We start from the raw sequence: 69,630 nt of genomic DNA on the forward strand, positions 1-69,630 counted from the left end.
TTTTCAGTTTTTTGTTCACAAATTCTTAAGTGAACAGAGAGACTCCTGGTGCTCCTTCTTTGCAGCCATTCATGTGCCTCTGGGAAAGGTTTGGCTTCTATGCTTGCCAGGCTAATCAAGGAAACAGAAAATACAGAACATTAGTGCATTGAAATCCCAGGCACTCTAAAGTCTCAAGAAAATAGAAAAATGTTAGGCAGATACACCTGATGCCCACAGCCCTGAGGGCCTCGGCTGGGAAAGAGTAACAGGAGGGGCTTCTTTGAGGTGAAGTTTCCTGACTGAGATACCAGCTAGGGCAGGAAAAAACCAGAAGAAAAAAGGATAGGACCTGAGTCCCAGATTGGATAAGCCCCAAATACAGAAATTAATCCATCACCCAGGGTGATTAAGCATTGTGGATAGGAGAAATGGGTTTCCAGGGAGGATCCGGGCAGGCTTGCCAGAGGTCCCAGCATCAAGGGGGATGGCATTGAGCCGACCAAAGGCTCTGTGTTTTCTTCTGGGAAAAGCCTCAGCAGCCCCAACAGCAGCAGCATTTCCCTTGGTCTCTGCATTTTCCCCAGCAGGAGCCCCCTGCCACATATGGGTCTCTCTGGGCTACCAAAGGTTCTGCAGCCTCATGGTCAGGGTTTCAGGGTTTTGGGAATGTGCTGGGGACTGTGCAGGTGCTGGGGAGGGCAGGCAGGAAGCATGGGCAGCCCCTGCTGGCATTCCCCATCCCTGCTCCTTCCAGCCCTGGCCCAGTGGTCCCTGCCTCAGCAGTTTTGTGCCTCCCATCTTGTCTGAACATCTCAAAAACAAGAAGAGGATTCATAATTTTTCCTCTTACATCTGGAAAGGGAGGAACCCCACAAGACTGTGATTTAGATCAGTCCCTGGAGCAAGAAAGCTGAGCAGAAGCAACAAATCAGCATTCCTGAAACCTCTCCTGGTACCTGAGGTACCTTAGCTCTGGAGCAGAGGAACGTTCTGACAAGTACTGAACCCTGAGCAGAGCTCCCTGCATCCAGGAGAAACCCAGGAATTTCAAAATATAGCCAAGCTTCATTTTGGTAAGGAGAATATTTTGCACCATGGCTGGGGAGGGGCCCAGCCCCTGCAGAACCTCACAACCCAAATGGCAGTAACTGGGCTGCAGCAAGAGGCTCCTGCCAAGCACCAGCTGGGGGGCTGAGGTGTGACCTTGCTGTCGGTGTGACAGCCTGGGAGGCTTTATTAGCTGAGCTCTCTAGTAGTAGGTTGGTTGTTTTTGTGTTTGTTTGTTTGGGGATGGTTTTTGTGAAAACTTAATCTCCTGGTTTAATAAAATGGCATGTTTTTCCCTTGAGCTGGGCTGGCTCCCTGCAGATGCCCACCCATCACTGCTTGCCTGGTCTCTGCTGGAGGAGAGGTTCCAGTAGCCAAGGGCCAAGTGATGCTGGTGGCTGGAGACCATGGAAACTGACAAGAGGAAGACACACACCTTCAGGTATGTCCTTTCTGGTTTTGCTGATTCCTGAACTTGTTCCACAATCACAGTTCCAGAGGATTTAAGTACAAAAGTTTTTGATAGAAATATTGTATCACTATTGTGAAGAGGAAAAAACTTGCCTCGCCTTTATCCAGCAGGGAAATGCACATTGATGGGCCTTGACTTCACCCTGTGGGCCTGTTTCCATTTAAGTAGTTCAAAATTCTGCAGATAAAGCAGCCAAAGCTGGCACAGGTAATGTGTTTTGTTGGATAATTGCAGCTGGGAGTGGAGGATGCTGGCTGGCTGTGTTCTGCAGCCATATGCTGGCTGGGTGGTTTGTGTGTTGATTTCTTGCCTGGGTTGTTTAGAATTCTGCACCAGTAAGTAAAGAAATGGAAAATTTCTGCCTTGTCCGCAGTTGTTACAGAAATTTAAGGCCTCAAGTGGCCCTGGAAATCTTTGTGCTGCTTGATCCTAGGGCCAAAGCTCACTCCTCAGTGCTCTTGTTTAGCTCCTCACACTGAGCTTTTGAAGCTCCAATTTTCTCCAGCGCTAGATTTTGGTGAGTTACTCCAGGGCTGCCTGGCTGCTCCAGGGGCAGAGGGGCAGCGTGGGGCTGCACAGGGACGTGCCTGAGCAGTCCCAGCGCTCTCCAGTTTTGCGCAGCAGTGACAAATGCCCCTTTCATTCTAAACCTGCCCAGCCATTCCTCTTTGTTGCAGTTCCCTGAAGTCATCCTGTGGCCATCTGTTTGTCCCGCTCAGGCAGAGTGGCAGCCAGTCACCCTCTGCCAGGTCTGCCTGTCCCCAAGGCTGCCCCATGCCCACCATCCCACCCAGATCAGTCTCTTCAAGAGCCTTTGCTGGGAAAACCAGTGGAAATCCTCCTAGGGATTGAAAGGGGTTGTGTGGAGAGGTCCTCTTTATCCATGGTGCCTCCTTCCAGCAAGGAGGTAATTTCTCTAAGATGCATGTGTCTGCATGCTCCAGCAAATCACATTTCTCCAGTGTGTATTAATCCTTTTTTTCAGGCTGCTTGGAAGGGAATCTGGATGTAAAATAACTAAGATTGCCCCTGAAGCCCCTTTCAGAAAGGACACCCTACTGACTGTTTTCTGTTCCCTTGGTGGTAAGGTAGTTTAGCTTATAATTTAAAAGCACAATAATCAGTACTTTTGTGTTTGAGCTCTTTAGACCTCCTGGGAAAGTGCCATTTGGATTATGCTCTCCAGATTTTATTGCTGTAATTTCATAACCTCTATTGACTGAATGAGTTGAAAATTAAGTAATAAATGCTTCAGCACAAGCGACTGTCAGAACTGCCCCTCCTTTCTTTTCCTGGTTGATTGTGCTTCTGCTTCTATGCATTTGCAAACCCAGAGATGGATTTTTGGGACCCTGCTGGGACCCTGCAGCACCTGCTGCAGCTCAGCTTTGCTGAGGCCCCCGCCCCCAATGCCCCTCGCGAGCAGCCGCTGGCGCCTGTGGCTGTCCTGCTAATCAGGAATCTGGCAGAGCCTCAGCACCCTCTGTCCTCTGGCCGAGCTGCTCCACAGTCCTGGCTGCCCTGGGCTGTGTGGCAGAGCTGCACCCCTGGCTGGGGCACCCATGGCCAGGGGTCGCTGCCAGGGGTAACGCAGGAACCTACCTGTCACCAATGCTGGTGGTGGCTGAACCATTCCTCCCAAATGCAGAAACTGGGTAAACATGTAGATCCTGGGGGATCCTTCCCAAGATCCTTGAGGGACCCTTCCAGCTGAGTGAGTGAGCTTTCACCAGAGCTCCACAGCTCAGAGGCTTTCTGAGCTGACACATCCCTACAGCTACACACAGACATTTGCCACACAGTGAGGTCCCTGAATCAGGGCTGTGGTGGGTGACTTGTCCCCAGATAGAACTCAGCAGGATGCTGCAGCTGCCATCAGCCTCTGCACAACTGTTCCTTGCTGCCTTTGTCACATCTCTTCCTTTGGTCAGAGTGGCACAACGGACAGAGTTTTGAAGTAAATGTATATTGTACCACTACTTTTCAAGTCATATCTTCATTCTTCCCTTCCTTTGGCGTGTGAGTCATCCCAGCAAACCTGTCATGCCTTAAATTAATTGGGCCTTGGAAGGGGACAGAGATAATGAGCCATTCCTGGATGGCATTTCTTAAAAGCCAGGGAATGTACAGCACAAGGTAAGGTGCTGCCTGAGTCTTCCTCACCTTGTCAAATGAATCCACATCTCTCCTGAGCTTGTGATGGGGTCTGTGTGGTGTCCATTGGCTGCTGGCCTCCAGTCCAGATACCTCTGAAGAGAAGCTGCTCTTACAAAGTCCTACTTCCAGAGCTCCAGTTTTCTGGCCTCAAACCAGCGATGTGCTCACAGAAGGGCTGAGTTTGGACACTGTGAGAGGTGGACAAGCTTTGAACTGTTCATCAAAGGCGAGAGGGCTCCTTGTGAGCTCAGTGCAGTGGGGGTGTGAGTGTGGGTTGTGCGTGGTCCCACCTGGACATGGGGGTGTCCCTGCTCACTAGCCTGTACCTGTGCAGGAGGACTCAAAGAAGCTCTGGCTGGTGCCCCCGAAGAGTGAGCTGCAAGCAGGGATGAGGGAATGAATGTCCCCCGTCCCTGAGGGACATGAGTGTCCATGCAAACCACACACAGAAAGTGACTTGCCCCTTCCACTCTTTGCCAAGTCCCTTTCATTAGCACAGAGTTTTCTGGTAAGAAAAACAGGATTGTTTTGTTTTGTTTTGTTTGTTTGTTTTTCTGTCTTGATTACCATGCAGAGGGGGAGAAGAACCAAAGAAGAACCTCCAAAAAGAAAATACACCATAAGGAATGTTCAAGGCTCAGAGGCTTCTGAAGCTGATAGTTCACTCCATCAAAGGACAATGCACATTGATGGGTTGAATTCCCACACGGATGGGCTGCACCAACCCAAAGGCCAGGCTTTGATGGCCTAAGCCATGGCCAGGCTGGAGCACTCAGAGCTGGTAGGACAGCACAGGTAGGAGCTGCCTATTACTGTTACCTGTTAGGGTTTTGCATCCCATTGAAAATCAGGGAACCAGCAATCAGACAGGAATTGGGTGTGCTGTCAGTCATTCTGTATGACTTTTTTCCAAGGAGAAACAAAAAAAAAGCCTGAAGATCCAGCCCCAGTGGGCCACTAGACAAAGCCCATCAGAGTGGGGAGGGGCCACAGTTACAATGGTAGATTGTAATAGATAGTTACAATGGTTGTTCTGTCACCCAAACCTTACAGCTGAACCTTGAGGACTATCAAATCCATTATAAAGCTTTTCTTTTCCAACTACCTTGAAACTGCACTATTAGTAGCTATTATGTACTTGTAATTTGTATTTTGAATAATAAAGTCTAAATTGTAACTGTTCACAGGATATCAAATACAATTGTTATGGCATTGTTGCTCTTTTCTTATTTCTCCTTTTGAAGCCCATTTTGTACAACTTGCCCCTCCACCCACTCGCCTGTGCTGAATCTCAGAGCCAGTCAGAGCACATGATAACAGCAGGCTCTGGCCTGACATAATGCACACAAAAACACTGTTCCCATGTCAGTGGCAACTAATGCCAGATCATACTCTGACCCCGGGGAAATTGAGATTTGTTATCAGGATGACTATTTGCACTCCCCAGTTTCTGCCCCCTGAATTTTCATTTAAGTTGGACGATGAATTTAAAATTTAGTTGTAGTTTCTGCTTTAGATATGCAATGTCCATTGTTTAGAAATGTGGTGTGTCCATGCCAGGCGAGAGGATCCTGAAAGCCTCCATGGCTTGGGCTGGAGGAAGGTTCCAGAAGCACTCAGAGAGCCGGGCTTGGGTGGAAGCGCCTGGTGCCGAAGCTCTCACCCTGCCGCCACATCAGGCAAACCTGAGCTGGGTTATAACACATGTCTGGGCTGTGCACATTAGTAGCACATGCAATGGAAGGCTTGGTAGTTAATATTTCAGGGGCTCAGATATACTTTCTGTGCCCTAGAATCTAACAGACAGACACAAATGTCTGAGAGCAAAAGGAGGAGTTCTGCAGCTCCTCAGTTCCAAAGCCTCTGGTGCCTATGTATCTGCACTCTTATTGATTCTTCTGTCCAGAGGGAAACCAGCCCTCCAGAAAACAAAAAGACCTTCTGACATTTAAGACACAGAAGGAAAGACACAGAGTACCTTTAATACCTCCAGCCTGCAAAGTCTCCTCAGAGAGATAACAGGAATTTTACTCAAGAAGGACAGGCAGAAAACTCTAACAATTTTATCCCACAACACAACCATTCCTGCTCCTGAAGTGTTTTCTGACAGATGAAAACCAGACAAGCATCAATCAGAGACTTGTCTAATGACATGGAACACATGGGACTGGCAGCTCCATCAGGGGTCCGAGGGCAGGAGAGGCTGGTCAGGATTATTGCTGTGTAAGGGATCAAGTCTTAACTCCTTAGCCAGTGAGGGCCCGAGTGTTTCAGGAGGTTCTAGCACATACCTGTAGTTGATAATTTGCACCTGGAGAAAGCTAGCATGCCTGGGATTTTGCTGGAAATACAATTAGACTAAACTCATAGCTCATAGCTCTCCTCTTCTGAGCTTGCAGCTCTAAAGCCAGCGATGATGTATGCCAGCAAGAACAGCATGGGAGGATAATGAAATGGCTCTTTGGATGCACAATAATCTCACAGCCATAGTGAGAACCGCTTCAGGGGGACTGAAAAATAGCAGAAGCCTCCCAGATCATCTTGCTATAGTGGTAATAAACATCCAGTGTGTCTTTTCTGTAGCCCTCAGGCAAGAAACTCCAGAGAGTAAATGCAAAGCTCATTCTGCTTCTGCTGAAAGCAACTGGAGTTCTGGCACAGGCTTGAGCCGGAGCATCTCTTAGACCTGGGAATCCATAAATACAAAATTCTGAGCAAAGAGCCAGTTCCTTGGAAACACACACCAAATATACAGATATTTCCTCCTGCAGAAGGAATTCCTGTCTCCATCTGGACTCTTTTTCTACTATTTGCCGGGAAGATCTTCATTAGTTTCTCCAAGAGCCTATGGCTGACACGATGCAAACTGGGATGCCCAGTTTGCTCCATGGCAAACAGACCCCAAACTAGGAAAAACCTAACCTTTAACCTGTCATGATGGTTTATTTGCCCTGATAGAGGTTACAAATACCAGGGACCAGGATGGACATCAGGGCGCTTGTGAATGACATTTAAAAATGCATTATTAATTGGAATTAGGAAAAATTAGATAATTTGGAAAATAGAACTGTTGTTATCATTGGAACACACAGGATGACCGGACCTGTTTATTGAACTGGCCTGGACTGACAATAAAAGTGAATTCTTGGCTCCACATGTCAGCATGGGACCTTTTCACTTAGAAGTAGAATTTGGAGTCTGACAAGAGGCACGTCCTCTATGTCCCATGTCCTTCTCATGTGTTCCCCATCCTGTAGCTACTCCCCTGTTTTAGTCCTTGCATGGCCTGGCCACAGCATGGACATGGACAAGAGGAGCAGAGCCATGGACAGGGGAAGGCGATCATGCAGGGGACTGGATATGGACAGGAAAAATCCTTTTTTTTTTTTTTTTAAATAAGGAATAAGCGACACATACAGGATGCAAAACGTGAAGGATTGTAATACGTAGTTTAAAAATATGTTGTCTAAAGTCTTTGAAACTTAAACTCTCTTCTGTGTCAGCATCTGTCAAGAGGGACCCAGCCGTGGGAAAAACACCAAAAAAAAAGCGCTGAAACTCCACCAGAAGCCTTTCCGCAAAGATTCGTCCCGGGAGAGGCTTGTGAGGATGGTTTTCCCCTTTTCCCGTTAAGGCACTGCCAGGGGGTCTGCAAACACAGATGCTCCGTGCCCGCTCGCCACTGTGGTGGGCGCTGCCCTCCGCCCTGGCCCCACAGCGCCGCTTAGCCCGAGTCCGCAGTAGCCCCTCCGGGTACCGTGGGAGCAGACTCGGCACCTGCAGGGGCGTGTGCGCGTAGGAAACGGCGGCACTAATTAACCCTCGGTAACGACTCCCGGGCCGGTGGGGCCCCGCCCGCACCGTATTATGAATGGAGCAGCCCCGCTCCCCGAGCCCCGCCCCGAGCGGCGACTCCGCTACCAGCGGCCGCACGTGCGGGGCGTGAAGGGGGTGCGCGGTGCGCTGCGCAAGGTGCGCGGTGCAGTGTGAAGAGTGCGCGGGGCTGTGAGGAGAGTGCACGGGGTGAGAGGGGGTGCGCGGGGCTGTGAGGAGAGTGCGCGGGGTGAGAGGGAGTGCGCAAGGTGCGCGGTGCAGTGTGAAGAGTGCGCGGGGCTGTGAGGAGAGTGCACGGGGTGAGAGGGGGTGCGCGGGGCTGTGAGGAGAGTGCGCGGGGTGAGAGGGAGTGCGCAAGGTGCGCGGTGCAGTGCGGAAAGTGCGCGGGGCGCGGCGCGGTGCGGCGCGGAGAGTGCGCGGCGGTGAGCGCAGAGGGCGCGGCGCGGCGCGGGCAGTGGGCGCTGCGGGGTGTGTTGTGACTGGGGTGTGTGCAGTGCGAGGTGTGTGGGGTGTGCGGTGTGGGGTGTCCTGCGCGCGGAGCCGGAAGAGCCGCTGCTGCCCCTTGGGACCGGAGGCCGAAGGGGACAAAAACGGCCGGGCAGTGCGAGGTAAGTGACGGGGGGTAAGGGTAGGAGTTAGGGAGGGGGATAAGGGTGGGGAGTTTGGTTTCTCCTTGTGGTTGGAGTGTGCAGGGAACTGGCATGTAATCATGCTGTAGTGTATGCACTGTCACATATAGACCTGTCTGGTCCAGGAAGTGAAGTGTTGGTTTCTATTCAGAATTCAGATTTCAGTTGCTGGAAAGACATCTTTGGATTTGTTTAGAGTGGAAGGTGAATGTTTCTGCATTGGGAAGAAATTCCTGCGACAGCAGCACGGGATGGTCAGGGAGCCTGCTTGAGCCCAGAGCTCACCTGTGAAGTTCTTGCTCTTCTTGATATGTGAGAGAAAGTGTGGTCTCAAACCAGCCCCTTTTGGACACACCATTGGAACTGTTCCTCAGCAGGAAAGACTGGGGTTGACCTACCATGTCTCGCTCACTGCTTCAGCCATACAGGTCACAGGTGATGGGGTTTCTTGGGGAGTTTGACCATTACTCTTCACTGGCCAAACTCATGTCCATCTACCACACAACTAACAGGACCATCTTCAACTGGACAGAGAGCCGCATTGTTGAGTGGGAGAAATTTGCTGAGCTGGCTAAATATGAGCCAGAATCCCAGAAACCAACAGTGAAAGCGCTCCTAATCGTGGCGTACTCGGTCATTATTGTCATGTCTCTCTTTGGGAACATGCTGGTGTGTCACGTGGTGCTGAAGAACAAGAGGATGCACTCTGCCACCAGCCTGTTTATCGCTAACCTGGCAGTGTCAGACATCATGATCACACTGCTCAACACACCTTTCACCTTGGTAAGTAGCTGGTCTTGCTGTCCCTTCAGCCAGGACGGGAGTCTCCCTCCCACCAGAACTCTGCCTGGTGGTCACAGGCTTTTCTCCTAGGGCTGAGGTGGGAACCCAACACCACCAAGTCTAACTGATAACTCTCCCAGGCAAGTAAAACACTGTTCAGCAACCTGTGGGCTCTCTGTTTCTCTGTTAAGACTCTGTAACTCCTAGAAACTCTAAAGCCTCTCCATGTGTGCTATAAAACCCCAGCAAGAGCTTTTTGGGTGATGAGAACAAGTGCCTGGGTGAACATGTGTTTTTAATGCTCATGCAGGAGTGCACTAGAGAGTCCCTTAGTGGGTCAGAACAGTCTGAATGCCAGTCATACTGGGTGAGTGGAAGAAAGTAGTCACACTTTTCAGAGATGCCAGCTGGATAAAGGCTTCAATGAAATCTCTCGAGATCTGACAGTGGGGTTGATATCAAACCTTGGTCCACTTTTTCCAAATAAAGTTGTTAGTGTAATAAAAAGTTATTACCACTGTTTACAAGCAATGTCTGTAGAACAGGCCAGGAGGGCTGTGGTAGCTCCACTTCATAATCAGCAGGGTTTGACCCCATAAACTCTTCTGTAAAGGTGTTTCAGAGACCAGGATAGCTGATCTTTCTTTAAGTTTCAGGTGAAGCTGCCCAACCAGCCAGAACCCCTGAGCCAGCTCAGGTTCCAGCCAAGGGACTTTCCCATGTATTTGTTTTCAGCACGTTTTTCTGGCTGATGAGCTGTTGTTTCTCCTCAGGTCCGGTTTGTGAACAGCACGTGGATTTTTGGAAAGGCCATGTGCCACATCAGCCGCTTTGTGCAGTACTGCTCCCTCCATGTCTCCACACTGACCCTGACAGCCATAGCTCTCGACAGGCACCAGGTGACACTGCCCTACCCTCTTCCTTCCAAGGCTCTGGGAGGAGACTTGAGCTGTGAGAAGTTTTCACCCATGTCTCTCCGTGGCCATGACAAATGCTGGCTGTGTGTCCAGTGCAGGGCAGCAAGGACAGCCCAGGCCATGTGCTTATCCCTAGCAATCACTCCCCTTCCCTGTGCTATTGTCAAATAGTAAGTTCCAGACTATCAGATTTTACCAGCTTAAAGATCTAACAAAGAAAATTTCATGGAAGGTGAGTTTCTGTCTCAGCAGAGGGGAGAAAAGCTCAGCTTCACAGGCCCAGCTAGAACAAGAGACATTTCTATATAGTTCATACAGAATAAACAAACATACCCCTGAGTGAAGACCATTGTGTGGGAATCTTTTCTTTTTTTGACCTAATGTAACCCCCAGCTTAAGGAAAATGGTTCTCACAGAACAAGGTAGAGGATGAAGTTTGAAAGTTCTTCTGAGCAGACTGAGAAGTTCAATGTTTCCCATTTTCCAGGTCACTCTAACGAGCAGGACATTTTCCTAATCATGGCTGTCATTTTCCTCTCATTAGCTGTGTTAGGTTATGTCACAAACCGCCCACCCCCCATTGTGGGCTGTGAGGGCCTTTGCTTCCCGTGGGAGAAGAGTCATGACGGAGTCTCTGTTGCAGGTCATCCTGAACCCACTGAAGCAGAGGATGTCCCTGACGAAGGGAGCTCTGAGCATCTCTGTTATCTGGCTGATGGCAACCTGTTTCTCCCTGCCCCATGCCATCTACCAAAAGCTTTTCCAGTATAACTACAGGTGAGTGATCTCCCCTTCCCAGTGAGTGTGTGGAGGTCTGGCAGCCCTTGTGCAGTGCCACTCACTCAGCAGGGAGGGCATTGGAGTGTCCCAGGCATGGGGACAGTGGTGTGGGATGAGAGGGTGTTGGTGTATGGGTGAGATCCCACTTCCCACAGCAGAGGCTGGGGCTGTGGAAGAGCCTGCTGCCCGGGGTTTGCTCTTGCCACTTCCCACATGCCCAGACGAGGGTCTGGGTCCCACTCCCAGCCACGTGCTGGGGCAGTCCCAGGCATAGCCTGGCTGGGGCACAGACATTAGTGACACATACCTCCTCCAGTGCCATGGCCTTGCCAGGAGAGGCTCTGTCCCGAGAAGATAATTTTCTCCTGAGGGACTTTCCTCTTCCCTCCTTTTGCCTGCTCAGTTCCTCAGACCCAACAAGACCAAGCCCATCCAACTTGCTCAGGCAGGGAGGAGAGAGAGAGTCAAACTGCAGTTTCAAAAAGGAAGAAAATAAACCTCCTGTTGGGAATACCTGTGCTGACATCTCCAAAGCTCTGCAGGGAGCAGGAGCAGGGGACCACCCTGGTTTGTCAGCAGAGCCACCAATCCCTCTTCCCCAGGACTTCATACATTGAGTCTCAGGTTGTGACTTCCCTGTATTTCATCCATGTGGATTTATGAAGCAGGACCAACCTTCCCTGAAGCTTGAGGTTCTTCTGCCCAATGTTACACTAATGAGAAAAACAAAGAGAAGCCCCCACCCCCTTCTTCTGAAGCAGGGCTGTGGGGAACCAGTGTGGAGTTGGGGGGACCCAGTGAGGGGCAGGTGAGGGTCCAGTGCTTTGGCAGGAACCAGAGCTGTCCTGGTATGCCATGGTGCCTCCCTGCAGGAAAGGGAGCTCTTTGCTTGGCTGAGCACAGTGACAGCAGATGAAGTGGAATTTAACATCCACATGAGGACTGCTGAAATATAAGAAAATACAGAAGGTTCTGATATAGAGGGAAAGAAAGAAAAAGAAAAATAAGCTTCTGCTTTTAATATCTCCCCACAAAAGGCCCAGCAATGGCACTTGTCTCTGCTGTAACCCTCTGCCAGGGAGAAATACAGAATCCAAACTTTGGGGTTGCTTTGCCCTTGCAGTCCTTTCCTCTGTGGTACCCAGCCTGTTCTGTCCCTCCTGTCCCCACCAGCCTGTGGCATTGCTGTGACCTCTCCTGTCTAGAAAACAGGAGTAACAGTACCCAAGTGGGATTTTTGTGGCGGGTGTCACGCTGCTGGTGCTGCCCTTCGCAGGAATGCCAGCCTCGAGGCCAAGGGGATAATCTTACCATGACCTGTATTTTCAGGCTGAGATCAGCATCCCAGGGAGTGGGGCAAGGAGACACTGACAGGCAGTAGGAATGAGATTTCTATTGTAGATATTGACCTTCTCTATAAAGGACAAATCTAATTTCCTGCAGCCCAGCCAAGTCCCTCCTGTTGGTGAGGGAGGGGAGCGTGAGTGTCTGCACAGGCTGTCACTGCTTTTTGTGTACGAGGGGCTGCACCAGCTAGAAGTGTGACTGGGGCTTCACAGTCCTCCCCTGCCTGTGCTTGTGCCTGATGTGACTGAGATACTCAGGGGATATCATACCTCCAACTGTCCAGACTGTAAACACAGGGCAGGGTTACTCCATGCTTGCATTGCTCCGCAGCTGTGCTTGGGGATTAGGAAACAAATTGCTCATGAATGAACGAACACTATGATCTGTTTCGGGGCACCTGTCTCTGCTCATCCTTTGGCATGGCCAGAGGAAACTGAGCCCCGTGTTGGCACGAGGCAGCTCAGCGATATAAGGACTTCCAGGACATGCTATTCCTGTCCCTGCTTTCCATTGAAAAAAAAAAATCCCAGTTGTAATATTGCTTGTAATAGCTCTGCAGGGCCAGGGCTCCTGAGATTCCTACCAGGGAGTGGTTAGGGTTCTGGGATGGGAAACAGGAGCTCCACCAACATCCATCTCTGGCTGTACTACACAGCAGCACATCTGAGTCCCTGATCGTACCAGAATTCACCAAAATATTGCCTTGTCACATCCCCTTTGGCAGGTCCCCTGTGCCAGGGGTGAGTCAGATCCAGGGGAGGAAAAGCCAAGACTGCAGTTCAGAAAGGATGATTTTCCCTTCTGCGTCAGTTCCCATCTTGAGTGGCGTCTCCAGGTCCTCTGCGCTCGGTGGACCCATTGTCACTCCTCTGACCTCATCCCCTGCTCCAGCTGCCTGTTCTCAACAGTCTCCTATTTGTGGCACAAAAGGCAGCTCCAGTGGTTGAAAACAGGATATTAAAGATACTAATCAATACTGCAATGAACAGTACAGCTTGATGAGGGCTAAAATCTGTGCTGAATAGAGGAGAACAGAGGACAAGGGATGAAGAGAGAAGAGTAAAATGGAATAAGAGAAAGAAAGAAAAAGAGAGGGGGGAAGGGAAACAAAAGGAGAAAACATCCACTGGAAATAAATTCCATCACTTCCAGTCACCAGCTGTAGGGTGTGGAGGGGACACGTGGTGCAGCAAAGGGTGCTGGGCCTGAGCGACTGCTGGCCAGGCAGTGGGAACACACCTGGTTCCTGGATGGGATGGGACAGGTGTATGGGAGTTGTTAAAATGAGCTGTTGTGTATGATTACACTCAGTTCTTCTGTCAGTTAATTGTCAGTGGTTCAACTGGAGCCAAGTGACCAATCATCACACCAGTTTTAAGAGGTAGCAGGAAGGTTGTAGGAGCTGATGGCAAGGGAATGGTGGGTAGGGAAGGGAAGGGAGGTGGGTTGGTCATGCCTGTGAGGCTTTCTCACAGCCTCCAGCCCCTCCCTCCCCTCCAGAACAGCTTTGGCTTAGAGCTGCTACAGCTGCTCTCGCTGAGGGATCCTGTGCTGGGGGGTATGGCAGGGTGAGGGGTCCTGGCTGCTGAGGGGCACAGAAGGGTGGGTGCTCCCGTGGAGGGCAGAGGCTGCAGGTCCAGCCTGAGAGAGACATGTCAGAGCTGTGGCTCTGTATCCTCCCTCTGTCCACACTACACCTCTGACCAGCTGGCTGTGGGCAGTGTGAGACCCCCACTGTGGTTTGCTGAGCCAGCAGCACCCATGTGACAGCAATGGCCATGTGCTCTATCTATATTTCTTCATTTTCAAGGGAAGCCACTGTCCGGAGTCTGTGCCTTCCTGATTTCCCTGAGCCTGCAGAGTTGGTCTGGAAGTATCTGGACCTGTCTACCTTTCTCCTTCTTTACCTCCTGCCTCTGCTGATTATCACTGTCACCTACATGCGTCTGGCCAAGAAGCTGTGGCTCCGCAATGCCATCGGGGACATCACCACGCAGCAGTACGTCACCCACCACAGGAACAAGAAGAAGAGCATCAAGATGCTGATGCTGGTGGTGGTGGTCTTTGCGATCTGCTGGTTCCCCCTGAACTGCTACGTGGTGCTCATCTCCAGTCTGGGCATCAAGACAAAGAACTCGCTCTATTTTGCCCTGCACTGGTTCGCGATGAGCAGCACCTGCTACAACCCCTTCATCTACTGCTGGCTGAACGAGAACTTCCGCGCAGAGCTCCGGTCCCTGCTCTGCATCTGCCAGAAGGCGCCACAGGCTCAGGACCAGGTGCTGCCACCCAGGGCCATGTCCTGCCGTGAGGCATGGGTGGAGCAGACCAGGTGCAGGAAGGGACCTGCCTCCCAGGCCAGATGCTCCACTGGGAACCTCCCAATGGCCAACACGGACCTGTGAGCCACGGGGCTGAGGGGAGTTACCTGGCTGTGGGAGGCATCAAAGGGCATCTCCCAGTCTCTCCTCAGGAGCCAGCGTTGCTGCTCTGCCTTTTCACTGCTGACTTTTGGCTGGTCTCACTGTAGCCCCTCCTCTGCTTGGTGTGGTGGGCACACAGCCTCTCCAGCACTCTACCAGTAGAACCCATGCTGCAGCTGGCCCAGGGGGCAGGAATATGTACAGGGGGCATGGAGCTTCTCAGACAGAGTGATCTACTTTCCGGTTTTCTCATTTTTTGCTATCAGAGGGAGTGGATCTGGGTTTCCATCACTGGGCTGACTCACTGGCCTGTAACATGTGCCATAATGTGGGGCTATGCACAGCAGTAGAAAAGGATCCATGATGACAGGTGTTTGAAGGAAGATCTTGGACATGCAGATGAACTCCATCCGTAGGGAGTCTCACCAGTTAGTGTATAGCAAAGTATCCAACAGAGGTAAGGATTGTTAACAGCCATTTTCCTCTCAGATTCTGCTGCCCCTCCTGCCCTCTGTCCCACCCACAGCAGCTGGAAGCCACCCTCAGACAAGGGGAGCAGGGATGCACCCTAGGAGCCATGGCCGTAGGCTCAGAGGGCATGATGACAGACTAATGTAGTTCATTGAGAAGTTCTTTTTATTATAAACATATTAACTCAGTAAAGAGAGCTACACTGGCACTTTACAAAAGGCCACAAAATATTTCATCAGGGCTGTAGCATTGACTCACTGAAGAATGGAATCATTCTGCATTGTTACTAGTTGCTGTGAAAGTCTCATTTAAACAACAGGAGGGCAAGAAAGGGCCGTAAGGAATGTCCTGTGAGGAGCAACCGAGGACTCTGGGGCTTTCTAGTTGGTGCAAACCAGGTGATGGATTCCAGAAGCCCAAGGGCAGCCATATCTGCTGGGGGGCTCCTGGTCTGCCCGGGTGATAGCCCAGACAGAGCTTCTGCCCAGAGAGGCAGTGGGGGGGCCTGAGTGACTTGAGGGAATAAGGACATACTCCCACCACCTTCCTGGGGGAAGATAAGCCAGACCAAAGAAGGAAAATTAAGGACTGTTTGGTTTGGTTTTTTGTTCTGTTTTTGGTTTGTTTTTTTTTTTTTTTTTGTTATTTTCCATTTGTGCAGTGAGAAAGAACAGGACAGAAAGGAGGGGGGTCCTTTCTTCAGGCCACTTGACCCCAGTTGGGTACCTCGGGTGTGCACTGCAATGCCTGCACCAGAAGAAAACAGCAGAACATGAGGAGTGGCAGAAGGAATGGGTGAATGCTTGGTCCCTGAGGCACTTTGCTTGGAGCTCACAATTATTGAACATGGGAATTCAAAGCTGTCTGTGCTGGGTGCCAGCGCTCTCTTCCCTCACTGTACAGCAGGGTTTGTTTTCAGTCAAAAAGCATAATTGTAAGTTTTTCAAAATGTTAAAATCATGTCTAATTAATGAGCATCACTTCATTTAATTATTAAGAGAAGCTATCATTTGCTTTTCTACTGTTCCTCACCCCTCATTAGCTTTTGATAGCAGCTCTCAAACTGCCATGTATTGTCTTTTATATTTCTTAGGTTTGTTTTCCTTCTTTTCTTTCCTTAAATGGCTTAATAACCTTTTTTTCTGGAGGAATCCAAGCCCTTACTCCAGAGAAGTGGGTCTCTCCACACTCCCTTGATCTTCTGCTAATCCCTGTAGTTAGCGATCTCTTGCTGTCAGAAATAACCTGGCTGGTTTTCCTTGGATCTGTCAATTGCAGCATCTCCTCATTGCTGAATTTTTCTCCCCTAAATGGGCAGGATGTAAGAGCTGACTGTATCGAATCTCCGTAACGGCTCAGTTATCTGGACTGATAATTATCAATGCCTGAGTGAGATTCAGGGCCTTGCATGCTTCGCCCAATGCCCCAAGGCTCCTGTATCACTTTAGGATGCCCTAACTCCCAGCAGCTCTCAGGCAAACATAGAATGCACAATATATATAAAAAAATATAACCTGAGCGTTGTTTGACTGGGGCACACCTCAGTTTGACTGACAGCACCTGAGGCAGGAGGCTGCATCCCTGCTGGACTCCAAGCCAGGCTCTGGAAAAGGGAATCTGTGAAATTCGGCTTCTGCTGGGTCTGAGTCAACTCAGCATGTAAATAGATGCTTAAACATTCCTTAATCTGTCTCCAGTCCCGCCGCCCACCTGTGGAAATGGCTTCCTGAGCGGCGCCGGGATCCAAGGGAGAGCTCCCAGAAACAGGACCAAGGATGTGCTCCCGCTCCCAGCCGGACAGTGCTGGTGGGCGCACGGTCCTGCCCCGGCCGGGGCAGCAGCAGCGCTCTTTGTGTCCTGCAGACCCGGAGCTGGAACCGGACAGGAGAGTGGGGTGGGAGGAGAATCCTCCGCCATGAGGAGACCCCTCCCTCTTCCTATCTGTGGACCGAACCCTCACCCGGTGCCTTCGGTGGCTGTGGCGCGGCTCCCTCGGCCGGCGAAGCCCCCGCGGGGCAGAACCCCGAGGGAGAATTTGGAGGGCAGATTATTGAAACACTGAGTCACCACAAGTCTACTCCCGGCAAACTATTTAAGCACACACAAATCAGTGTGAAAGATCCAACGAGACATGTCTGAGTGATTAACAGCCCAAATTTATTAAGGTTAGCTCATGCCAAATGCAGCAGAGTGCCTTCAGCAGAGTTGCTGATGAAGACGATAACAGGGAACACAGTGCAGGGGATACCTGAATTCCAGAGACAAATCCTCTTATATAGCCCCACCACATAATGAACAAAGAAACCACAGCATGCCAACTAGATTAACAAAAAGCTAGCAGAAAAACCCCCACAATGAGTCAGAAAACTAGCTCAGGAAGGAGAAACAGAATACAATCATCATCACTTAGCTCTTCAAGTGGAAAACAGTACGGAGGGGCTGGCCAAAGCACGCTGCAGGGATAAAGGGGAATGTCTTCAGTTTAATCCATTTTAAGCCCTGGAAGTGGGGGTGTAGGTGGGCCAGTGTCAGACCATCTTCTTGCACTGAGAAATAACTCGGCATCTTCAGTCACTCACAGATCAGGGGAGGAAGGAGCTTGACCCTTACCTGGGAGACTGGATGTGAAAGGCACACCCCGAATTCCTGCGTGGGAGATGATGTGCAGCTGCCCTGTGCCCCAGGCAGCAGGAAAGTCTGTCCCTTGAGCCCGGGCACACAGCTCTGCCCTCTCACCGACTGTGGAGACAACCTGCCTGCCCCCCAAAGAACCCACCTGTCCCCGAAGAACCCACCTGCCCCCACAGAACCCACCTGCTCTCTCCCGCCGCCTCCCCCCGCCACTACTTCTGCGCTGCGGTGGGCAAAGGAACGCTTCTGATCTCCCAGACTTTGGATGGAGCCCAGGCAGGAATACCGGCAAGTGAGGGCAGGTCTAGCACCAGGCACAGCGTGCAGCCAGTGCTTGGTTTGAAGACTAATGGCATTTCACAAGCTGCCCTGTCCTACCAGTGCTCAGCAGTGATCCCCACCCCAGTTCCAGGGTCTGTTCCTAAATTGCTCTCCTGAGGTGATACCAGAGTACTCCCAGTGCTTGGCTCTTCCCAATGTGCAGAGCAGGTACATTGGAGGCCCCTCTCTCCCCAAATGGGCTGTTGATGTTGGGTGTCTGCACTGGAGCAGGACTAATGTCCTTTGGGGTCCCTGATGGGATGGGGCAGGGGTACCAAAGGCTGCTCTGAGCAGTGCTGGAGAGAGCCAGGAGGGACTGGCCAGAGCAGGCAGGGGTGTGGGTGCTGTGCCTGGGGTGTGCTGGAGCAAACCCTCCCTCGGGAGGTCACATGGAGTCCCCACAGGCAGCAAATCAAAAGCACCTCTTGCCCTGCTCCCCAGCCCTGGTATTTTGTTCTTTGCCCTGGTATAAAGGGCTGGATTAATGTACTTGGCCCTTGACTGATGTTTCACTCCCCCAGCAGCCCACACTGGCTGATGCTGCCCAGTTCAGTAGTGCCAAATTGCAGAAGGACACTGCGGCGAACTGTCAGTGGAGAGCAGCTCTCGCTTAACCAGAGGCAAGAGGGAGAAAATAGTAATAAACCCCCCCAAAAGCCACAGTCTTTGCAGGAACCGGGTCTGATTGTACAACAGAGTAGTCTGTCACTTGAAGAGACTCCTCCATGACAGGCCCATAAAAGTCTCCTTGGCAGATGAGAACAGACTAATTGCTTTATAAAATCAGATGAATGGACAATCTAATGCATCTGCTGGAGACAAACCCAACTGCTTTATGGGACACTGTAAGGGGCAAGTACAGGGTGTGTCCCCATTAATGGAATTTCTGCTTATTACTTCACAATTAATGGGGCTTTAGAGCATGATGGTTTATATTCTCTATATCATTCCCACATGCTTTCATTGCATACATCTGTATCCGATCCATACTGTGTCCTGCAGGCTGTGGGACCTTGGTGGTCTCCTGTCTCCAGGATTTCTGCTCTGTAGGGACCTGCAGTTTGTGTTTGTAGCTGACAGCAGCAACAGGGATTTTCAAAGCCTCATTCTGACCGTTCCTTGCTGTTCCTACAGCACTGCAGAAGACATTTCCATTTCAAACCCACACTTGGAGCCAAGCTGAACACCACAATCAGTGTGACTCCGGGGTGGCCAGACTGTGGGTACCGATAGGAGATAATTTATGATACCTAACAAAAATGATGGCAGCAAGTTTCAGAGCAGCAGATTTTGTTTCTATTTTTGAGACAGACAATATTTGTTTGCAGCCACATCCTGTCTCAGGCAGTTTTCCACAGGAATTAAGCAATCAATTAATCAATGGTCTCAACCTTTCGCAGCTTCCTTCATCTTCCACAGCTTATTTTGACCTTTTACTGGTGCTATATGCCAAACATGGCAGAACTCAGAATACAAGGAGTGCCTGGATCACTTCAGTGATGGATTTACCACAGTTCCACCAGTGGGGAGTTGCAGTAGGCTGGGTGGCTCTGGGCTGTTTTGGACAGTTTCATCTGCTTTTGAACTGTAATGCACTGCTCAGACCTTTCACCTTCAGGTTAATAAACCAAGTCTCTCCTAAAGGCTGGAAAGGAATCGAGTTTTAGTTTTTACCATTACAGTATTTCTTTCACAGTACGTTGTCATTCCTGAACTCCACAGTTCAGTTATTTAACTGTTCATCTCCATTTCTCACCCTGTTCTGGAATTAAACACACCAGTTGCTCGTGCTGATGAGCAGTGACTGACGCCGACTGTTCCTGCATGGAGATGGCAATGGCTGCACTCCAAATAAAGTCTTTAATGCAGTGTCCTTTCCCTCTTTACGTTTGTGTTTCGTTTGTATATGGGAGGATATAGATTTTCCCCCGTTATTAAATTTGACACACCCTGTGTTCTATTTAAGAGAATTGCTCTGACTTGCCTTACTTTGCCTTTCATTTAGGAGAATATAAGTATTCTGCTGTCCTGCACAGCTTGCAGGGCAGGATGTAGGGACATTCACTCTCCAGGGGAACTGTTATGATTAACAGAGCAAATAAAGACCATGAATATTTAGCAATATATTCAGGCATGTCAGCTATAAATGGGAACATCTTCACCACTTGAGTAGTTCTCAGCTTCTTTGTGAAGCCAAGCTGTCAGTTTATTTGTTTTGCCTTTGTTTCTCCTGGTCACTGTGCAGGAAGGAGGGATTGAGGGGGAAGGTAGGACAAATGTCCAATTTTCCTCTCTGTAGTGTTGAGCATTGCTAACACATTCTCTGCTCCCCCTCCCCGTACAAAGTTGGGGACAGGAGCCTTTCCTCCATTTCATTTCTGTCTGTATTGATGTGTTTGTGTCCACACACACACTCTCAACACCAGGCTGCCATTTCTAACACTTTTCTGTGGCACAGGTGCTGCAGGGCAGGAGCATGACCCTGTAGGTGCCCAGGGCAGAGGGCGTGGGGCACATGCTTTGGGAATACCCTGTGGACAGGACCAGGATAAGACAATGGTGAGGAGCAAAGCAGCTCACAGCCCACCTGCTCTCGATGGAAATGTCCTTGCTCTGTTCCCTGGGTCCCATAGCACAAGGGCCCGGGCAGGATGGGAGCTCCAGCTTGGGGTCGTCTGACTTGTCTGACTTTGGAGGTAGCCAGGGCACAGACCTGGGGCATTGCTCTGACATGTTAACATTAACTGTAGGAGGTAAGAAATGATGAACATTGGCTCTGTTGTATTTGATTGGGGTATTTATTTGTAATCCTGTAATTCCTTCAAACCAGCTCAGGGGAGAATGAGGGGGAGTGTGAAGAGGTATTTAATGGGTTGTAAAAACACTTTATTCTTTTGCTAAAATTCCATCCCTAATGCTGCTGTATTGGAAGGCAAACCAGCCCAGTACCCAGGCTACCAGCTCTCATTAAAGCACTAATTGTCATAGAGAAACAGGCTGGCCAGGCTCAAAAACCTCATTTACCACCAGGGCTCGAGGCAGGAATATAGGAATTTCATTTGGGATAATAATGTATTTTTGAAGGATAAAAATAATAATAATTATTGGCATCAGGTTGTCCCCAAAGACAGAGTGCTTTTTTGCCTCCAGCACAGCTCATGTCTGGATTTGTTTCCCCTTAAAAATGAACATCTGCTGCCAATAAAGGAATTAGGATTTTTTTTTTTTTTCTCGATTGTGGTGGATGTTGCTGCTCACAGTTTGGTCCTAGATGAGATGCTTTGCTCTCATTGATGTTCCCCCAAGCATTCTGCCCAGCTCCTCAGAGTCTGGTGGCTCATTTGCCCACTGAGACCATGGGTGACGGTGGCACTTCCTGCAGGGGCACCCAGCAGCCTTGGACACCGTGCCCCAAACGTGCACTGTGACGTTTTCAGCTGCTTTTTGAAAGTCCCTGTGAGTGATCTGACAGGTTGGGAAGGTGAGTGTGGAAGACAGAAGAAAAATAGATTTCTGCCTCCTGGCAAACACATCCAATTCAACAATATGCTGCGAAATGTGTGTTTTGCTTTGCTTGTGATTGCCCTCTGGTCCTACAGAGACTCGGTGAGGTGAGAACTGAGTGTGCAGGGGAAGCCTGGGGAAAATACAGAATGAGAAAATCAGAGAAGAAACAGTAAAAACACCACCTGTGGGGAAGGAAAGTGGAGAAGGAAAGGAACTTGGGTATGGAAATTCAGGTCTCTCTAATGGATTTCAGTCTTCAATTTTAGCAATGGAAATTTATCTGCCTGTTCCCCCCACCCCTGTGCAGGGCCCAGGGGCACACAGAGGGCAGGTGTTTAAGGTTTCTTTACTGGTGAGCCCCCTGGTTAGGCAAGGAATGAAGTGTGAAAGCAGGGAAGCTGTTTGCCAGGGCGCTCCAGAGCTGTCGGTGTCATTCCTGCCCCTTTTCTCAATAAACACTGCAGCTCAGGCTCCCCAGAGCAGTGTGTGCTTCCCCTCTCCTGCATGGAAAAGGGCAGCCATCCCCTCCCTGTTAACGACAGCATTTCAATAGGTGCTTTAACAAAACGTTGTTCTTAATCCAGGTCATCTCAGCCCAATGCAAACATAGGGCTTTAGTAAAAAGTCCAACTGTGAAAGCTCTTCTTCTGTGCCCTCAGAATCTGCATGAGGGAGATCTTAGAAAGCTCCTCCGAGTTCACTGTCCACAGACCATGCTGTCCTTGTTAACACAGAACTCATGAATTAATCTGGTTCTAGGCAGGATCCCACCTGGAACACTTCATTTGTGAGAGCACCTCTTCACCCTGGCCAGCCCCCTCCACCAGCTCCCCCTTTGCCACTCAGTGCTCATGGGGAGAAGGACATGCCCTCAGAGCGGGGGTCACCTGTGACAAGGATACAAAGACCTCACGAGACTTGCAATCTCACCTCAGCAGGTCTGAGATAAGCTCTGCTGAGGGGTCACTGTCCACACAAGGACAGGGCCACAGTCCCTACCTCTGCAGGTACATTTCAGGGTGTGCAGGTGAGGTATCCACACCCCACACTTTTCACTAGAGCTCTTGAAGCAAACCCCCATCGGTCAGGAACACGTGGCTCAGTAGGACTGCTGGCTGCGATCTGTGGCTGCTGGGAGCAGCAGGACAGACGTCTGCCTTCCTGCTCCAAAGACAGCTCAGGAGAAGGCCTGGTGCATGTGCCTTGTCTGGGCCAAACAGCATTCCCTGGCATTCCCTTGGTAGCTGGAGGCTCACCAAGCTTTGAGTGCCTTTGCACAGCTCTGCATCCCAGCTGGAGATGTTCCTGCTGGAGGCAGCTGAGGTAAGGACCGGGTACCCCAGCACCCTGACATGCTGCCAACCTCTCTGTGAAGTGTGGCTGAGGCGGCACCAGGACTGGGGGTGGGAGCCAGCCTTGTAGTGGCCACCAAGGAATGGGTCCTCAACCCCACACTTCTCTGCTCACATGGAGCACATGTGTTTATCTGCCAGCTCTGCTTCACAGGAGCTACCTCTTATCCCAGGGTGGAGTATGAGAATCCCAAGTACTTTGAGGGGAACATGATTGATTTATCATTGCTCCTTGGGCTTCAGCCAAAAACGAGGCAAGACCAGACAACACAAGCGCTCTGAGGTGAGGAGCAGAGTGGGTGTAAACCTCTTGTTCACTGGGAGTTCCTGCCTTGGGTGGGAGCGTCTGCTCTGCATGGGAGGGGTGCCCCTGTTCTTTCAGAGGAGCAGACCTGAGGTGTGGCCAAACCCACCCACCCTTTACCTACTGCAGTGTGTCCAGTCACCTGAGAATGCAGAGTCTGGATGGTTACAACCCCAGAGCCAGGAATCACTTGAAGGTAAGGCATGGCATGCCTTGAATTCCCACCCCAAAAGCATGCAGGAAGCTGCTCTCCCAATGGACACCTCTGGCCCTCTCCTCTTGCAGTGACAGTGGCCTTGGCCAAGTGACAGGCACAGGCAGAGCTCTGGGCTCAGGTCGCCCATGGGAGGGCCACAGCACCCTGCCCACACCTTCTGCCTTGGGGTGCAGGCATGGACACGGGGATCATCACCCCTTGCAGACTGTGGTGAGGTTGGGTGCTCTCAGAACACCTGGGCTGCACCATGTAGAGCGTCTGGGACAACAGGCTCCAGGCACCCACATACTCCACAGAAAAGGCTTCTTTGGAAACTCTGGGTGCAGAGTACCTGTACCACTGCATGGCTTTGTGTTTGGGGGTGGATGGCTGATTCTTCTGGGCCCTGACTCCGGAGGCTGTGCTGTCCATAGCTGTTATCCTGTGGTATGACAGAGGCAGCCAGGGCTGCAGACACAGCACTGCATGGGGATCCTCACACACAGGATGAGCTGCAGCACTGCAAGCACTCATAGAGCCTGCCAGAGTTTGGACAAGTATCATAGCTTTAATTAGACCAAAAACATCCTTCATACTAATAATTATTTTAAACAGATCAGTGTAAGGGCATGAACAGGCTTAACGAACCTGTAATTACCGAGCTTAAACAGCAACTGCTCCTCAGCGAAGCTTCAGGAATGGGAGTTCCTTGGGCATTGCTTAGGGGTCTCTGCCTCCCTCTGTCCCCAGGCCATGCCGTGAACCACACCTGAGACTTAGCCCCTCTGGGGAATGTTAAACCCACCCAAAACCAAAAGCTGATGCCTGTGGTTGGGGCAGGTGCCCTCTGGGGACCCTGAGGGTACGGGCCCAGGACCACGGGCACCCCATCCAGCAGCACCCACTCCAGCCCCTCCCGCCTGTTCCCACACCAGGGGATGAGGCCGATGGCCTCAGCTGCTGCAGCATCTCTCTGAGAAGTGCTGCCTGCCCTGCCAGATGGGCCCCCTCCCAGACAGGGCCCTCCAGCCCCCACTGGCCCCTGCAGCATCAGCTCCCACCAGCAGGTGATGGGGAGAGGAATCAAAACTCACCAAACATCACCATGTCTGGCTCCAAAATTTATTGAACTACAAACACACATCACTCGAGAGCACCAGGTCTGGAGGAATGTGGGGGACCATCCCCCTTCCATTAACAGAGGGCAGGAGCTTCAGCTTCTGCTTCATTTGAACACAGACAACACCCCAAACCCAACAGAAACAACTACAGCAGAATTACAACAGTAACGGCGCAGAATTTACAAAAATATAAATAACCCATTCGTAACCTTAAAGAAAAATAACATCTACCATAAAAAAACAACAAGTATTCCCTTGGGTAAACCATGGCTACAGAAATGTAGTGATTTTCTTTTTTTGAAAAGCACCAGAGTCTGAAGTATCAAATAATCCAACATGGAGAGGGTATCTCCCCCAACACTTGCAGACTCTTCCAAGAAGTGTGCTCAGATCAGTAACACCAAGTTTTCTTCAGTATTGCCTATTTCTGTAAAAGCACATTGGAGGGACAGCTCTCATGAGCCCCCTGTTCAGGAACAGCACCCGAGGGATGTTCATCAATTGTTCATCAGAATAAACACTTTAACAACACTGAAGTATGTGCCTATTTTAAGTCTATGCTTAAGAGCTTCCCAGAACAGCGCTGGATTTAAACTTATCATACAAATTCCTCTGCAAATCAGACTTCCAGGCAAGACTGGTGTGGAAACCAATCACTTGTAAAAAAACAACCCCACTGCACTGGAGTGTTTCCACCCTTCAGTCCCAGCTCAAGTTTGCAGATGCAGAGTTATTTGATTTCTTTCACCTCTCTGTGAGCCATGCCAGCTTGGCACAAATGGCTTCCTGAGGCTGTGACGTGAGATCCAGCACTTCAGGAATTTCCCTCCCTTACATTCCATGTATTATGTTGAAAATACTATTAAAAAGCAAAAGTCAAGTATCAAGTCCATTGGTTCCCCACTGAAGCAGTTCCCTGCCCAGGGATCACCGTTGTTCTGATGTCCAAGTCACAGCGTTATCACTGTTTCCAAGGCTCTCATGGTTCCCTGAGGGCTCTGGTTGGGCTCGAGGCAGCCTGGCCAAAGGGTCTTAGGGTGGGCTAAAGGTTACCTGTTGAACTTTTGGCCCTTGTAAACACAGATGGTTTTGTCACCACAGCTGAAGGAAGGTGCCTGCCATGGACACAGTGAGAGTGGGGAGCAGCCCTTGGCTGGGAGCTGGGGGAACCTCACTGCTGAAAAGCCACATCCTGCAACACTCCTGTGCAGTGTCCAGCCCTGCTGGAGCACCAGCCAGTGTGACTTGCACTGATACCATGTGTGAGGCTGTGTGGGGGAACAGTTCAAACACATCTAAAACCAGCCCCTGCTAACCAGTGCTGAGGCAGCACACTCAGTGGCATGGCCAGGCCTGATGGGCAGCACCAGTGAGGCAGGAGTTGTGGCATAGCACACACCCACCCTACACACCCTGTGTGGCACAGCCCATACCCATACCCATACACAGCACACACCCACCCAATGTGCTGCACCCTCAAGGCAGGGGTTAAGTTTTGACTGTAAGGAATACTGCTCAGACATCAAACAACTGAAAAATAATAGTTTACCTTAAAAGCTATGAAGGAAATGGGGTTGATTTCTTTATAAAAGTGAGTAAAAAACCCAAACAAATGAACTAAAGCCTCATTCCATTTGCTTGGCCCAGAGACCCACCCCAGCACACCAGTGGAGCTGCCCAGCATGTGAAAAGATTTGCAGCACACACCTGTAATATGTCCCCGATATTCACAGCTTTAATTTACCAGCCCTTCCTGCCCATCTCTTACTCCTGACACTGCCCTGTGACAGGAGCAGGCTGGCTCTGCCATCCTACCCAGCTGCCGCAACTCTGTGCACTCCAAGTGATCACACACTGGTGGCACTGGTGACACAGGAACACACAGGACAAGCTGCCCAGGCCAGTTCCAACTTCAAAGCCAGGGCCGGCTAGCCGAGCTGCAGGGAGGCTCTTACTCAGATGCAGCGGGTGAAGTTATTTTCCTTCCCACAGGAAGTGACTATGTCCACAAAGGGATTAAATATTTACTGGATTTTGTGAGGTGATTAAAACCAGCACTCTCCGTGCCACAGAAAAGCCTCAAACAGGAAATCCCTGGCCCCAGGCTGCGTGTGCTGCAGCAACACTCCCGGCTGCTCCCTAACAGCCCAAGAGTGCAGCAAGAGTCTGACTAATCCTGGCCCCACATGGCACAAGGTTCAACGCTGTGGGTCTTGGGGAGCAAAGAGCAGTAAAACGGCCTTGACTGTGGAAGAAACAAGCAGTGAGAGAAAGTGCCAGATCCAGCTGAAACTGCCCATGCCTTTGCTTATCTGAGCATGTCCTGGGCACATTCAAGCCCCAACATCATTAAACAGGAAAGGGAAACACCAGCAGCTATTAATACCCAGGGTGTGGAGGACGTCTGCCCTCCTAGAAGGGTACCTGCTTCTTTCAGGTACTGTGGTCAGATAAAGGAGAATTCTGTGGGCTCAGCCGAGGGGGCCTGGGGAGGGGCAGCTGGCAGTGGGGTAACAGTGCCACTTGCTGGTGACTGCCACACCACTGGCTTGGCCTGAGACCCCGGTGACAGGCACGACAGCAGAAAGCACTCAGCAGACCCAGCCACGGCAGTGAGGATCAAAGCAACAGAGGCAGAACAAACGTCAGCAGCTCAGCCCCAGGGATGCTGTCTGGGAGTCTCGGGCCAGCTAGGGTGACATTTATCACAGAGTATCCTGAGTTGGAAGGGACCACAAAGACCATGGAGTCCGATTCTGAAGTGAATGGCCCACACAGGGATCGAACCCTCACCGTGGTGTCATTAGCACCGCGCTCTGCCAGCGCTGCCGGGCGCTGAGCCACCGCTCCAGCCCTGCCGGCAGCTGCTCTGCCCGTGACCCCAGCGGGAGCGGCCTCCGCAGGCCCCGCGTGCCTGGCCGCCCCCGCGCCACTGGGCCCCGCTCAGGAACGTGCCCCCGCTCCTCTCGAGGGCCGCCAGCAGAGCCCCAGTGGCCAGGGCAGGCTGAGAACAGCCCAGCTGCCCGCAGCCCCCAGGCTGCAGGCACAACACCAAAATCAGGGTGACCAGTGACAGCAAGACCATGGCAAGCTCTGACAAATCCCCCAGGAGAAAATACCAAGCAGAAGCGTGCTCCCCCTTCCCAGTAGGCAACTCCTAGGAATGAGAAATCAGGCCATTTTTAGGCAGGAAAAAAAAAAGAAAAATATTATTTTAAAAGAGGAGGAGATCCTGGAGCTCCTGCTGTGGCTGGCACAGGAACGTCACTGCTGCCTGTGACCAGTTACAGCTTCAGCCCTCAGCTGCCTCCCGCTCCCCAGGGTACGGCGGTGCAGCGTCCCTGCCCCTGACACCCTGTGCCATTTTGCGAAGCCTTGGAGGCGATGGGCAGTGAACAGCCACAGGGCTGGGGTGAGCCAGCACCTGCCCATGGCCAGCAGCCACAGCCCCACAACAAGGACATACATCAGATCATCCTGGCAATCAGTCCAAAACTCCTGCCAGGGTATTGCACCGCACCACAAATGGGCACAAGAGGAATGTGCCAGGGTGGCACAGGGGGACAAAGGCTGGAGCCCGGCATACCAGCCATGGCCAGGTTCTCTGCCACAGAAATTGCAGCACAGAGGGAGAGAAGCAACTGAAAAGTAAACTGGGAAAGTGGCAACTGACACCTGGGAAAACAGAGCATGGGCCAGAGGAAGGATGGGAAAGCTGGAATGGAAGAGAGGTAATGGCTGGGCTTATAGGAGGGCACTGCCCGTGGAGCCCGAGTCCCATGGCTGAGGGACCCCATAGCAACAGTGGGGCATGACAGGGCTCACTGCACAGCCAGAGCAGCACAGCACAGGCAGCACAGCGACTGACAGGCAAGGGTGTCCCAGCCAGAGAAAAACAGCCTCTGTAAGGGCCTGAGCAAGCCCTCCCCCACAGAGCTGGTAAAAGGCACAGCTGTGCTTCCTGGAACCCCTGTGCAGGGATGCCCCCATTGTGTCCTTCCATTCCATGATGCAAAGACCATCTCTATGTTCTCCTGCCATGCACACCAGGGATGTTATGTGACTGCAGGCCACTGGATCCTCTCCACACCAGCAACAGTGCATGGAGCTTCCTCCGTCCCTCCCTGTCCTCTAGCGCTGGTGGTCTGGCGTGGGGCTGAGTGCGAAGTGGTCGCAGAGCAGGAGCAAGGCGTCAAACCTCTGGAGCCGCTGCAGCGCCTGCGCCAGCAGTGGGACAGTGACCGTGGCTCCCGCGTAGGTGAAGTGTGCCACCAGCTGCTCAAACCCCGAAATCCGTCCCAGCAACTGGGGCATGAGCCCCAGCTCCAGTGCCACGTGGCTGAAGTTCTTCACACCGTTCAAGGAAGGGTCCAACAAGAATGCAAGTGACTGCACCAAGGAATGGGGCAGCTCCGCTATTGGGAGACCTGGGGGCAGCAACACAGCAAAGCTGGGTTAGTACCCATCCTACTCAGACAGGGTAAGGGCAAGGGAACAGCCAGTCTTCAGCCTTAGCCCCTGCCGAGCAGGTGAAAACCACCCTGCCAGGACAGTATCTCCTCCAACATCACTTTTAGAGCACAGCAACATGGAGCTGGCTCAGTCTTGGAAAGCTGGTAACAGCTGGGCCACCTGCCTGCAGGCCACTCAAGGCAGAATCACAGAAAATGTACCCTGGGGACCAGCACAAAAGGCCACAAGTCAGGTAAGTCCCTGGTGGGGACATGGTGGGCTTCTGGAGGAGCTCCCTTCCAAGAACCTGCCTCTCTGATATGCCAGTACTTGGAGTACAAAGGTGAGACTGGAAGGCCACTTACCCTTGGCCGTGCTGCTGATTTGAGTCACCAGGCTCTGGACATCATCCACCTGGCGAGACAAAGACCCCAAGGTTGGTGGCAGTCTGCTGAGAACAGCAACGCCTGGCACTGTTACCAGGGCCATCACAGGGGCTCAGGGAATGCTGTTTCTCCTCCAGCCTTATCACCCCATACTAACATACTTCAGTCCATGTTCCTACCCCTATGTTAAGCCCAGCCCCTGTGCCCAAGCCTTGGGCAACTGGCAGTAGTTCTGAGGAGTGATGAGGAACTTACCGGCTGCTCCCCCTGTGGGATTTCAGCTGTGGGCAAGTGATGAGCCCCCTCCTGCACTACACCACCGCTCTCTGCTGGAATCCTCTTCATTGCCTGGCTTGCTGCATCCTCCAGCCGCTCGCTACCCATGAACTCTGCCTGGGTGGAGAACTTTTGGAGGTCCAGCTCAGTGCACTCCACTGGTGCATGTGGCCACTTGTGCTGCATCTCAGAGGCACAGGAGGAGAGGGGGGCCAGGGCCTCCACTGGGCCCGGCCGGTCCTGTCTGGGGGTGGGGGGTGGCAGGACCCCGTCCAAGCAGTCGCTGTGGCCTGAGGCCCGGATGAGGGGCTGGCTTTCCAGGAGACTCCTGCCCAGCTGGGCTTTGGAGGCAGTGCTGATTGCAATGGCTGGTGGCAAGTCCATCTCTGGCTGGAGAGAGGGAAGCTGGAGACCCACAGCTTCCCCATCCGAAATGAACTGCACTGCTTCCACAGGGCCTGGAACCAGAAACCAGCATGGATCAGTGGAGCTCACCATCCAGCTCCATCCTTCCTGCCTAAGGGCATCTCATCCTGGAACCATGTGAGCTGGAACCCAGCACCACCCTCCCTCCCCAGGGAAGGCAGCAAGAGCAGGTACCTTCTGCCTGCCTGTAGCAAGGGCTCAAGTTCTTCACACCCAGGCAGCAGGGTCCAGACATCTGCTCCTCACACAGGAACCTGCCGGGCACTGCTGCAGTTGGGAATGTTGCTCGCTGGCCTGAGAAGTTCTGAGTCCTCAGGAAGACTTGGAGGATAGAAGAGAAACAGCCTGAGCAAAGGCTTGGCTCACTTCCCTAGCATGTCCTCAGCCCTGTGGTATGTCTGCCAGCAAGGAGTTGGGAGCCAGCAGCTCCCCAGCACGCTGCTGGATGCCATCCTGCCCCAACCCTGGCCACCAAACCTACAGCCCTCTTCCTTCAGCAGAAAAGAGCCACCCAACTGAGAAACCTCAGAAGGGAGGATCGCCAGTTCTGACTGTGAAATGGCCTCCTCCTCCTCCTGATGGCCCTAAGAAGGAGGGAGGCTCCTCTGTGTCACTGAGCAGGAAAAGTACATGAGAGGTCCTGCAGGCATGAGAAGCAGGATGAGGTGTCTATTCTGTACGAGGTGAGGAACAGCTGGGCTACTGTGCTGTGAAAGCGGCAATGCTCTACACAGCAAGAAGGGGCCATGGGCACAGGTGAACGGCACGGCAAGAAGAGCACCAACTCACCTCTCTGGCACTGGCTTTTCCAGAATCGTTTGCAGTAGATGATGGAGAGTGCCAGAAGCACCAGGACAATGATGACCAGGGCGCTGCTCGTCAGTGCAAGAAGGGCTGTGTCCTGTGGTGGTACAGTAGGGACAGCGACCTTCACCAGGTTTGTTCTGGACCGACCTGCAAACAGCCACAAAGCGCTGGAGCCAAACTCCGAGGCTTGGACCAGCACTTCCCTGCCATCCCTCGTCACATGCCATGACCGTGCCGCCTCCAGTGGGGCTGTGGCTCCGCTGTGCCCACATCACCTGCCCTGACCCCACCAGAGCGGGGGCACCTACACTGTGGCTCGGAGGATGGCGTCTGCTTGGTGCAGGGAATGCACTCCCACTCCAGCTGCCCGCTGATCCGTGCCTTCCGGTAAAACCTGCCAACAGAGCAGACGGGCTCAGCACAGCCTGGCGCCCACCGAGCTCCCGCCACCCTGGCTGTGCAGCCAGCTGTGCCACCCACCCCGTAGCAGAGGGGGACAGCTGACCCCGCACTCCTGCCTGGCTGGCAACAGGAGCAACAGGGCTCTCATCACTGGCTGGAGCCACATCACACCTACTTGTTCATGTCCAGCCATTTGTCAAGAAGCAACATCTTTCCAATAGCCCCCCACTCCCATGTCTGCTGAAGTGGATTATACTGATTAATAGCTCCTCAAAGGGCCAGGAACACCCCAGCTACAGCTCTGTCTGAGAAGAGGCTCATACACTGGAACCCTGACTCGCTCCTGTCCCAGACCCACTGCTGGCCACCCCTGAGCTGGGCACAGGCTGGCTGTATGCAGCTGTTTCATTTCAGTAACCCCTTAACCCCCTCTTTGGGGACTACGAACCATAGTGGTCTACAACCCCATATCTTCCAGGGCGCAGCCACCCCAGTGTCTACAGAACAATTTGAATCTGGAAGTTTTCTTTCATGGCTCATTTACAGGAGCCTTCAGGTTCCCTTCTCTGCAGCCACAACAGGACCCACCAGACGAGCCTAACTTCCATGTCATTAGCAGTGTCCTCACAGAGGCATCACTGGGTCACCAGGCTCCTCTTAGGTCCCATGTGGGACCATGGGTAGCCTTAGGTAAAGCCCCCTCTGCCCAGCCCCTCCCTGCCTGCCCCCAGGTGTGGCTCTGCTCGGGCCGGCCCCGCTCACCCCGGCAGGCACTCCCCGCAGACCGCGTCGGCCGTCGCCGTGCAGTTGGACTTCTGGAGGCGGTTTATGAGGGCACAGGACAGGCAGGGCTTGCAGCCGTGATGTCCCCAGCGGTCCTTGAACTTCCTGGGAGGGCAGGCCACGCACTGCGCGTCCCCGCCACTGCCATCGCCACAGTCCTGCAAGGCACAAGGGTAGGGACATGGCTGTGGTGAGGGGCCACCATGGGTTCCAAATGGTACTGAGGGGAACAGTGTCCCTTCTTTGGGGGCAAAGGGTGGCAGGGTCACCTCTCATGTGTGGGGTCCTCAGAACCCAGCTGAGAGCAGCCACCACCAGTGCAGCTCCCAGGAGACACTCAGGGACCCTGTGTGCTGCCCAGCTGGGGCCCGCGGTGCGCTTTGGGTGTTGGAAAGCTCCAGCAGCACTGAGCCCCAGGAGACACCGCCAGGGGAACCCTGCTGGCACTCCCACCAGCGAGGCCAGGCTGCTGCCCTGCAGCAGTGTCCTGCTGGCACCCACCCATGTGCAGCCAAGCCATGCAGTGTGACCTTGCTTGGGGCTATAATCCAGAGGAAATTTAGACTTCCATCAGCAAAAAAGGAAATCAGGTTGCTCCTTGTGCTGCCTTAAATTCCTCACCACCTCCTGCTTCCATTGTCTCACCCTTCTACCAGGGTAAGTGAAACAATCCACCATTCCATCCTACTAAGTCTTACCTCTTCCCAACATGCTGGGACCTAAGATCATCTTTCTGAAGGGAGGCTGGCAGAGGATTCACCCATCTGGATGCCACCCATGATGATTTCTGCTCCTTAAAGAGAAGTCAATTTACCTTGGAAAGCTCCTGCCCGGGCATGCACTTTCTGCAGGGGACACATTTCTTCTGGTCATCCAGGTACTCACTCTCTTGGCAGGCCATTGTGCTGAAGAGGAGAAGAGAGCTTGGGGAGGAGAGGAACAGAAGGCAGAGGGATCAAAGCCAGCCTTAGCACATTTGGGATGAGCAGTGTGACCATCTCTGGGTGGACATTTCCACCTGGCCAGGATGGCAGCCAACACTGCTGAGCACCATGAGTGGGACTTGGGCAGGAGGTAATTCCTGGCTCACTCCACATGGCTTCATCAGTGCCAGGCTTCCCAGCAAGGCAGGTGATGGGCTGCCCCATTCTGCTGCTATCATAATGCAGCAAAGGAAATTTCAGTCACAGTATTGAAGTATTGACCACTAACTGCTCAGGTCACCAGTGGATTCTGCCAGCCCCAGCCATGGCTCTGGGTACCACAGACAATCAGTAGAGAGCTCAGCCCCAGCACAGGCTCAGCAAAGCCCCAGCTTCAGGATCCAGCAGCCCAGCTCTGGCCAACAAGGCTGCACTGGTGTGACAGCACCAAATGCTGGTGGCTGATGTGTCCTTGGCAGAACAGGACACACTTCCCCACACACACCCTGCACCCCCAGCAGAATGGGGGACACACACACACCTGTGGCCCTGCTGCTCCACCCTGGAGCTGTGCAGTTGCTCAGGCTCTTGCTCCATGCATGTTTCAGCTCTGCCCAGCCTCAGTCACAGCAAACTCAGGACCAGCAGAACAAGCCCCCACCTCCCTCCAAAACACCCTCCAGAGCCTTCTCGAGGTGCATTAATGGCTCAGCTGAAGGTAACAACAGAACAAGCCCAGGAGCCACGGGGCCACACTGTCAGCAAGGGTGGCTCAAAGGGCAGCACAGGACCTGCATCTCAACCAGAGCAAGCAGACTGGAGCTACAAAATGGAGAAATTTGTTTGGAGTTTTGGGGCTGCCTGATTATTTCTGCAGATTCTAGATGAGTTCTTCCCTTGATGACAGAAAGGGAATAAAATCTCCAATCTCCAATTCGCTTTTCCCATTACCTTGTGCAGAAAATAAGGAAAGAAACTGTTCAACCTGCCCTGGGAGCAAGTTCTCAACACCCATCAGGAATAGTGAACACCTTTTGGAGGGCACCATCCTGAGCAGCCTGAACTGACTGGGGGAACCTGGCACTTTAACTAGAGCCATCCTCTGGGAAGGAAGCTTGGCCAGATGTCTGGCCCCTGCAAGGCTCTTGCAGCAGAGGAGGATGGGCTACAGGACCCCCAGCACCCCCAGCCCCTCCTGCCACAGCTCCTTCCCCTCCCACAGCAGCATTCCTCTGCAGGCTTTTTCTGCCTCCTCTGCCTAATCCCACCACTCCCTTGCTGGTGCCTTTTGGAAGCGGACACTTGGCTGGGCTCCCCTGGCTCTGGAGGGCCGAGATTCATGGGAGATGAGGTCTGCCCAGACGAGCACAGTGCATGAGTCACCCTCACGTAGCTCCTGCTCGAAGCACATAGGCTGATACAAGGATCAGCAGCCAAGTCCATGGGGACAGGCCAGGAGGAGCTGAAGGGACTAAATCTGTCTTGCAAGCACCTCGGGAGGGGCATGGGCAGAGCTTATAACCAGCATAAAGGTTTCTGACACCATTGAATAAAAAAAGATTTGTCACCGTCTCAGAAGGTGGTGAAGAGGGAGCTCAGTGCCACTGCCCCAGGAGACACAGGGTTTGGTGTCAGGGTTCAGCTAGAGGCTGAATGCAGGAGGGAAAATAAAAAGCAGGGAGATAGTCCCAGATGGGTGACAGGTAACTACTTTGGAGGGGCCGGCACACTGGGCAGGTGTCACCCAACCACTCTGGGAGGCCAGCATGCCAGTGGCCTGAGCCCAGCCTCTTGGTGAGTTTGGTGTCCAGAGCCCAGCTCGCCCCTGCCAGCAGGTGCCTCTGCCTCATGTGTGGGTCAGCACCACTGATGCTCTGGTCTGGAGGCTTGGTTCAGGCTTTTGCTCCTAATAAGAGCAAAAGATGAATGAAACAATTGCAGGCAACAGGAAAGGAGCCCAGATACCAGAATATGGAGGGCAAGGGACTGATTTTTACCTTCTCTCCAAAGTGCTGTAACACAATAAAAAAAATACTGGTGAAAAAAACCTCACCAAAACAATAAAACCCCAAACCAGCAGGGTTTTCGGTGAAACTGTCCTGTGAACACATCTTGGCCACTTTCTCTCATATATTTACAGAATTTCCCAGCCTTCCGAAGGACCTGCAGCTGAGACAATGCCCTCAGAGCCCACTCCCCACAAGAACCCGGTTTAAAGCAGTTTGCCAAATACAGAAAGTTACACAGGCCAAAGGAATCCTGTGTCAGAGCCACTCCACGCACAAGGACATTTGCCAGGATGACGGAATCACTCAAGATGGAGGAGACAGCCATCCCCAATGTGCCAGCACGATACTGGGCACAGAGCAGGTCTGCTGCTGCTCAAGTGTAACAATACAGGGAACAAACACTTTGTTGAATAGCCAGCATGAAATTCAAAGCTGTGGGATCTTTGTCCTTCTTATTTCAACACCACCAGACCCAAGACACTTGATTTGTACATGGAAGACACATCTAAACCACCTGGTGCTGCCCTGGTATGGCAGCAACTGCATATCACCTAATATGTGACTGAAACAACTGGTCTTACTGAGGCAAAAGGAAAAGCCAAAACCAAGAACTCCCACCTCTTTGGGAACACATGGAGTCTCCCTGCGACTTCCAGGGCTGCACATTTTATCTGCCACAGGGGAATATAAAGGTGACACAGTAACTATGAGTATACATGGGACACAGTGTCAATGTACTTGAGGTTGGGCGGGAAGAAAAGCCTCCTGCCATCAGTGCCAGATGCATGAGATGTAACTTAAAAATGTTATTAATTTGTTGAAGAACTCTTTTATTGCCTTAAAGAGACATCCTGCCTGAGCAGGAGAGCAGAATGGGCTCCCCACTGCATCAGCCCTTAAGATACCAAAACCACAAGCTCCTGAATGAGTTTCACTGCATGAGAAGAAATCGTTCCAGCAGTGCCACAGTGTGAGCTGCAGTTCATCCACCCTGTGACAACACTACAGCTCAGCCATTGTCTTCTCTCTGTGAAAGTGTAATTAAAAAAAAAAAAAAGACTATACTGGAATCCAATCTATTTCTTCTGTGTGCAGCTAATGGATTCTGGTAGGAAAATAAGGGTGAAGAAAATAGTAAGTGAAAAGGTACAAAATTAAAGTAATCAGTGAAAACATTATCACTGCTGATTCTCCCCATCTGCCCAGCAGGTACTGGGGCGGGGGGGGGGCTGGCAGGGATGCAGGCAGGACAGGAGGAGATGGGGTGGGCTGCTTCCTATCCCAGCCATGGACCCTGTTCCCTCAAGCTATGGGTCTCTGCTTGCCTGGGACAGGAGGTGCCCAGACCCACCCTCAGGGACTCAGATACCCACACCCTGGCAGTGGCTCTTCCATGTCACCATGTGAGCCAGCACACCATTACAGGAGATTTCTGCTCTGCTGCAGGACTGACTGGCACAGTCAGGCAGCACTATGCCTCAGATGAGACACTTGTATACATTGGAACCTAAGAACAGAGAGCTGAAATCCTAAATAAGAACTGCAAGTGAAAAGCAGGGGGAAAAAATGCTATCTGGAAAATATGAGTGCATGCCTCATGGCTGGCCACACTCAGTTCCAGTCTCCTGCTCAGCCATTCCCTCACTCTGGTCCGAGCAGTGTATTCCTCATCTCCTTGTGCTACAAACCATGCTGGGAGAACCTCTGCAGCAGTGGGACTCATGTGGGCAAAGGGGTTATCACAGAAGCAAAAAAGAGGAAAAAAGGTGGAATCTGAGGCTTTCCACGTGACTTGGAAATCAGCAGGGTTCCCAATCTGGAGATTCTATGCACACAATTGCCCATTAATTGTTTTATCTGGAGTGGCTGGGAACTTGTGTTTGCTTTAAGTGAAAGCACCGTGCGCTCGGGGGGCAGAGGAAGTGCTCCGGACTGCTCTCACCCCGCTTTAGCACACGGCAGGAGTCCCCAGGGCACAATGCCCACTTTCCAGTGATTTTTGCCAAGTTAGGGCTGCCCACCTTGGAAACCCACACTCTGTCTTACCAGGTATCTCAAGTAACACTTCCAAAGCTCCTATCAATTTGCATCAAACTTTGGATTTCCATTTGTTTTTTGAGCCACATCTAAATCTTAGTGACTGTCACTATCTTCCTGCAACAATCAGAGAATCACTGAAGCCGTAAAAGCCTTCTGAGACCATGGAGTCCAACTGTTCCCCCAGCACTGCTCAGGCCACCACTAACCCATGACCCCGAGTGCCACATCCACACGTCCACTAAATCTCCCCAAATGGTGACTTCACCACTACCTGTGGCAGGGCAAGAAATCTTTCGGGGAAGAAATTGTTCCTAATAGGCAACCTGAACCGACCGACCCCCGCATCCGGCAGCTGCTCGTTTCTGGAAAAAAAGCCGAGGCGAGGCTGGCGGCGGGACGGGTGCGGGGGCAGCGCGGCGCCCACGCGGGTGCCGGCCGTGGGCACGCCCCGGCGAGCGCCGGCCCGGCTCGCCCACCGCCCCCGCAGCCCGGCCAGACCCCCGCGGCCCCGCCGGCGCCCCCCGCCGCCCGCTCGGGGGAAGGCGGCAGCGCGCCGGGATATGCCCGGGCACGTCCCGGCCAGGGGCTCCGCCACCCCGCATCACCCGCTCGGCATCCCCCGGGACCCTGGCTTCGGTCTCCGCATCTCCCGGCCCCCGCACTCATCGGCCCGGTGCCGCCCGGCCCCGGTACCGCCGGTGTTCGGAGGTGATCACGGAGCCAGCTACAGCCCACGTGTATCGCTGCCGCTGCGCTACCGGGAGCGGGACCCGCCGCAGGTCCCGCCGGGCCCCCCGACCCCGCAATCACCTCCGACGGTGACACCGGCACAGGGCAGGGTCGCAACCGCCGTGGGCGGGCGGGCAGGTGCGCGAACCCCGTGGCTTACCTGTGTACCGGTGCTAGCAGCACAGCGCGGGTCGGGACCGGGACCGGGACCGGGATCGGGATCGGGATGGCAGGGCGGCGGGACCAGGAGAGACGGCGCGGGCCGGGGCCGGGACCAGACCGCCAGTGACTCGGCGGCCCCGCGTGGAGCGGAGCGGGTGGAAGCCCGTCCCGTCCGGGGCACCGGGAGTGCCGCCGCGCCCCGCCCCGCAGCCCCCATTGGCGGCGGCGCCGCCGGGGCGGGGCGATGCCGGGGAGCGGCGCCGGCGGGGGCGGCGGGGAGCGGCGAGGCCGGGGCAGCGGGGCGGCGGGGCTCAGCGCCGAGCGGAGTCTGGGCACAATAAGGACGGGCCGTCCTGCTGTCAGCGGCCGCGGTGTGACACTACAGAACCCCCGGGCTTGCGGGACCTTGTTCCCGAAGGCCTGGGGTTGTCCGGCACCTCAGGTGTGGGCTGGAGGCTGAAGGAGCCCCGCCAGCCCTCGCCAGCCGTGGGGGAACACACACCAGAAAAGAATAATGTCACCGGTTCCGACTGCGGCTGTGCCCCGCAGTGTGTGTGCAGTGTGCGTACACCGTGTACTGTGTGTGCAGTGTGGGTATCGTGTGTGTGGGCAGCACACACCGGCCATGGACGGCCCCGGAACAGAGGGCTCTCCTGGGCTTAGCGTTAACGTCTCCCAGCCCTTGCCGTGACTCGCCCTCAGTCTCTGGGTGGCTCTGGATCTTGGTATCCCAGGATTGCCGTGCAATGACTGACTACCACAGTGTGAACCAAACTGCTGTGTGGAACTGAACCTCCTTGTGCAGGGGGAGTTGATTTTCCCAGTGACAGTGCTGCTCCCCGTTCAGTGCGCTGTCCCTGAACTATTGCTCCTCAATCCTGACTCAGGCCCACGACAGGGCCCTGCTGCCTTCCCGCTGCCTTCCTGACCTCTGGGAGGGGCAGGATGGGCAGTCAGTGCTGCTCATTTCTGTGCACTGGCCCATAGTGGTTGCTGTGCCAGGATGAGTACCTGAACTATGTTTGGGTTTAAACCTGTTATTCTGGGGAATGGTCCCCGTTTCTCTCTCTTTCCTTTCAAAATTCAAGCACTCTCATTCCAGGCAGTGCTTTTGAGAACTCTCCTCAGCTCCCCACTGTCACTGTGTAGCAGCTTCAACAGAAGCCAGACTGTCAGGTTGGAATAACTTGAAGGATTTAATGAAATTCTGTTAAGCAGTCAACTTCACAAAATTATTATTGGTTGGAAAAGGCCTTTAAGAACATTGAATCTAAATGTTAACCTGGCACCTGCCATGTTCATCACTAAATAATGCCCCCAAGTGCCACACCACACTCATTTTGAACACCTCCATGGATGGTGATTCCATCAGTGCCTTGGGCAGCCTGTGCCTGACCACTTTTCAGGGAAGAAGTTTTCTCTCGTATCCAACCTGAACCTCCCCTGGTGCAACCTGGGGCCGTTCCCCCTCATCCTGTCCCTGTTCCCTCGGAGCAGAGCCCGACCCCCCCTGCTGCCCCCTCCTGTCAGGGAGTTGTGCAGAGCCAGAAGGTCCCCCCTGAGCCTCCTTTTCTCCAGGCTGAGCCCCCCCCAGCTCCCTCAGCCTCTCCCCATGGGACCTGTGCTCTCTCTCCCAGTTCCCTCACCAACTGGTGGGATTTCTCAGCCCAGTGCTTCAGCCGGTCAATGACGCAACCTCGCAGGCGAGGGGAGCTCGGAGGAGCCGTTCTGGGCGGTGAGGATGATTTCACCGCTTACACAGGCAGGCGGCTCAGCGGGGCCGCCTCTGATGCAATCGCCTCATTGCATCACCCACGGCCACGGGACGGGGGGGCTCCTGTGGTGGGACGTGCGGGACAGGAACACCAGCAGCTGCCCTGCGGGAGCCTGGCACCAGAGTGGTTTCACCGAGCACAGTCCCGTCAGCAGAGGTCACCTGCAGAATTGATTGCTGCTAAAAGGCCGATTGCATCGGAGTGAAGGATTTGCCGGTAGCGCGTCCAGCTGCTGGATGGGCATGGGCAGAGCTGCCCCAGACTGAGACTGTTGGTGGCTATTTGCGGTGGTGGTTGGTGGTTTGTGGTTAGTTAGTGGTGGTTAGTGGTTGGTTAGTGATAGTTTGTGGTGTAGTGGTTTGTGGTTGGTTAGTGGTGGTTAGTGATAGTTTGTGGTGGCTTGTGGGTGGTTAGTGGTGGTTTGTGGTGGTGAGTGGTTAGTTAGTGGTGGTTTGTGGTGGTTAGGGTAAGAACCCTTAAAAACAGGCTTAAAAACAGGCAGAGCCAGAAGGTCCCCTCTGAGCCTCCTTTTCTCCAGGATGAGCCCCCCCAGCTCCCTCAGCCGCTCCCCATGGGACCTGTGGTCTCTCTCCCTGTTCCCTAGTGGTCAGTTAGTGGTTGGTTAGTGGTGGTTTGTGGTTGTTATTGGTTGGTTAGTGGTTGGTTTGTGGTTGGTTAGTGGTGGTGTAGTGGTTGGTTAGTGGTCAGTTAGTGGTGGTGTAGTGGTCAGTGGTCAGTTAATGGTGGTTAGCGGTCGGTTAGTGGTGGTGTAGTGACTAGTGGTCGGTTAGTGGTGGTTTGTGGTTGGTTAGTGGTGGTGTAGTGGTCAGTGGTCAGTTAATGGTGGTTAGTGGTCGGTTAGTGGTGGTGTAGTGGTTAGTGGTGGTTTGTGGTGGTCCCCACCAGGGTTCTGGAAAGCCATGCTGCTCTGACCAGCCTGAGCCCACCAACACTGGGTCTGAGACCAAACCGGGCAGTCCTACTCTAATCCCAGTTCCTGTCTGTGGGGCCGGCTGTTACTGAGGTGGATTATTTCGCAGCTCAATAAGCACCTCGCAGCCACAGCCAGGAGAACATCGGGGAAAGCTGATGATACCAGATGCAGGCAGGGATGGCTGTGTCAGGCAGAGTGCTGTACAGCCAGCAGATTTGGGTGTGGTTTGCAGGCTGAGGCCTGGGGACATTAGCTTCAGCTTACAGAACCGTGATCTCAGGTGTCTGGTGTTGTGCTGTGATCATCTGATATGCTCAGGGTCACGTTGTCTCCGTTAAGTTGTAACTGTGCTGCATAATTAACGGATTAATGTATTAAGAGTTAGCAAAGCCAGGAATTCTGAAGCGGGGATCAGTTTTTCAGTTTTTTTACATACTGGAGTGTTCACAACACTAGAGGGCACCGAGACCAGGCAGGAATCAACTGGGGAGGCGAAGCAGATTGTGAGCACCCCCCCGCACACAGTCATGCGGGCACACGGACGCATGGACATACGGACACGTGGACATACGGACGTAGAAATATCCTCCATTGGCAGGATCATCCACTTGACACACGATGTGGTGCAGAAGTCAGTCACCATCGGAGTGTTTTTCCACAGCATCCTGCAAGGCTGAATCACGGGTGTTTCCATGAGCGCACTCGGGCAGGCAGGCACGGGCAGGACACGGGGCATCCCCGCAGGAGCTGCGGGAAGGGGCAGGCCAGCGCGGTTCCATCATTTTCCCAGAGGGGAATTGTTGTGGTTTTGTGCTGCCAGAGGAATTAAGAACTCGGGATATCTGTTGAGCAACTCGGGTGATACCGCTCGGGCTTCTGCAAGGCTACTCCAGTCTGGTGTCAGCAGAGGGCACTGGGTGATCGCTGGGAGCCGCGTCACCCCCACCCGACCCGAGGAACATCAGCAGCTTTCCAAATTCGTGTACGAAGGTCACAGATTCAGTTGCGCCTTGTCCTTTTCTCTCTTTCTGTTGTTGCACTCTCCTCTCCTCTCCTCTCCTCTCCTCTCCTCTCCTCTCCTCTCCTCTCCTCTCCTCTCCTCTCCTCTCCTCTCCTCTCCTCTCCTCTCCTCTCCTCTCCTCTCCTCTCCTCTCCTCTCCTCTCCTCTCCTCTCCTCTCCTCTCCTCTCCTCTCCTCTCCTCTCCTCTCCTCTCCTCTCCTCTCCTCTCCTCTCCTCTCCTCTCCTCTCCTCTCCTCTCCTCTCCTCTCCTCTCCTCTCCTCTCCTCTCCTCTCCTCTCCTCTCCTCTCCTCTCCTCTCCTCCTTCCATGCTGTAAAAAGGAAGATTGTCTGGTTTCACTTGCTGCCACTGAGTCCATCTGACTCTTAGGACAGATGTAGCTCCTGTGATGTGGCCAGCACACAGTCCATCCACAGCTGAACAGAATCCAGCCCTAAATGTGTGCATACATCCTCTGCCGGAGCAGCATCTGGGATCAAGAATTGGGCTGAAACTCAGCAGTGGCAGGAGCAAACTGCTGCCTAAAGTATGTCCTCAGGGTTTAATGCAAATCGACTGTTCTTATCCACCAGGCAACAACTATGGCTGTGGCACAGTTATGGTGTTACTGTACAACTAAATATTTCAGCCTTTGCCCAATGAATCTCACAGAGAACTGTTTTGGGAGGGCAGTCACAGCATGAAGGCAGCTGCAATCAGTGCAATTTTTTAAACGTACCAGGGTCTTTGGGTGACCTTTTGCTCTCACTTGTCCCCACAGCTTCATTCTCTGCAATTGATCATATTTTTGAATTGGTTTTTCAAACTTACTTTCAAATCCTTCAAGGAGCTTCCTCTGTATGAGAGGGTGCCCAGGGACCACAGGCTTCACTTATCCCTGTTTTCCACTCAAAGTTGAGCTCTGACCTTGCATCCTAATGTTGACAGACGGAAACTAAGAAAAGCAGATTAATTTTTTTTTTCACTGAAAAATTTCTGATCAGAAAAGGCTGCCCATGGCACACACAGCATCTTGACTTTCCAAGCTGGGTGCCATGCGTATGAGAGGAAACCTGCAGTTACTTCCCACCCATCTCCATATTTATAGCCTTCATTTATGGCTGGGTTATTGTTTGGTGGCCTTTTGTCTTTTCTTGGCAGTGACAGTGACTTTTCTGCTATATTATAAATGAGCAGCCATGTATGTCCATGAGCCTGTTCCAGGTCATTTTCACAGCACGATGATCACGGGCACAGGGCAGGCTGCTGCCAGGGCTGCTGTGCTGTGGGGCAGTCAGCTCCAGCACTGACAGGTTGGGATGTGGGGCTGCAAAAACAGAAACTGCTTAAAGATGGGCCCAGGCCATAATTTCTCTTGGTACACATCATGGAGGAAGTGGTCCTTGTGTCAGTCTGCTCTGAAGGACCCAGTGCACTCACAGCTTCAAATATTTCTTGGCCCAGGCTCTTGGCCCAGGAAAGTTGCTCAGAAATCCAGGCAATGTCACCATTTGATATGTTTCTTCCTAGGTTCATTTTCTTTTGGAAGACAAAAGCAAACCAGATGACCTTTTTTCCTCCTGCCTCCAGCATCTTCCCTGTCTGACTTTGCTCTGACAACAACTTGGACACACTTGCACTTTGGACACAAGCGTTCTTATTTTGCTCACCCAGCTGCAGACCTCAGCTTTTCCAAATCCCGCATTTTCTCCAGAGGGTGAAGTATGTCCATGGAAAAGCACAAGCCCAAAGACTCCCCAGAACAGGAAGACTTGTGAGGCCCAGCTCAGCAGAGCCCAGGGGGCAGTGTGAGGAGCGTGAGGCATATCTGATGAGCCCACAGAGCCCCTTGTGCCTGGCAAGTTTCAGCAGGGTGGAGGGGAGGACTGTCCACAGCTGCTTGTACCACTCTGGGCCCTGCTGGTGCAGGAGAGAAGAGTGGACAAAGCCATCACTTCATTCCTTACAGCCTGCTTTGCCCTTGACTCTCTTCATCTCTTTGAGGCAAATATCAAATAAAGCCACACTGAAAACAAACTACCACGGATTTATGACTTCAGGTCTTAATTAGATGGTTCTTTTGTAGCTGCTTGTTCACTTGCAACATTCTTGGCTCCAGGGAGAACCTAGAAGCACGTAATACACATAGAATTGCTCTCCTGATGGGTGACCCCCTCTGGTCTGGTGAGAGATCCCTCATCGTGTCACTACTGGAAGCACAGAGGGGAGGAGGGCTGGGCTGCACCGACCCAGCCAGGAGCCAGCAGGGTCCCTCAGGCAGCTGGTGAATGTCCCTTGAGTCTGGCTCAGCTTCAGCTCAAGATTTTGCAGCTTGGCTTGAGCCTGGGCAGCAAGGGAGTCATAGCAAGGAATCACTATGAGACACCTGCTCTGGCAGTGGATACACCTCAGCCCTCTGTGTAAAACTCCATAGCAAGAAGAGCCAGCCCTGATCAGGCTCCTGTCTAACGAGAGAAGCATTTCTCGGTATCATAGTCTGTCTTTTGAGTCAAGGAAAAACAGACAGTCCTTTCAGGTCAGTCCTAGCTGTTACCCTAGCTAGTTGGGATTTCCATTGAATCACAGAACCATTTAGGTTGGAAAGGACCTTTAAGATGATCAAGTCTAACCATTACTCCAGGGCCCGCACATACGATATTACCCTAGATTGTGCGAGGGTTCAGTTCCAGCTGCCTTCTGCTGAGAGAAGGGAGGGTTGGGTTCATACAAGATTCTTCTGCCAAATAAGAAACCCAACAAAACAAGATTTCCTTCCTAGAAGCCTTTAAGTGCAAGTATCCTTCATCCTTTGCACTGTCCTGCCTGTCACATCAGTGAGTACGTGTGAAAGCAAAGTATGTTTTATTCAAGGGAGAAGGAACAATTCCCTGTGTGTACAACCAGTAATTCCTCTCCATCACGCTGCAGAGTTTGACACTGTGATTCCCCAGCTGTCACCATCATCTGCCATGAATAATCATCTCTCTCACATCATGTTAAATATCACTCTTTTTTACATCCCCTTTCCACTACTGATTTTCTTGTAGGAAAAATATCTTTGCTCGGGGGGCGTACCTGGATGGTCTGCAGGATGAACTCGTGGAGGATGAACTGCTCTCTCTGTAAAGTCCCCTTACTCTGACACACACGGTGGCGTCCAACACCCACTGCCCTTTTCACTCAGGGGCGAGATGTTGCGAATGCCAGGGATGATCTGCGTCTCCTTTGCATTTCTGTTCTTCAGCTGAGCAGAAAGCCCTTGAATCCTCTTCCCAAAATTCTCTGGCTGTGTGACACCTGTACAATACCAGCAGTTACAAAAAGAAAAGTGATTTCCAGCTGCATTTACTAGCCAATTAAAAAAAAAATCAGTCCTGTTTTTGATAATTCGGGGGGGGGGTGGTCTGAGATACTTATGGTTCGTATTAAATGAGCAGATTCTTTTTGGTCACATCTGGCTCACCAGAGGCAAGTTTGAACCTGATTACATCAGTTCCCTTTTACAGGAACATGTTCCTGACCCAGGTGGTGGGTTTGCAGTGCATGGTCTAAGCCCAGGTTTTTGGCTGTGCGTTCAGATCACCTGCTTTCATATTCATCCTATTTCCCTCTCACTTGCATGTTTTAATCTTCACATTGTAGCCAAAACAAATTAAATTGACAAATAGAACTTGACCCACTCATTCAGTTTATTGGCATGTTTCCTTATTAAAGAAAAGACAAGTGAAAACATAGAACAAATTGTGAAGATAAGTATCAGAGAAGTCAAAGCTAATCATATCTCAGCATGTTCATGTGAGCGACTGGCACAGAATGCACTCATGTTGGACTGAGCCAACAAACTTCAACACGGGTTTCTATTCATTTTTCTTCTCCTCCACTTCCTCCTTACACACAGAATTACAACAGCATTAAAGTCGGAAAAGTACTCTGAGATTATCAAGTCCAACTGCACCTGCAGCACTGACAAGGCCACCACTAACCCATGTCCCCAAGTGCCACATGCACATGCCTGTTAAATCCCTCCAGGGATGAGGACTCCACCACTGCCCTGGGCAGCTGTGCCAGGGCTGGACAGTCCTTTCTGGAAAGAAATTTTTCTAATATCCAACCTAAACTTCCCCTGGTGCAATTTGAGGCTGTTTTCCCTTGTCCTGACACCTGTTACCTGGGAAGAGAGACTGACTCCCACTTGGCTACAGCCTCCTGTCAGGGAGTTCCTGAGCCTCCTTTTCTCCAGGCTGAGTGCCCCCAGCTCCCTCAGCTGCTCCCCATCAGACCTGTGGTCTTTCTCCCCGTTCCCTCCCTAATTTGCCTGATTTTTCACAGAAATTGTTTCACAGCAACATTTCTAGGTTCATCAGATATATTGTTTTTATCACTTCAGAGGAACGCGTGTCTGAACTCCATGACTGGTTGTGCCTGTGAAATCCCAGGGAAGCAAACAAAGTCGGGCTTCAGTGGAGCTCATCACGGGGACCACAGCTGAGGGATCACCTTGCAACCTGGATGACAACAAAGGGAAACTCACCAAGCATGGAGAAGGGCTGATAACACCATTGATAGCAGAATGATAACAACATCAGCAAACAGCTGAGAGAATGTGGAACTGGGATTCTGACTGGACTGGGTGTGTCTTACTCAGTAACTAAAGCAATTGACAAACCCCTTGGTTTCCAGAAAATGCCATCAGCTTCCTCAGAACAGCACTCAGTTGCCAATTCCCATTCTCTTCTGGTACAGATGCCAACCTAGCTTGGAGCAAGAGGACAAGCTAGTGCAGGCAGGTGGCTGCAGGAGAACGCTGCAGGATGGGGCGGAACTGCTCCTGAGCCATGGCATAAGGGCCAATGTGAGCCCACTGCCCAGGCCCCAGCAGCTTGGGCACAGCACCCTGATGTCCACATTGCTGCATGTGCTGTGTGGATGATGAGAGCAGCAGAATTCTGGAGTGTCCTGAAGCTTGTTCAGAGCTGTGACTCTCCCTGCCAAACCATGGGAGCTGTGTGCCTCGGTACCACAGGCAGCATGTGCAAGCTGCAGTCTTGCACAAACTGGAATGATCTTGCACACTATTCCCACTCTGTGATAAAAAAGAAGAGGTAGAAGAAAATCAAGGTGCTTGAAACAACACTTCCAATGCCTTCCAAGCAATTCACAGCATGTTTATCTGCTCTCAGTGAAGGTTAATATTGTGGTTTATAATTTGCATGCATGTACACATTAAGACCCTCTTCTCTGACCAATAAATGTTTGAAGAACTGCTTCTTGAAAAATATCTTTTATGTAGTATTAGGTCCTGTCAGAACAGAGACATATGTCTTCAGAACTCATCATCAGTTTAGCACTCCAGAGGTTGCCTCTCACTGAATCTTTTATCTCGAGTCAGCAGTAAAAAATGGATCTATTTCCTAGCTGTTTTCCTTTTTGCCTAACTTCAAGCTTAACTGGAACTTTTACAAACTGTAATAGTTAAATCCTTTTTTTCCTCCTCAGTATGTCTGGCCCAATAAGAAATACAAGTGCCAAAGCATTGCAAGGAAGTTTGCCTGCATGTATCTGTGACCCAGCTGGGAGCAGGGAGTGCTCACACACAGCTCCCTCTCCTCCTCTGGGAATGGGCTCTTGGAGGCTCCTTATGAAAGGGGGATGCATCCAAACAGCCTAACAGAAGGGCCTGTAAAGGGATATGCCCAGGGGAGGGATAAGTAGCAGGGATTTTCACTCATCCCATTACAGGATGAATTAACACCTGTACTAACAGTTCGTGTGGCAGTCACTGACAAAGGCAGTGACATGGGGATGGTACAAATCTGCAAAGCAAACACCATAACAGAGGAGGTGCTTCGTGCCAGTAAAACCCCAGAACTGACTCCCCCTGAAACTTCATTGTCCTGGGTTGCAGTGTATTCTATTACCATCCTCATGAAACCAGGTGGGGCAGTGTTTCCTTGCCTCCTCCCCCCAGACTATCTTTCTGTTAATGGCCCATCTATGCCCTGCCCCATGACTCCCAGATAACTCCCTCCGGACTATCTTCTGTTAATGAGCCTCATCAACGCTTGGCCTCATGACTCATTACCCCATTGTGAGATGCTCCACCCAGGGGGAGGAACCAAGCATCCCATCGTGGATATAATCTGAGATGCTGAACACTAGAGACAACCCTTCCACTGGATTTCCAGAGGACAGGAGCTACACAGCCACCACTGGACCTGAGGAAGAGCAGACTCTTTCTACAGGATCACCGCTTCAGAGGACTGCAGCCACCATTCTACCAGACTGCTACCACCACCCTGACGAACAGGGTGTCAGGTTGTATCTTGACTCTGTTAATTTGAATGCGTGTTTTCTTTTAGGTTTTTCCTTTTCTTTAATTTCCCCATTAAATTGTTATTTTGACTTGGTGCCTCCCACTGGTTTGTTTTCAAACTAGTACACTTCATCTCTGTGTGTGCACAGATACAGTAAAGCAAATCACAGACCCTCCCAGCCCACACACTCTGGGACATGTGCTCTCACCACCCAAGAGTCAGGATGAGTGTTTGGGACAGAACTGTACCAGTGCAGTGAGAAGATTAGGCTTCAAGTGTCCAAGGTCAGGTTGGATGGGGCTTGGAGCAACCAGGTTTGGTGGAAGGTGCCCCTGCCTGTGCCAGAGAGTTGGAATGAGATGATCCTTCAGGCCCTTTCCAACCCAAACCCTTCCCTTCTATGCTTCTATGACATTTTTTCCCTGTGCAAATGGTTAGACAACATGCAAATAACTGTCTCACTGAAGGAATGATTTGCTGAAGATGTGGAGATGCTGCAGAGCTGCCTGTGGTGAGCAAAAGGTCCCCACAGCGCAGAGCTTGTCACAGTCAGCACCAGGTTGAAACGTGTTAATTACTGCGACTGTGCTCCCAGGATCACTGGTACTCCTGGAGCAGGCTGGGCATGGGACCGCCGTTCTTTGTTACCAAACTTTGCCAAAACTTGTGCACTAGACCTGCATCCTGGCAGCTGACCCAGGTAAACACACATGCAGTAAATCAGGTCCATGACAAAATAATTTCTGTGCTTTTTGCAATGCACCTCTGTCCCAGTGGAATAGGAAACATTTTTAAAAGGCAGCATTGCATGCTGCCAGCTCCCCCTATGCTGCAGGCACAGCAGTGAGCATATTCCAGAGCAGAGGAGGGCAAAGGAGCAGTGTGAGAAGGTTCTCCTGGTTCTGTTCAAGATGCACACCAAAGCAACTGTGTATTTTACTGAGAGCAGTAAAAGACACTTCGGTGATTATTATTCTACAGAAGATACTTTCTGTTGCCCAAACCTTGTGTATTACCTTTGCTGATTGAACTGCTGGATGTCTGTGATTCCAAGAAGCTCAGCACAGCAGTATCACATAATCTCTGTTTCCCAATAAACTGAGATGATCAAAGCTGGAGGGTAACTCGTAGGTGTTTGGGGAATGCCACGCTCAGAGCTGACAGTAGACTGAGCACAGGATGCCATTGCACGCCCTGTGCCAGGGCTCCTGCCAGCCAGACTGATCAAAGGGACTGAGGTTGTACCTTTGCCCCCGCGACTCCCCTGGAGCTGGGATTCCAGCCCTGCCAAGACACTGAGCATTCAGAGCTTCCAGGGGTCATAAAGGCAAAACTAATTTGGTCTGAAAGTCGTGCCGAGAAGACAGTCAGGGGGAGAGGCCATGTTCCCAAGGAGAGGGAAACCGGCATCATCCATGGCACTGGCGTCTCTGCGGGGCTGAGTCTCCCTCCCTCTGCTCTCTCCTCCACCTTCAGCAGGGCTCCTCCCTCAGCCTTGTTACACAAGACAGCACCGGGGCAGAGAAGGGCAGTGTATAGAAAGCCTGGCTGAGGAAATTATTTTTCTTAAGGACAGTAGCTATGTACCACAAGGATTAACCTAGTGCCTCACTTTGAGACAAGTTTAGGAGGAAACGTCCTGTAATGAATGTCTCCTCATAAGAAGGCAGGTTTCAGCTCCGCCTCCCCCACCGATACAGAAGGAATTTCTCAGATGAAAGAGAAAAAACCTATTTATTTAACAAGCAGAGTGCCGGCAGGGCAAAGAAAAAAAACAGAGTAATGTTAGATAATAAACCTCCTCATTGCAGAGAAAGCTGGTGGATTTAGAGTTCCCTCTGTAGAGTTCCCTGTGTAGCTGGCTTGGCCCCTCCTGAAGTCCGAGGTTGGGATGCAGCATTCCCTCAGCCTCCCTGCTGGTCCACGGGGTCTGATGATCTGGTTCTCGGATCACAGCTAGGCCAAACAGTTCCAGAAGAAGAAGAAGAAGTTCCAGAGGATTTCAGTATGCAGTCCTCGGAAAATTTCTTGCCTCAGCTAACAGGCCAGCTAAAAGCAGGAAGGTGCTCCCTCAGCTCTGCAGTGGTGAGAACGTGGGGGAGTGTGTGAGTCCTTGAACACAAACCACTCTGAAGAATTCGCCTGGCTTCTCTCCCCCCTCTCCTGGACCCAGCTTAAAGCTATGGGATCCATTTCTGGGCATAAAGCAGATGATAGGGAAATACAGTATTATCATAAAATCACCCCAAGACACCTAGGCACTACATAATTAAGAAAAAAACATTAAAAATATCAGTGGAGAGATTTCTCACACCTATCTATGTGCATTTAATTTAAAAGAGCCTGTCTGGGCATGCTGTAAAGCTGGGAGAGAAAATGAGAGATTCCTCTTCCAGCTTTGGCACCGCTGCAGTTCTCAGGTCAGTCCCATTACCTCCACACGAATGGTGTGGGGGAACTGGGACCATGACCCCAAGAGTTGGGGCAGGTCAGTTTTTAAGCCCTACAAGAGGACACCAACAGCTTGGATAATAAGCTAATATTTGTTAACATCATTTAAATACCCAAGAAAAAAACCAGCAACTTTCACATTGCTGAGATATTTTTGCTGTGAATGATGAAACAGGAATGTCTTGGCTTCTGGGTCTGGGGATGCTTGTGTAACTGTGATTGGTTCTGCATCACCCTTCTGTGTCCCTCTTCTCTGTCACTTCTTTCTCCAGAAATCAATATTGAATACAGAAATAATTGAATCTTGTAATTAAATCTCATCCTATGGAAGGCAGTGGTTTAACTCTGATTTGTGAGTGCTGATAACACTTTGAAATAAAAAGCCCAAGCAGTATGAACATTGTGCATCCTGTACCTCAGCAGCTATTTCAATATTAAACAGTTATTTCTAGGAAAAATCAATAATCATGGAATTGCTCTTGCAGGAGTAGGGCACAAAAAAGATTGCTCCTTTTCATTTGCTCATTAAACTACACTAACAGAAATACCGTGCCCGTATTTCTCCTTGTCGTGCCTGGCTTTACATGGATCCAGCCATGAATCTCTAAAATATCCCTGTCTAGCATTAATGGAGATAAAGAAACCTATCTCAGATTAAAAAAAAAGTACATGATCATCATCCCACAGATTTTAGTTCTATTTTTTTTGTATTTTATAGGCAGAAAAAATATTGCAGTCGCAGTTACAGACTTGGTATAAAATAAACTTTAAAGAAGGGGAAAGAACCCAAACCCCCATCCTGGTAGCAGTGAGATATTTATAAAAATCCCCCTAAGTTATTTCCAGTGAACTTTCTCCTTACCCCATATCACAAATTGCCTTGTACAGAGAAGGGAATTGGTTAAATATTTTGCAGGAAGATGAAATACTGAGTTTCTTCAAGAAACAGGAGAAGCACATGGAGACAGCTGCATGAGCAGTTGTGCTGCAGCTGGATTGTCACTGACACTGCCAACACACGGAATTTCATCACTAAGTGTGCAGATTTTGGTTTCATCTCTAGGTGCCAGATGATCACATCCAAACCTCAGTCTCACTGGTTTGTTGTTTGGAAAGCAGAAATTTAAAGCTCCCCTGGTTGCACAGGATAGCCAAAAAAATGATCCGAAAGATCAACACCAATGAATTGTTTTTTCTCCACTGAGCTCTTTTCAGAAAGCTGAATAATGAGTGATACTCAAGCCCTGTCTTGTCTCCCAGCACTCTGAAAGGCTGGGCAACAGCTTCACTGTTTATTTTCCCTGCAAGAACATCCTAGCAGTGCATGCATCAACAGTGTCCTTTTCTCACCTGTGTCCCAAGCGAGGGAGGCCTGACTCCCCACAGTGCTGCTCTGTCCTGACAACCATGTGTGAGCAGTGTCCTCATGCTCTCCTGAGCCTGGGGGGAGCATCACTCGGCTGCGGCTCAGCAGCAAAGGTCTGACAGGAATCTGGTCGGTACAAGCCTCGCACAGTCAGTGTTGTCAGTGACAGATGAGACAGATCCATAATGCCCTCAAGGAAAGCAAAGATCCACTGTGAAATCAGGCAGGATCTATCTGTGTGCTGCTGCCAGGCTGGCAGGCAGGAGCATGGGAGGGAGTCCAGGGGATGGAGCAGCAGCAATGAATAGACAACTTGTGAGTGTCAGGATGCTGTTGGGAGCGATGAAGAGGGATGTGGAATGAACCCCAGCAATGAAATCAGGTGGCAGTGCTCAGAGACAGCTTGTTCTCCAGGGATGCTGCCTTGTGGCTTGCATGGTGAGTGCTTGAAGCCTTACAGAATTGTTTTTCTTAGGAGGTGAAAATGATGATATGAGTCAGAACTTTCTTCAGTTAATTCCCTCCCAGTTAGAGGTGTTGAAAGTTCTGTTTCTGTAAACAAGGGAAAGGTCAGCAATAGCTAGCAGTTTCCATGCTGGCAGTTTTCAAGCACACTTTCCTAGCCAGTTCTGTGCCCTGAAGCCCTTTTTATTCTCTCCTCCAGTGAGTTTTGAGGCTTTCCAGCTGCCTTCTTCCCTGAACTCAGATAAAACTGCAATGCCCCATGAGCACTGGTAGCCAGTTTCTTAGGAAACTGTCTGGGTTTGGCACAGTTATTTCTTGTTTAGTTCTTGTAAAGCAACATTTCACCTCAGGTGACAGTCTCTTTTGTTCATACTGTTGTCACAGGAAAGCGTTCAGCGGTGCCTTTGGTTGGTCAGGATGAGGGGCACCACCTCTCCTGTTAGCCTGAGTAGGATCTGTGGTTGCCAACACCCCACTGGTGATCATTAACCATCATTACTCTTGTTTGGTCACATGGCTCCTTTTCCATGTGGAGGCAGACTTAAATTTTGATTTCTACCATTGCTAAGGAGCTGCATGAAAGAGGGTTCATTGTTCAGTGGGAGACACCCATCACACTGTTGCATGGCTGGAGAAACACTGGAGTGAGAAAAGGACTTATTTTCCAAAAATGGATCTTTACCATGCCCTGTAGCTGAATTACATTTTGGAACATGCACACGAGTCACAGATAATAGATATCCTGACTTTAGAGCAGAGTTTATGATAAAATAAAGCTGAAATCTAAACCCAATAGAGATTAAAACCCAAAGGGGACAAGCATCTGTCAGTGGCAGAAGAGCAGAAGGTAACGGAAGGTAGCAGAGGGTCATGTTACAGACATGGAGGAAGGAGAAGAGCCAGATCTGAGGAGCTGGAAGGAGCAGGACTTGCTGACTGATTTCCTTCTCAAAGTTCTAAGCAAACTCCAGCATATGCCAAGGCAATCAGGGACACGGAATGTAAAATTGCATCTTTTTGTAGCTAAAGCCTTCATATCAATTTCATACACCTGAATCTGTACAGATTAAACCAACAACCTGCCAGCAGCACGTAAATCACTGTGGATTTATGTCTGGGGCTGGCTGCTTCACTTCAGAACTTGTAGCAGGGATGGGAAAAGCCTAAAGCTCTTGGAGCTGGCGTGGGGTGGGGGCTGTTGGATGTGCTGTATTGAACCCCCTGACTCCTCTGGAAGTGGCTCAGCTCCACCAGAGGCAGAGGAAGTTCTGAAAGGAGCAGTGGTGAGTACTTCTGTGCCAATCCTCCTCAATTCCTGCCTTCTGTGCTGAATCCTACAAATTGCCAGTGAAATCCTGCCTAAGGCGAGAGAGGAGATTTTGGAGGACTGGCAGACTCCTGCTGAGGCTCCCCAGAGGGGTGCTCAGGTGGGCCAAACAAACCCCAGGCTGCTCTGCTCAGGGGGTGCCAGGACATGTGCAGCTACGCTGTGCAGGGCCAGGCACGTCAGGGAGGCAGCCATAGGAGCCTGCAGTATTCACTGTGCCAAGGCATCGTGACAGGCTCATGGATTGGCAGGAACGCTCAGCATCTAAGAAGGAAACCAAAGAAAGGAAGCTAAAGCAAACCCAGAGGATTGTGAGAATTCCTGATCACCACTGAGAAGAGTTCAGAAGCGTGGGCCAGCTGAGGGACCGGATGTGCACAGTGACAGACAGATGCTTGTGTCATGGAAAAGGCATCCTGGCCTCTTTGGAAAAAGGCATCTTTTTGTTCTAGAATGACATCTATGCAGTGAAGAACTGATGGGAGAATGTAAGACTGCCTGAGGAGCTTGGAAGGATGAGGGTTTGTGAACTGAACAGAAGGTAAGGAATTGTTCCAGCCTAGGAACAGGATGGGCAGGGAGACACTGGTGATGAAGATGGTGTGTATGGCTGCAAAATCCTGTGGAACTTAGAGTCCCCAAAGCCCATGATCTTCTGATACCACAAAACGCCATCATTTCCTCAAGTAGTGTGTCTAGCTTTGACTATCACTTCAACTTTCACAGAGTTACTGAGGATTTAAAGCAGGAAAATAAAGTGTCACAATAATGAAAGTACAGCACTTCCATGGTGAAGGGAATGCAGGAAACAGGATCAGTGATGTGGCTTTGTGAGAAGGCTCACAAAAAGTAGAAGCAAAGAAATCTGGGGGGTTCTGCCACTCTTTGCTTTGCTGCAGAAATAGCAAAGGTAGGAAAAACAACAACAAAAGAAAGAAAAAATTGAAGAAAGATTTAATTCAAGGAGAATTCAAGATATTTTAAACACTTCTGCAAAGTATATTTGTGGTGGTGCAAGTGGCTGCAGCCACGCTGACCCCTGAGGATACAACCAACACCAAGCTGTGGTGGTCAGGCACCGAAGCTTAATGCCTCACTCTGTAGTTAGGGTGAGAGCCCATAAGCCCCCAGTTCCACAGTTCACATATTTTTGTATGATTGGTCCATGTCTTCCCCTCCCTATTTTATGTATAAATCTATGCACATTTTGCTCCCTTAATACGTATAAGTTCCCGAAAGTTCTGTAATACTCGACACCCCATTGACTCCTTCCCTTAGTCCCTCCTTTCTGTTAATCCCATTGGTCCCCTTGCCCTCAACCCCTCCTCCTATCCCATATCCCATTGGCTGTATCCCTTATCCCCGCCTTCCCTATCTCCACTACAAAATCCCTGGACACTCGCAGATCCTCGGGTCTTCATCCCTACCCTTTGGTGTGAGTAAGCTTTCTGCGTGGAACCTACACGAGGAGTCCCTTCCCTTTACTTCTTCACCTCCACCTGCCTGCCCTCACACCCAGCTCAGAGGAAACTCGCTCGGGTGAGGAGCTCGTCCCCTCCTGCGTGCTCTCTTTTTGTGTGGACTGCCTAGGACCAGGCAGGTTGCTGCTGGACCTCTGGGCTCTCTTTGAGCTAGCATGCAATGTGAGATACATTGAGAAGTGCTGAACTGTTCCCAGAACCACAAGTTTACCCCACGCTCCCCCTTTGCCCTAGCTCAGGCATGCTTGGGCTCATTTAACCAGTGTAAGAGTTTGCTGTTGTGCACACAGGGGACATGAGAGCTGTGGGAGTAGTAGGGTGAGAGACTGGGAAGATGGAAGTTCAGTGAAGTTAAGGTGATCACCCCATGCTTTATGTTAATCCTGTGTGATCTGTGTGGAATGTTCATGGAAACAAGAGGAAGCAGTGAGCAAAGTGACCAGAACTACTCATATGCCAGATCTTCACTGATTCTCAAGTCCTTCATGGCAGTTTGAAGTTAGGCCTGTGCCCTCCTCTGAGATGCCTCAGTTTGTTGAGAGTGGAACAAACAGTCCTAAAGTTTAACTTTTTCTTCCATTTCTGTCCAATTTTCTCTAGTCTTTCCAGGTATTGGCATCCTGCTCTATCCCTCTTGGGGAGCCCTAGAGTCTGCATTGAGTGTTTGTGGTGAGAGACAGTCCATCAGCACACCAGAATATTTGTGAGGTAGTGCTATTAAAACCAGTATAAAAACTTAATGGCCCTTTAATCCCTACTTCTTTTTTGAATTCTACATCACCATAACATGTTACCCCTCGATGGAGCAGTATTTATGCTCCGTATTTTGTGCATAAGTTGCAGACAGTTGTCAACTCAAAATGAAAGCAAGATGGCAACATTACCCATGCAAGTGCTTTAGCTAAATGCTTCCTTGATTGTTCCCAAAAGGAAAAGACAAGACAGTGTGTAGCCATAATGTTCATCTGGAAAATTTCTGATCTTTAGCTTTAGTCATACTAATTAGGAGCACACTACTTATGTGACTGCTGGATGTGGATTTTTTTCCTATTGCAGCAGTCTATGCACATCACCCTCGGTAGGATGTTTAAATCAAGGGGAGCATTCCCAGAAAGATGCTCCAGTGTACACCCCGAGGGGTGAAATCTTGAAGAAATAATTTGCTGTCAGGCTGAACGAAATAAGTCTATAATTAAACTTTAGAATTTGCTAAGTTTAACTGAGAAATGGTCTAAAATTCAGACCACTGAAGGGTTGCTAAAAGCATTCCTAACAGTGGAAATTGTTGTGGTTTTTTCAGATTTCTTTTTCTATCTCTTTCTTCAGCAGATGCTCAAAGGTGTCCACTGTAGTTCAGCAAGTAAGAAAGCAGTGCTCTGAGGTGGGAACTGGTTGCATTCTGTGACTTCTTTTTTTTTTCTCCTTTTCCCCATTATTTTGCTTTTAACCTTCGCCCAAAGAAAATTCACTGGTTGGTTAGGCTAGAAGGAAAACACCCCTGTTTCCCAGGCAGGATCAGTGATTTAGGTATTCGAGAAGAATTATTAGTGTACAGGATTTGTAAGTTAGGTGGTCAGCATACCTCAGCAAGAGGCGCAATTAAAGCTCAGTCACAGCAGCATTAGATTCAGTGGCACCGATACTCCCTGACCAGTTTGGACATGGCAGGTTGATTCCATCTTTGAGTTAAATCCCAAATGAAAGAACAGAACTTTTCTTGCTGCAGATTTCCTGAATCAGCTGCTAACTAAAGACAAGAGTCCCCAGCCAGAAAATTATCCTCCAGTCAAAATTAGTTGTTTGCTGAAGATTTTGGACATGTCCAGCCTGCTGTGGACTATATTTAGTCACTTTCTGCTTTCCCTGTTCTCACATGCATCTTAAAATTCCTGATAAGGAATAGAAGGAAAAGAATCAAATGCCACAGGGGGAGATTATTAGCTTGGCTGAAACTAAACAAGTCTGGAAGTCGTCATGGAAACTGAGATCCCAATAACACCCTAAGGGAAAAGTTTTCCCGACACACTTTGGATACTTCAGCAACAGGAATTCCAAATAAGTCTTTGAACTGTCTGACAACCTTTGTCTGTTCAGTATGAGCAGCATGTGATCCCAAGCCATGTATCAGTTCAGGTTTTTTGAAAAAAGACATGGGAAAGAAAGAACATTAGCTTGGTTTAGGACAATGCAATCATGATACATTTGTTTCATCATGTGAAAGATGGCATGGAGTAGTCATGCGATTCAATTCAGGAGTTCATTTCCTGATTCCTAGAGACTTCCAGTTGCTTTTTTCTTGCCAAAGGGAATTGGGCTATAGATTCCATTTCACATTCAGAAGAGCTGAACAGTTTGGTTCTAGCACATACATGGATGGGATCAATCAGAACTCCATCACATTTTAGTCTACCAATGAGTCACTGAGTGGCTTGAGCCACTTGCTAATCATTTTCATCTTGGATGCATCACTATATTTTGTTGGCCTTTGTAACCCAGGATGGAGAGTCTTGTTAGAGTGATGTCCTTGTAGCTCAAGTAAGTTTGGGTAAAGGCTCAAATCACATCACTTAGGGGGGCTGCTCTTCAAAGGAACTGCAAACTGGCTGGAGAGCCTGTACACAGAGTAACATAAATCATCAGAGAGCCTTTGACTTGCCTTTATAACCTAGAGACAGACAACTGTGGCAAATCCATGCAATGCTGTTGCACAGAAGGGAATACTCTGTTCTCTTGGCTCATACTGGGTAAGAAAAGAAATAAAAAAATGGGGGTGAATTGCAATGAGAATGATTAAAGCAAGACATAAAAAAAAAAGTATTGGTAAAGGACAATGAAAGCCTTGGAATAGATTATCTGGGGAGGTGGTGAAGTCTGTTCCTGGATGTCTTTAAGAGAAATCAGGCATGCTTGGTTTTGATTAGACTTGGTTTGTGGTAAAAAGATGGATTATTCGTTCTCTGAGGCTCCTTCTGCTTTCAGTGAATCTGTTGTTTCTCTTCCAGGACTGGAGTCTTGTGTCCCATGCTCTTGGTGTGCTGCAGGAGGCTCAGCAAGGAGTGCGAACTCACTCTTCCAACCACTGTGGTGTAGCAAATGCTGCAAGGGTGAATTTTCATTGTTTACAAACTCTCTGAGAATGGAGTCTGAGGAATTTCCAATGAAGTCATCAAGGATCTCATGCATAAGATGTTCCAGACCCAACAGAAATAGATTACCTTAGATGTTTCTATGAAACCTCAAAATCATGCATGTTTTTGCCTTTCTCTGCAATTGCTAGCAAATGTCATTATTCATTTTCTTGAATGGTCTTGTCAGGTTTTTTGTCTCCTTTGAAATCCTGACGCATCCTAAATCGCACTCCCTCTGTGGGGCAGTGCTGTCAGAGTACTTCCTGTGATCTTCCTGGTTGTTACACATTTCTTAGGGGCACCCTTCTTAACTTTGTCAGGGGCTGTTGTGTGTTCTGTACAGTCAGTACAGACTGGCTGGACCCTGTACAGGTTTCTTCTTGATGATGATGATGTGATATTCATTCTCAACAGATGGGAGCTGCTTTGGGGGAAATAATTAGATGGTTTTGCCTCAGTCACTTGGTTGCAATACTGAGTGATGTGCACACCCAGGGACAGCTCACCTTATTCTCTAATCCTTTGATTTGCTGACCAGGACAGAGAAAAGTCACGTTCTTATTTCCCTTCAAAGAAGCAAGTGAGGCAGATCGGTAGCACAAGGATGGAAGTGCATAACAGATCACTGTTGAAAGGTGGAAGAACAAGAAAAAATGAGAAGAGGAAAAGAAACTCACTCTGTTCTTCTGTCAGGCCACAAGGTTAATCCAGGTGCTATGGTACTGGCTTGGATAGAAACCTTTGGCAGACCTGTCTCCAATCTCAGCTGCACCACTCGGTCTGTTGCCTTCCACTGTCCCTAGGAATTCACTTGTTTGCTCATGGATTTGAAATTGAAAATTTACCAGTTATGTAAGAAATGGGACAGAATGAACTCTGTAGTGTGGCCAGTGAAGCAGGCACCAAGAAAGCATCTGAAAGGCACCTACCAGACTTCCCAGGCAGAGGTTTATTCCATGTCAACCCATCCTATCCCATGCCATTTGAAAAGCTGAAGAAAAAATCAGCATAGCCAAAAATCTGAATGACAATAATGACCATAACCCCCCTGGTAGCCCTAGGACAGGCCCTTCTAGCACCGACACAGCCGAGCCGAGTGTGCTGTGGAAATCATTGCTGCTCTGTGCACTGGCCAAATTGCTTTTTGAAATGACCTTTTGTTGCAAACCATGTCTGCTATGTAAAAAGGAAATAAAAAATAAATAAAAGTTTGCAGTGGTTAGTTGATCAAAGCTTTTTTTTGCCCCTGTGGTCTCAGCAGAAAGCAATGTTACAGCCTCAGACTGGATGGATTTGTTTGGTGAGATCTGATGGAAACTGATAACTTTGCAGCCCTAGAAGCCTAGGAGAAAAAAAGTAGATGGCTATCTGGCTTCTGCTTTTGCGTATTTTCCCCACAGTGTCTTTTTCTTATAATTGTGAGATTTGACTTTCGTATGTCCCATATGAGAACTTTTTAGTGGGTGTTAGGTAATACTGATTTGTACAAGAAACAAGATTAGAAATGGCATTAAATGGTGTCATAACTCTGTCTTGGGCCATTGTTCCAACATGTTTATCTTAGAAGTAGATTTAGTAATTAAAATTCAAACCAGGGAAGGTGTTGGAAAAGAATCTTGGCATGTCAGGGAAGTCAAACAACAGAGCTACATCCAAAGTGCAGGCTGCCATAGGGGCCAGAGGTATCTGAGTTATCTTTAAACTCTGTAGTTTGAGGGCTAAAAGAAAGAAACCTCTTTGTGCAGAAATGTGCCCTGTGCCTCTTGCAGTAGGAATAGAAAGGAGGGGAGAAAACAACCCAATCCTTTTCTGTGGTGGTGTTGGATGAATTTTTTATCGGGGTTGTATGAAATGGTGGTGGAAATTGCAAAGAACTGTTCCTAATGACTTGTGATATCTCTTGCATTTTCTCTTCCTGGGAGTTTGAATAAGCAGTCTGTGCTTTTATTCTAGACTGGAAAGCCTTGGAGCAAGGACTGTGCACTTTTAAAAGGCATAAAGTAATTGAGGCAGTTCCACAAGACAGTGATGATGCTGGAGTTTCTGTTCTAGTATATACCTGGTGGGCAGGAATGGGGGCTCTGCAGGAAGAGAAACATGAATATCTCACTCTGACACTGGTGTCCTGGGAGTTTTCACTTGTAGTTTTGCTTTTTATCAAGAAAAAACATGCTAATAGGATTCTCTGTAAGATCAGGCCAACTTGTCTGAAAGATTCAGTAGTCCCTCATTGTCACCACCTTCCACCCTTGTACCACTGGAAAAAATTTTACCCCGTACAGCTGCAAAAGCTAGCGAGAATTGTGTGTGGGAAGGGAATATCTGGGTGAGCGTGGCAGGGAAAATAATACTTCTTGCTCTCAGATAGCCTTGTGACTCTCTGAGCATGTCAGGAAACTGAGCTCTCTGACATGCTGGCTTTAATCTCTGAGTGTATTCACAACCAGAAGGGAGGTGATGGTTTTTTATCTTTTAGTATGGGGAGAGGAAACAGAGGGAAAAAATAAGTATGGAATACTGTGCAGGTGGAGGAATGAACCTGTGTGTGTGTGTGTGTAAGAGACATACACTATCCTGAGAGATACTCTTGCTGGCTGACAACAGGGAATGCTTTCTCCAGTACAAGGAGTTTAGGGAGCAGCACCTGATCCCTGATGAGGTCAGAGGGTCAAAGCCCAACTCATCTAATGGAAAAGAAGTGGAAGTACCCAGTCACCAAGCCTGTCAGCTCTGCCCCACAGAGTGGTATGAAAGCACAGGCAGAGGGGCAGAGTCACACAGATGCACTGCAAGGGGACTGCAAAGGGAAGGGAGCTCCTGCTGTCCTGCCACAACACCTCACTCCATCCCCCAGATAAACAGGTTTGTGTTTTCAGTTCACTTTTCAGGCAATTATTGCTTCCCCCACAAGAATGAGCAGAAGCTGGAGGATACATTACCTGAGTAGCCAGAGCTGGGAGTGGATGGGCTTGGGTGGATTGGCCCTGGGACAGAGGCACATCTGTTACAGGATAACTCTGAGCAAGGCAGTGCTAGGAGCGGGAGACTCGCGTACAACAGCAGCAGGCCTGTGGGAGCCACGAGTGTCTGTGTGTGTGCAGCAGGCACCTGCTAAAGGGGGACTGATACCAAGCTGCAGCTCACATCTGCATATCCAGTGCAGGTCCGTGGTTCACCAGAGCTTTGGCCTGAAGCAACCAAAACTCCTATCTCAGAGCTACATCGCTAGAGAGAATCCTGGAGAGAACAGCCTGTTCCATCCCCGATGCCCAGCAGAGGCATAATGAAATGCCAGGGCTGAAACCTCGAGTTACAAAACTGCAATTAAGGAACATAACACGGGTTTTTAAAGGTGGGATGAGCAGCCGATGCAACGGGCTCTCAAGAGAAAGGCTGTAAATTTTTCAGCACTTCAGATAAGTAAATTAGAACGGGAAGCTTTTATGAAAGATTTCTAGTTCCATGAGCAGTTGTCAAACTTGAAGAGAGTTTATTAGCACCGCAAGGCAGCCTGTATCCTAATATCATTCAGTGTAGGTGTTACTGGGCCAAATTGCCATGGCTTGCATTTCAGGGATCAAACTAGATCCTGGCAGTGGCCTCCCTTAGCCTTGAAGGATACAGGAGGGGTGTGGGAGAGGCAAGATGCAAAAGGCTGCTTGTTTAGGCAAGGTCCATCCTCTTACCGCAGACAGATTTTCACCACCCTTATGGGACATGTTCAGGGAATGTGATCATGGATTCACCATCACTGTGTGAATAAATAAAGCCAGTTAGCAAAACCCCATGGAACACTTGCTACATATTCTGGTTCCTGTAACAGGATGTTAATGACTGTGTTAATTAAGCAGTGTGGAAGCAGCTTACAGTGTCATAGACACAGAAAATTACAATGGCAGGATACTGAAACATTCCTACCCACAATGCTTTTTGTACAAGCTCTGCCACTTCGATGACATTTACTCTGTGTTTTACTATTTGCTAAGGAGACTGAATTTGATGATTGTCTGAGGAGCCTCAAGAGGACCATGATGACCCAGGTGACTTAAACTTCTTCATGCAGTGTTAGAAGAAAGAAACTTCTCAACAGAAACTTTCCTCTCTGTGGCCAGGCATGGTTGGTCAACCAACCACATGCATGGGTCCTTAACATATAGAAATTGGGGATTTCAAACCTCACAGTCTTAAGGCAATAGGCTGGGGAAGAACAGATGTTGCCCTTATCTCATGCAACAATTTGTACCTGCATGTTTTGGAGCCAGTGGAAATAGTGTATTAGTCATTCTCAAAAGCTGTTTGTACAAGAAGAAAAAAAGTATTTCCCAGTATTTTACTGTCTAGATCACTGCAAGCATTTGTCCATTTTTAGAACTCATTTTTCAGTGACTGTTAAGAACTCCTGCCTTGATGCATTTCCTCTGTGGCTGCGCTTGGAGTGTGGGCTGGCTGATGTTGAGCAGGGACAGGGAAGGCAGCAGAGTTACAGTATTTGGAAATACAAAGAACCTTTGAAATCATCCATTCTTCCATCTGCCTATCCAGACATAACATTGTGATGTTCACTTCTGAAAGGTTGCTGGATGGATTTTTCAACCACTTTCAATAAGAGATAACTCCACCGTCTTAAAAACACATTGCTATGAAGAGTTTCTAGATATTCCATCTTGACAGTCTTGTCTAGAAGAGAAGAAATTAGTCTTCCATCCACTGTGTTAATTTCAGTGCACAGTGGCCAGGAAACACCAATTGCCTGTGTTCTTGCCCTGAGAGAGGCTCAGGAGAAGCCCTCTGAAAGCCCTCAGAGGTGGGAAGAGGTGTCAGACAATGATGAACATGCTCCATTTTCTATGTTATTTAATGGGCTGAAGATTCATGATTCCATCCCAGTTCACAACATTTGAGTGGTCATTTAGGAAAGGTTGAAAACTGCTGGATTTTGCTCTTGTGGGTTTCCTTTAATGGTGTCAGCACATTTCCTTGGAGCCACATCTCTGGGGTGTGTGGATGGACAGTGGAGAACGTTTTGTTTATATTTAGACTTGTTCCAGCCATGAAATTAGTAGAATAAATAAAGATAGAAGTACAAAGATTAGAGAGGTTTTAATTTGGTACAGGCGCCATTAATGGTTTATTTACTTTGTGTTCTTGGAAGTTGAGCTGTCTCTTGATAAAATGCTCCAGGAACAGCTGCAGGGATCAACGGGAAGAGGAAGACAGAGCCAAAAGCAGTAGAAACCAGGTAGCCTGGGACAGGTACAGCAGTCAGGATCAACAGGCCATGTTGGTTTTGGGTGATATGGATGGTTATTTGCAGATCTCACAGAGAGGAGGTCAGCCATGAGCAGCATCGGGAGGGTCTCTGATGTTGTTGTATGGCTTATTACCAGAGTAAAATCAAACTGAAGAGTGCCATGTAGTTGGTAACAGCATTGTCTGGAAAATGTGTTAGAAAGCACTTCCTCAGCCATGACAGGGGTTAAGACAGAGTGAATTCAGCACGAGATCTAAATGTGTACGTGATTTCTATGTCCTTCCCTGAGACTGAGGAATGTTTGCATTTGCAGGAGTCCAGGTGAGTCAAAATGGAGATGCTTCCAGGAATTTCTTTCTGAACTCAGGATTTCAGCCCTTACTGCTTTGGGGGAAGACCCAGCACCACTTCCACCAGAGGCAGAGTGTTCACAGCATCCTAAAACATTCCAGTGAACCATCTCGAATTCATGTTCACGGGTTCCCACACCTGCACTGATGTATCTTTCCTAAACAGTGGTGCTGACCTGAATAAGGGATTTTACTAAGGCAAAACCAAAATTGGTTTATCAGGTTGGTCAGTGCCTGCAGCAGATCCAAGCACTGGCTCATGCCTGCTTTGCTGCAGTTCGATGCCAGTGCACCTTCATCCTGAGTAGGAAGGAGAGGAGGCCTTCCCTACCTGTGCCACCGGATCACTCCTTCACCTCTGCTCATTTCCACGACTCAATTATCTGCCACATTCCAAGGGAAATATCAAATCATTCAGAGGATGAGGAGCTGGTTCAAGTTTGTGAAGTACTTTGTCATTCTGGTTGGAAAATCTCTGCAGAAGAGTTGATGCACAAAACAAATGGTTTTTAGAGTTGTACTACCTAAACTCACATGACTTTTGATTTTTTTTCCTGTGTTTATTTCTGTATTTATTGCACGTATTTATTGCACATCAAGCTGTATTTAGAAAGTCTGATGTAATCACACTCATGATTGTGAGATGTGATATTTTCCTGGTGCTTCGTTTTATTATCCTTTGCAGACAGCAGAAAGAAATGCCAGCTCAGTCCTGGCTTTAGAACAAGTTTTGCTTTTGTTTTCAGTCAAACTAACATTTTCCTCCACTTAATGTTCTCTTTTCCCAGCCTTAAGAAGAAATCAATAAAAGTTAGTTGTCGAGGCTTCTTTCCATCCATAAGGAATTCCAGGAAGCTCTCCTATGATACCTCGGGGTGGTGCTGGTTCTGGTATTTTTCTTTCAAGAATTAAAATCTTTTCCAACTTGACTGTATAAAGGATTGTCTGAGTGCAGCTTTGAGTGCTCATGGAAACATACTGCCAGGCAGGAACAGACCACTGGAACTCAGCTCCAGGCCCAGGACCTGGAGAACTGCAGTCATGTGGCATAGCTGGGATACTTCCATTAATGTGTTTAGGAGTCATTCAGTAAATTTTATCCCTGATTTACAGCTTGACCAAGGAAGACTGTGGAGAAACTTCATGAGAAGTTTTAACTCTGGTGAATGCTTGGAAAATAATTAGAGCATATGCTGGGACCTTGCAGTTCTCAGGCTTTTGGATTTGCTATTCGTGTGAAGACTTGTCCAATACTTGGTGAGCACCTTGAGCTTTGAGATTTTTGCCAGAAAAATCCCAGTAAAGGAATTCCTTTCTCTGCAGTGCTTGTCAGCTCTCTGACAGGTAATGTTCTGCCCATTCTTCTTGTCTATCTCGGAACAACCCCAAGGTGGTGATTCAGCAGTGTGTAAGATGGGAAGTTTCCTTAGACAGCCGGAGCTCTTTGCAGGTTCCAGTGAATATCCAGATCCTCGCCAAGAGCACAGTTTGCTGTTGGTACTTCTCCAGTCACTTCAGTGCTGGGTTTTGATTGATTACTGCTTGCAGCCCAGAAAAAGGAGAGATTGCAATTGCCAAACAGAGTTCATTAACTTAAAAGCACAAGTTGATGAATCAAAGCTACACACAATAACTTTTTCCTAATGGTCCAAATATCTTAAAACTCAAATTCCCTTTCATCATAGAACTTCTCTACCAACACTTTCCCAAGCCAATGATTGAACTCCCTCCATGGAAAGCAGTACAGCTGACATGATCCATCTTGGGCAACTCACTGCCACAATTAATCAGCCACGGATCTGTCATTCCAGAGGTTCAAGGAGGAGGTTATTAATTAATTTTTTCTGTACTTTGCCTGAGATTATCCTAGGTGATTTTAGCCATCTTTCCAGCCTCCAGTTTTCCAAACTGACAAAAATCTTGGAGATAGATGGGTGTTGTTATCTCCTGTTGCTGCTGAGACGTCGGCTCCTGTTTCACTCCAACATGGTTTTGATGCCAGCACTGTTTCTTGCTTTGCAGCGGAGTGAATATTCAGTCTTGCTGATTTTCTTTATATTATAAAGGCCATAGTATCTCCAAGGATGGAGCTTCCACAGACTCTCATGGCAAGTTGTTCCAGTGTTTGATTATCCTTAAAGTAAAAGAGCTTTTACTTAGGTATAAATGTACATCAGATACAAGCTTACACCTTCTCTCCATGTCCAGTCATGGAGGACAAGATGGAGACAAATGAGCAGCACTTCTCCCTTATCCCTTATCCCTGTGCTGTGGCCCAGACACCAGGCAGCTGCTCTCTTATTCTGCCTATTAGCCTGCCACTGCCACTAACCCTAGAGACAAGATGTCAGCAGACATTTCACCAGACATGAGGCAGAAAACAAGCAGAGGAGTACTGAACTTCTCAAGTCTTTGAAATTAGGAAATATAGAAGCAGTTAAAAAACACCAACAACCCAAAGACAAGATGTATGGGCTTGCAGGCTTGCCACAGCACTGTGATCATTTAAACAGCTTTATTTATTACCAGCATCTTGGAAGGAAAGACAAACATGTAAGCCAGAGGATGATTAAAGAGTGAGCTGGGGAAGTTTAGACTCCTTAGAATACATTTGAGTAATGAACAGCATTTATCATGTCTGTTTAAAGGCAAGCTAATAAGGACAAAGGGTAAATCTTCACCAACAATTAACTGTGGGTTCTGGGTTGTGTTTGTGCCTGTGTCACCCAGCTCTCTATACTTGCTTGCCAGAACAAGTACTTTCCAATCCTATGATTTCTGCTCAAGGCAGGAGGTAGATCTACACTCAGCTGTTGTCCACAGCTGCAGACTGTCAATACACACAGTGCTGGCAAACACAGATAGTTCTTCCCAAGAAAAACTTACTCCAAGCTAAATTCACTACTCTGATACCTTCTTATCTTCTGCCAGCATCAGTTCTCTCCCAAATTCCAACCTCAACTGCCGCTCTGCCTACCTGGGGTTTAGCTGTTTGTACATCCCTGTGGTGCATTAAACGCTTCTTTCCCTCCAAGTCCAGATGGGGTTTGCAGATCCAGACTGGTTCCTTCTTTTCAGCATCCCCGGGGGCTTTCACTGTGCTGCCTGAGGAGCCGGAGCTGGGACAGTATGTGAAGGAACACAGTATGACTCTTGTTTCTGGTGACAGCTGCCCCAGCAGCCCCACTGCCTCCTTGTTTGCAAAGAGTGCTCAGAACTGGGCATGGCTTGGTTGGAGAGCACAGGAAGAGAGTGTCCAGTATAGCTCTCCTGAAAGGCAAGGGACACAAACTAGAGGTGTGGTGATGCACAAGATATGTCCTTACTGTGCAGGATCAATACTCCACCTCAGTCCACTTCAATTTCCTCACTAAATCCTTCCCTGAGAGGAAACAGTTCATAATGCTGTGTCGTTTTGCATAGAGGGACCTGTGTCATTGTGCACAACCTGCCCGGTGTTGTTGAGGTCTGTGGCAATAACACACACTCACACATAATTATTTTTGTCATGAGATCTCAAAGATAACTGAGATTAGTTACCAGTGCTGGCTATGTTCAGCCATTAAGAGCGATGTCTTTACCTACATCTGAGTGGGTTTTGACAAATGCTCTCACTCACCACAGAAGTTAGAAGTTGTCAAGGCCAGAAATAAATTATGTTGATGTGCAAACTCCTCTGCAGAGAAGTCACAGCTCACCATGTAACATGCAAACAATAAAATGGTTTCTATAACCTGCTGCCTACCTGGGAGAGATGAAGCCATGAAGCCACCTGTACACGGTACCAGCCACTGTCAGCTCTAGGGGAACATCACTCATGTTTCTACATTGCTTCACAACCTCTTTTATGTCTCAGTGTTGGTGAAGCTCTTGAAAAAAATCCTTCAGTTCACATTTTAAAATCAATGTGTAATTTCTGAGCTGTGTCAGCTGTCACCAGACAGCGCAGCTGCTGCAGAACACACGGAGGTGGTGTTTCTTAGAAAGGGTCAGAGCCACAGAATTTGCAATTGGACTCCTCCGGAGTTCAAGTCAAGGGCTTCCTTGGTTCTCAATATGGATTAGTTCAGAGGTGTGTGAGTTCAGTTTCCATTTGAGGCTCTGTGAACGATGTCCCGCATAATCTCCTCAGCAGGATTTGCTGTATGTGCTTAGGCAGCAGCAAATATTTCCCTATCGGAATTTCTGGATTTGTTTTCACTGTTCAAACTTTGATCTACTTCTCCAACTCTGGCCATCTGTTTTCCTTTCTCTCCCTCTTTTCCTTTGACTTGCACTATTACCTACTGAATTTACAGCCTGTTTATGTTGGTCATCAGCCTCAGAACCTGTCCAGGGCTCCCATCCTCTAAGCACTTGGATGAATCACTCTTCTTTGCAAGATTATATCTGTTGTCAGTGTTCCAAAATAACAACCAAACTCTAAAGTTTTACTCACCCTGTTGAATTTAGTGGCCATTTTGCAGTGACTGCAACCCAGACAAATTGCAGTATTTACATATTTATTTACTTGATTTCATTCCTGACCTTGGGATGGATATTTTCTGCTGTTTCTTTCAGAAGTTTAAGTGGGAATCCAGTACAAAATTAGAATCTGGATTCCATATACATCATTTCCCCGACCACACTAGTATTTTTCAATTAAGGGTCTGACCAGAAAGGTCTTCTGTTTGCCTCTGTAATTGCATGTACCTCACAGGACCCTGGAGAACTGTGTTCTGACTCCTGACAGGAGAGCGTGGAGTACATGACCTTGGTACCTTGCTTTTTTGGTCAGCATTTGAATTCCAGTGCTGGGTCAGGCATCTGAGGATCAAAAACCTGAGGCTTTTGTCTTCAGAGCATCTATGTGATACAGAAGTAATGATGCTGCACTGGTGGAGGGAGTAGAAGGCCTGCTTGACCGACACTGTATTGTCAAACATCTCTTTCCTACTGTTGGTTTGTCACATGTGCCTTCTATAAGAATTCATGAGTGTGTCACCAGCTCTGAGCTTAGCAAAACTGCTGGACAGCAGAGAGTTTTAGAAATGCTCCAAAGTCAAGAGGATTTTGGAACATACTGCCTTTGCAAAGGAATATGGCCTTAAACTTGCATTCACTTAATTTCTTAAGCAAAAAGGCAACAGAGGAAGGAGAAAAAAAATCCATAATCACATATTTGTGTAGCATATGTGGCCCACTCCTGCCTGGTTTGACAGGGGAAAAAAGGCATTGGCTGGAATTCACTCTGGAGTCAGACAACATGAAATAGGAAACATGGACTCGTTTTTAACAGCAAAGTGATTAAACCCTGGAACAGACATCCCAACAAAGAACCAGTCTTTCATTCTTGGTGCCACATTCTCACTAGGTTTCTTTCTGGACCATGGGTTGAACTTGACAATGTAAGGTCTTTCCTCAAATATGATTTGTTGAGCTCAATAGGATATATAGAATATCCCTTAAAGATTAGGATTTTATGGTTTATCATTATGAGAGCAGAATATTCAGAGTCCCAATATTTCACATTACTTAATTCAATATTAGCACTTTCTTGTTTCTTGCAGGTGGACAACTACATTTGCAGAAGCTTGGGCATAACTGGAGAGGGAAACAAGTTCCTGGAGCAGGCTGGAGGCCCTTTGGGTGTTTGGGGAGCTGTGAGAGAGGACAGGAGTTCTCACAGGGTTCTGTCTCCTGCAGAGGCTGCTGGGGTCAGTTGGGACCAGCTCACTTACAGTTCTCTTCCCTTGATGTAGGTAGAAGAAACCATGTGTCTGGAGAAGAATGAGCATTCAAATATCTGATAAACTTTTCTGCCTACTCCTGGCACCGTCAGCTCCTGCCAAAGCATGACAGGAGCTGCTCAGCTCTTCACTCCTATTTCCAATTTCTGCTGAGGGCATCTCAGAACATTTCCCTGCCAATCCTGTTTTCATCCCAATTATTATGAGCTCCACAGTTGATTGAACTGCAGTTAGAGTTGATCTAAGACTATATTTAAACAGCAGTGACATTTCTGCATAGGGTCCTGACTTAGAGAAGTAAATTAGTCTCAGGTCTGTGTGCAACCACCTGGCTGGGTCAGAGAGAAGGCTCGTGTGCCCGAGTCCATCATCCTTGGTAGAACTTACATTG

At 49.7% G+C, this 69,630-nt stretch overlaps 2 protein-coding genes and 2 long non-coding RNA genes across 7 annotated transcripts; 2 read left to right on the forward strand and 2 right to left on the reverse strand.

The window, feature by feature from the left end:
- Positions 1-331: 331 nt before the first annotated feature.
- Positions 332-4,870, forward strand: LOC109145020. Its single transcript, XR_002046142.2, has 3 exons — positions 332-1,055; positions 1,332-1,471; positions 2,487-4,870. It is a non-coding gene; the product is annotated as an uncharacterized LOC109145020 (long non-coding RNA).
- A 3,075-nt stretch (positions 4,871-7,945) lies between these two features.
- Positions 7,946-19,667, forward strand: LOC104691275 (probable G-protein coupled receptor 83). 3 transcript variants are annotated; one of them, XM_010402718.4, is made up of 6 exons: positions 7,946-8,100; positions 8,273-8,549; positions 8,634-8,904; positions 9,678-9,803; positions 10,465-10,598; positions 13,759-19,667. In XM_010402718.4, exons 2-6 carry the CDS (start codon positions 8,521-8,523, stop codon positions 14,351-14,353), a joined length of 1,155 nt encoding a protein of 384 aa, XP_010401020.1. In that variant the 5' UTR covers positions 7,946-8,100; positions 8,273-8,520; the 3' UTR covers positions 14,354-19,667. The 3 variants fall into 3 exon arrangements, with proteins under 3 accessions (XP_010401020.1, XP_010401018.1, XP_010401019.1); XM_010402716.4 differs by having other exon boundaries at positions 8,273-8,904; XM_010402717.4 differs by having other exon boundaries at positions 8,318-8,904.
- A 4,594-nt stretch (positions 19,668-24,261) lies between these two features.
- EDA2R (ectodysplasin A2 receptor) lies at positions 24,262-37,860 on the reverse strand. 2 transcript variants are annotated; one of them, XM_039572182.1, is made up of 9 exons: positions 37,668-37,860; positions 32,621-32,711; positions 31,786-31,964; positions 30,930-31,015; positions 30,604-30,768; positions 29,989-30,135; positions 29,368-29,846; positions 29,092-29,140; positions 24,262-28,701 (listed from the first exon to the last, which is right to left on the reverse strand). In XM_039572182.1, exons 2-9 carry the CDS (start codon positions 32,705-32,707, stop codon positions 28,406-28,408), a joined length of 1,488 nt encoding a protein of 495 aa, XP_039428116.1. In that variant the 5' UTR covers positions 32,708-32,711; positions 37,668-37,860; the 3' UTR covers positions 24,262-28,405. The 2 variants fall into 2 exon arrangements, with proteins under 2 accessions (XP_039428116.1, XP_039428115.1); XM_039572181.1 differs by having other exon boundaries at positions 32,621-32,729.
- Positions 37,861-49,433: 11,573 nt separating this feature from the next.
- Positions 49,434-61,207, reverse strand: LOC109145044. The gene is made up of 3 exons (XR_002046176.3): positions 60,849-61,207; positions 51,493-52,060; positions 49,434-49,768 (listed from the first exon to the last, which is right to left on the reverse strand). It is a non-coding gene; the product is annotated as an uncharacterized LOC109145044 (long non-coding RNA).
- Positions 61,208-69,630: the final 8,423 nt, after the last annotated feature.

This window comes from Corvus cornix, chromosome 4A (genome assembly GCF_000738735.6).
Source record: "Corvus cornix cornix isolate S_Up_H32 chromosome 4A, ASM73873v5, whole genome shotgun sequence".
Classification (NCBI taxonomy): domain Eukaryota; kingdom Metazoa; phylum Chordata; class Aves; order Passeriformes; family Corvidae; genus Corvus; species Corvus cornix.

Excerpts from the sequence above, each read along its gene's own strand:
- LOC104691275 (XM_010402716.4), top strand. The coding sequence starts at position 8,521 with ATGTCTCGCTCACTGCTTCAGCCATACAGGTCACAGGTGATGGGGTTT. Across the intron at positions 8,905-9,677 it reads TCAACACACCTTTCACCTTG|GTCCGGTTTGTGAACAGCAC; the intron begins GTAAGTAGCTGG and ends GTTTCTCCTCAG. Across the intron at positions 10,599-13,758 it reads CTTTTCCAGTATAACTACAG|GGAAGCCACTGTCCGGAGTC; the intron begins GTGAGTGATCTC and ends TTCATTTTCAAG.
- EDA2R (XM_039572182.1), bottom strand. The coding sequence starts at position 32,707 with ATGGCCTGCCAAGAGAGTGAGTACCTGGATGACCAGAAGAAATGTGTC. Across the intron at positions 31,016-31,785 it reads TGCGGGGAGTGCCTGCCGGG|GTTTTACCGGAAGGCACGGA; the intron begins GTGAGCGGGGCC and ends CTCTGTTGGCAG. Across the intron at positions 29,141-29,367 it reads TCCCACAGGGGGAGCAGCCG|GTGGATGATGTCCAGAGCCT; the intron begins GTAAGTTCCTCA and ends TTGTCTCGCCAG.